At 39.6% G+C, this 57,343-nt stretch overlaps 1 long non-coding RNA gene across 1 annotated transcript; it reads right to left on the reverse strand.

The window, feature by feature from the left end:
- Positions 1–12,390: 12,390 nt before the first annotated feature.
- On the reverse strand, positions 12,391–28,229 carry LOC124985109 (uncharacterized). Its single transcript, XR_007108806.1, has 4 exons — positions 28,112–28,229; positions 23,963–24,109; positions 16,908–17,020; positions 12,391–14,521 (listed from the first exon to the last, which is right to left on the reverse strand). It is a non-coding gene; the product is annotated as an uncharacterized LOC124985109 (long non-coding RNA).
- Between the last annotated feature and the right edge of the window lie 29,114 nt (positions 28,230–57,343).

The raw sequence follows: 57,343 nt of genomic DNA on the forward strand, positions 1-57,343 counted from the left end.
ATGGGGCCATATATATCATCTCTCCTTACCCCCAGACCCAATTCCACAAGTCTATTACTAATCAACAGCATCATTCTCCTCACTGAGACTGGATCAGTCAGCCTGACAGATGATTGACATTCTGGCTCCTAATTTATCCTAATGGTTTAAAATTAGGCACGCTTTAGGTATCCTTTAGCAGTCTCCTATCTGGGATATCTTTCAGCTACATTATAAATAAAGCGGGAGAGGAAATATTTTTATTCAACTTTAACCTGAACACTTTACGTAGACTGTAGTGCTATGCTTTGGCAAGGCTCAACTTTGATGACAGTGTTAGTCACACAAAGGCACACTCAGGCATTCAGGGCCTTCTATGATCACCTGACTACTCCACTGTGTTGTCTTTAATGGGTCTGCCATTCTTGAATGATTCCATGTCTAGCGCCTTGCTTATTTCCTTTACAATGAAGACTCCAGTTTCCTTGTTCTGCAAGAGCTACTAGGTGGTAACAATTTAAACCATATATGCTTAGTCCTGCCAAGGATTTCTGTAATACTGTTAAGGTCTCATGCTAAGAAAGGGAATTTCTGGAATTGTGACAGAACTTCTGGAAGAAATATAATTCAGGGACTTGGGGAGGAGGGATTTTTAGCATTTGTGTAAGCATTACACCAGAAAGGCAACCACCTAGGAAGGTCGCCAACTATACTGCAAGTCACGGAAAGTAAGTCCTTCTTTGTTTGTGCCCTAGATAAAGGAAGTGAGCATTCTTAACAATCTTCGAGGCAGGAGAAAATTAATGTGCTCTTTTAAATTTTTTAATTTTTTAAAATTGTAGATGGACACAATACCTTTATTTATTTTTATGTGGTGCTGAGAACCAAATTCAGTGCCACACATGTGCTAGGCAAGCGCTCCACCACTGAGCCACAACCCTAGCCCTTAATGTACTGTCTTGATTCTTCCAATATCTTCTTCAAATTCTACATGCATAATACCTCAACTTTAGTTTCACTTGGAATTAATTTTATCCACACCAAGCTGCAGGATGAAGAGACTCGGAAGGGTAATTTCTTCACTGTGTACAGTGCTCTGACCACATCCTTCCCAGTAGGGATGGGCTGAGCTGTGGGTCATTGCTGAAGGCTTCTAGATGCACAGACATTATTTGGGTTGTTTTATTTGTGGCTATACACTTGGATTTTTGAGAAAATTCTCTGTCACCATTATCAAGATAATCTTTCATACACTTCAGGGAGTTTACTAACCCCACCCACACAAATAGAATGACTCACCCTGGAGAGCTCTGAGTTGGTGTCTGGTAAGGCAGTGAGATTAAACGACTGCTTTAAAAAGCAATGTCCTAAATTATCCCCCTAGCAGTTGCCTCTAGGAATAAAGGCTGAGAGAGAAGGCATCCAGATACTATTTCATAGTCCCAGCAGAAAACAATGGCATACTCAAATTTTGTAATTTGAGGACAGTTTGTGATAAAGAGACTCTTTTCAGAGAAGTGGTCAGGGTGTGGGGAAACCACAAGAAAACTCTTGTAGCATTTGGGGTTAGCAACAGCAGTACTCCCCTTACTCTCCTTAGGCCTGAGGAGGAGAAGGGAAGGAACTATATCTAAGGAAAGAGAGAGAAGGTCCCTCACAAGAGGCAGGAGCTATCACAGTACTGAGGCCCACATAGTCCAAATGTCCCCATAAGAAGTTAATCAGGGAAATAAACTCCCTATTTCACTACAATCTGCTCCCCAGAGCTTGTGTTAGTGCCTCCAACTGACCACTTCCAACAGGAAACCAAGGGCAAGGAAGCCCAGTGATGTGGTTAACAGGCAGCTTCCCAGGGCACAGAGCCTGGTAGAGACAAGAGGTTCTGGATATGGAGGGATAGTCTGAAGACTGACAGCAGTTTTCTCAAAAGTGAAAATGAAGATTTTTATCCATATCATCTGGATAAAAAATAAACTTACTTAAAATATTCCCTTTAAGTACATACATGTGTATTTATTTCTTTATAAACTTTATCTACTTTCTCCAGTACGAAAATCATTAAATGAGTATTGCAAATACTATGTCATCTCAGTTTCTCAGAACAAAATAGATTGCCCCGATACCCTGATATTAGCCTATTGATGACTTTCGTGATCATACGTCAAAAGAGCACTGGTGGTCTTACAAAATGACTTGTTATTTTTACATTTACTCTCAAGATCTGTGCTATCTAATATGGTACATGAGCCATATGTGGTTATGTAAATTTAAGTAGAATCAAATAAAATTTTAAAAATCAGCTACACACACACACACACTTTTTGAGTATGCAATAGTCACCTTCAGGACAGCAGAAATATAGAAGAGTTTCATCATTACATAAAGTCCTATTGGAAGATGCTGCTGTAGATCCCATGGTTAATTCTCAGGCACTATGAAAATCGTGTGTCTGTAAGCATCACTTAGGCATTCCAATAATCCTATTATGTACCAGGCAGCAAGCTAAGTGTTTTATAAACATTGTCTCATTTAATCTTGGAGGAAGGAATTGTCACACTTATATTACAGATAAGGCCCAGAGAGGTAAAGGAATGTATCCCATAACCACAAGATAGTAATTAAAAGAGCTCAGATTTAAAACTAGATCTCTCTGACATAAAAACTCATGTTCTTCACCATTATATCCACACCTGCAAAAGAAATGGCAATTCTGTTGAATAATTCACTTGGTTTTGTTTTACACCTGATACTGCCTAACAATATTAACTAAGCCGAGAGTACAATTTATGAAACCCACTATATTTCCTTATATAATAACCATCTGGTGTTCATAATGTATGTAAAGCGATATATGAGCTGTCCTTGAATGAACCTTTTTTCTATCTTCAGTATTATACTTGTAGGTTAATAAGCAAACGAATGGTTGTTGTAATACTTGCTCCATCTGTATCAGTCAGGATCCCATGGAGAAACAAATGGCATGCTAAAACTGGAGAAGTGAAGACTTTAATGAGGTGACTGTTTATCAAGGTGTGAACAGAGCTTGGGAAAGCCAAGAAGGAAGAATGCATACCCCAGGACAGGCAAGAACAGGGAGCCATTGCTACCTAAAGCCTACAGTAGGGGACAGTCAAGGGAAGGACAGCCTACTGAGATCCGAAAGGCAGCTGGTAGAGAAAGGGCCCAATGAAAGTCATGGCTTTTTGTAGAGAAAAATGGCCAATTTCCAGTGACTCAGCAGACAGAGAGCCACTGCATTCACTTTCCACCCTTTGAGAGAGGGCAAGGTCATCCATCAGGACTGTCCACACAGTGTATCCTCCTGGGGTACCCAGCAAGATGGAGAAGAGTGGCGAAGTGATCTGAGAGGACAGATAAAAAATACCATGCATATTATCCATTGCCGTTGTTAGGGAAAGAGGGTTGCATGTAGTGAATGTTAACAGGGATGAGGTTGACTAACATGCAGCTTCTCTAAATCACAGATTCTTTCATGGTTAAATAGATCCTCAAGGTAGAGGAAATGCCCAACCTTAGGTCTGCACAGGTCATGGGTCTCTTCCCATCAACAATTTAAAGTCACCGATTATTGACTTTGCTATGAGATTTCCTTTATATCACAGCCAAGGATGGGGCGACTACATCGTGGGGCTAACCCGAAGCAAACAGGCACCTATCAAGAACAAAGGATTGGTGGAAAAGACTGCTAGGTTAGTGACCCAAGAATCGGCAGTTAGCACCTCAGCAATGAGAACAAAGATCATGGGTGGTCTTGGTTCCAGGGCTGCTTCTATGGAGCTCCAGCATTTAACATTTGAGACTCATCTTTGAATTGCTATCCATCAACTGCCTACCATATCCCAGATTGTACACCAGTCACCCAGTTCATCTCACTGTTCCTGGGCACACCAATGACTTTCTGCAGTTATAACCTGGCATGATTTCCCTACCTGGGCTGGTCAGATAAACTCCTATTCTTACTTCAAAACCCTTCTTTGGGTCCACTTACTCTTGGAAGCCTTTCAAATTTCTGCAACATAAACTAAGTGTCCCCTTCTTGAAACTTCTATGGTTCTTGCCTCACTCGGCTGTAGTATTAGAATATAGTGAAATGAATCTATTGACGTAACTATTGTCTCAGCATGGTGGAAGCTCTCATTAAATTGTAGAGAGGTTGGCTCCCAATAAATTTTAGTAGGTAGATATCTTTAAAAGGCACTGGGTTGGGCACCATAGTACTAGAGGTGTGACTGGTGGTGATGTGGGAAGAAAGAAGCAGCTATTTTTTTAAAAAAGGATAGTTAGTCCTCAATCCCTTCCCTTAAAGGTAGGGTTATCAGATAAAATATGGGATGCCCAGTTAAATTTGGATTGCAAATAAGTACATAAAAGATTCTCATGTCATATAGCATCAGGGAAATGTAAGCCAAAACAACAATGAGATATCACTACACACCCACTAGAAGAGCCAAACCCAGAACACCGACAACACGAAATGCTGATGAGGAGGAGCGACAGGTATACTCAGCTGGTGGGGATACAAATGCTATGGACACTTTGGAAGATAATTTGTCAGTTTATTACTAAACTAAATGCTCTCACTATATTTCCCAACAATTGCATTCCTTGATATTATCCAAAGGAGTTGAAAACATGTTCACACAAAATCCCACACGTGAATGTTTAGGGCAATTTTATTCATAATTGTCAAAACTTGGAAGCAACCAAGATTTCTTCTCCTGCTGAAGCCCTCATACTCTAGCATTTTGTACTGAGTATGTTAAAGTTTTTCATTGTATTATCAGGCGAATGCCAGTAGTTTTTCTTGGTTCCATAGCTGCTGGTATAGTTATGAGTTGGCTAGGAACAAAAGTAAAAAATGTGGGGGTGATGCTGATGGCCACATAGTAGAATTAATTGCTGTTAGTAAATTTCACCATCAAGCAACATACCTGACTGGTTCATAGCTCAATATTAAAAAGAGAAAAATTAACTGAAAAACTAAGAGACAATTTTTAAAAGCAATTAAAGAAAGGAAGGGAATTTTCTTATGTACTTAGGATTCATATAGGGCCCATCCTGGGAAAAATTAGGATAGATAAATAAGCTGTCAAACATCCAGAAAATGGAATAACATTTGGCACTAAAAAGAAATGCTCTATCAAGTCATGGGAAGTCATGAAAGAAACTTAAATTCATATTACTAAAATATGAAATATGAAAGAAGCCAATCGAAAAAGGCTCGATGCTGTGAGATATGAACTCTATGACATTTTAGAAAAGGCAAAACATATGGAAACAATAATAAGAGCAGTGGTTTCCAGAGGCTAAGGGGTAAAAGGATGAATTAAGTGGGGAATAGTGAAAATTTAGGGCAATGAAAATACTGCTGTAATACTCTAGTAGTAGGTATAAGTCATCATATATTTGTCCAGACTTATGAAACATACAACACCAAGAGTGAACCCTAAGTTAAAATAACAGGTTTTGGGAGACTGCGATGTGTCAACATAGGTTCATCAACAGTAACCAATGTAAAACTCTGGTGGAAGATGTTGATAATGAGGGAGCCTCTGTACTTTTGAGTTAGGGGCTATCTCTGTACCTTTCTCTCAAATTAGATGTAAACCTAAAACTGCTATAATTTTTTTTTCAGTTTTTGGCTGAAGATAAGCAATAAATAATTGCATCTGATAAGCAATAAATAATTTTATTTGACTTTTTAAATATGTTTCATGCAAATAGATTCAAATGTTGCATGGAACACAACATATACCAAAACATTATTAGTGTTTATCTGAAATTCAAATTTTACTGCATTTTAATTTGCCAGATCTGGCAATTCTGCTTATATTGCTTTTATCTTATGTAGTAAGATAAGACTCTATGGGCTGTTAGAAGTTGCAGGTAGTGTATGCTGTGAACACCAGAGTGGTATAGTTGGGGTATGGAAGGGGGCATGAATAGTGCAGGCCCTGAGGGGCCCTCCCTGTTCTTTCAGTATAGAAGTTTCCTGCCAGTAAACCTGGCTTCCCTCTACAGAAGCTTGATGTGCTTGGGTATCCTGGATTGGAAGGTCTGGGCTCAAGTTACCAGTGTATGGCTTTCAGAAAAATCACAAAATTTCTCTAAGTCTCATTTTCCTTTCCCATGACTGAAAAACAGATACAGTTTATAAAGAAAGAACAGAAAGGGGAATTCTCATATGTACTTAAGGATTCACACAGGGCCCACCATGGGAAAAACTTGGATCTTCCTGTGGCATCATCCACGGGCCACCCTTCTCTGCCTCCCCATAACTGAGAGACCCACCCTTAGGCTTGACTCAAAACCCCTAATGCTTACTCCATGCCCCACCCCTCAGAATCTTCTCTATCAGTAAGAGATCCCTTCTCTATCAGGGATCAGTAAACTTCTTCTATAAAGGGCCCTATAGTAAATATTTTAGACTTTGCAGACCATATGATTTAAAAATCATAAACTACATTAGGCTTCATGAGTTTCTCATGCAACAACTCACTTCTTCCATTCTAAGTGGTAAAACAGAGATAATACAAAAGTCAATGGGCGCGGTTGTACTGCAATATGTCTGCATATATGGACATTGAAATTAGAATTTTATATGATTTTCCATGTATTAGGAACTGTTATCCTCCTTTTGACTCTCTTTTGAATCCTATAGAAATACAAATGACATTCTTAACTCACAAGTCATAGAAAACAGGCAGCAGATTGGGTTGACCCTTGGCTGTGGTTTGCTTACCCCCGCTGTACAGGACAGAATTACTAACCTCTGATGAGCTCTTCAGCCTGGAGGGGTGATGGTTTCCTACTGTGAGTGATCTAGAGCAGAGTTAGAGGAGCTGATCTGAGTTCTTATCCAGCCTAAGGCCACTGTCCTTAACTTACTGTGTGAATCCAGGGAAATTATGTCATTACTTCCGGTCTCATCCTTCATCTGTTTAAACAAACCAACAAACAAAAGTAAATACCCAGGGTGAGGGAGCATTATATTTAGCAAGTTGTTAAATGAAGTGGTTGGAAAACACAAATGAGGAAAATTAAGGACATACTTAGCTGTGACGGCCGGAGTGTTGAGTAATATTGAAAATCATACAGCAAGAGAAATAGAGAAATCAAATTGATTTCCTTGTAAATTTCCACCACAGTTTTTTTTACTTCATGGAAAGCAGAATAATGTATGAGGTCATTTTTCCTTCACACACAATTCACTTTCATGGAGTTTGCAAAAAAGAGGAAGTTTCTCTCCACAGAGAAGCTCTGATGCCCGACTAAACCCAAAGAGAGCATTTTCTCACGAAGGGCACTTCTGTCCTTTGCCTGCCCCTCCTGTCTCTTACTGTTCAGCTCTCCACCCCCAAATCCAGCTACTCTCAGCATATCATCCTTTCCCTGCTTACAGGGTGGTTTCCATTTTATTTCTTTTCTTCTGCAGGACTATGGCATTAAGTACCTGGAATATTGCAAAGCCAGGAACCCAACACAATACAGTGCATAGAAGTCATTGCTGTTTGGATGAGATGACACCCAGACGATAGGAAGAAACAATTTAAAGAAAATCCTTAAAACTTATCCAAATACAAAATGCCAGGTCGACAATGATAAAGGAAACTAGTACAGAAGGAAGGTGCCGGCTTCAGTAACCTGGGCCCTTGCGCTGGTGAGAGATGGCAATCAACTTTCAACGACAGTCCTAGGGAGCTTAGAAAAAGGGCCCTCCAGGTGACACGAGGGGAAAAGATCAGGTTTTGATAGAAGTAGAAAGCTCCATTCCACCAGAACGGAATGATAATTAGAGATAATTACAGCCGATTATGAGGGTGCCGAACTGCTGGTGTCTACCCAGCAAGTTACAGTAAAGTCAACCTCATTTTTAATCACTTCGAAAGTGCCATTTTTATTTCTCAGCTGATGAATCTTTCAATCTGGGTGTATTTACGGAGCATTTTGGTTCAACCAAGGTCAAAGAAAGTTAAAAGACAGGTTCTCGGTGGAACCTCATTTCCTCTCAGATGCTCAAGCAAATGGTTTCAGAGAAGCATCGTGGAACGCGAAAGGGAACGCTAGAACTCCGGCTGGATCCTGCCCGCTTGGAGGCAGGCAAGGTGAACCCAAGGACTTCTCAGAGCCTCCGTTTCCCCCATCTGGAGCCCAGGGATGATACTCTGTGCTCCATGCCACGCCTCTGCTGTGAACCTCAGACAACACAACACACAAAGGACTCTGTAGACTATAATAGAAGTGCTTCTCTTTTTTATTATTATTGTTATTGAAGTAGGAGTAGTTCAGGACCAGGGCTGGAGCTATTGACTGGCTGCTTCAGTTTGAACAGATGACTTGAGAGGGTTAATAAGCACATGTCATGGTCATCACTTAGGCCTGATGAGTCAGAGCCCCAGAGCACGAGGCCCAGATCATGGGCTCCATGGGACCAGCTCATCTGACTTGGATGGTTGGAGCTCCTAAATTAAAGAAATCTGGGATTAAATCCTATCTCCACCTCTTCCTCATGAGATAAATTCCTTATCCTGTCCAATTCTCAGTTTCCTTCATCCCTAAAATTGGAAAATAATATGAAATTGGAAAATAATCTATGAAACATAGTAGGTTTTTCCCAAGTAGGAATAAGTCAATGCTTTACCAGCTATTTTGCAAAAGTATGTGATCATTGCTTATAAAGACAATCTGCTCAGATGCATCCCTGATTCTTGAGCCCACTACTGATGGGATTTGCTTCTAAACATGATGGCATGTTGTTTTAATATTGCTTCAGTTACTTATTTTAATACAGCTGCCCGATCTTACTATTCCCATGTTCAACCTGCCCACTCTCAATCCCCTACAGCCCTGCTCTTTCATCTACCATGGTGAATCCTTTTTCAAACTTCTGCCTTGCTTTGCCTCTACATTCAACCCCAGTCAAGCTTGACATTCACTGTTTACCAAAGTTGCTCTTTTCCCGGAAAGTTGGCGACTGGCTTAAGTCAGGTGTCCTGGAAACAGATGAGATGCTGAGATCTGTGTGAATACACAAGAACACCCATAAGGGAATGAGGCAAGCAGGATTGGGCAAAGGGAGATGTTGAACCATCATGCCTCCACAACAGAGGACTCAGCTGACACCATGTGAAGCTCTGGAGCAGAGATGACCCTGCAGGGATGTAGGTTGTGTCAAGGGGCTATGCTCTCTATTCAGAGAGGGACTGCGCTGAGATCCACCAGCAACCAACCCTCCTGCAGTGAGAAGTGTTGTGCCTCCTGCTCAGGGGCCTGCTGAGCAGCAGCCCACCACCTCCACTTGTCAGTTGCACAGCCGTGAGGCCCACCTCACCCACTGCTGCACAGTGAGGGCCACTTTGCCTGTATTCTCTCCCTGTTCATGCTAAAATATGGTGGCCAGTCCCACAGGACACTTGCCTCTTGCTGTTGCCCCAACTTCACAAAGTTCATAGCCTAACCTTGGTGCTTCTTAAAATTCCAGCGAATGCAAAGAATGAGAAAGTTACCCCCCTTACATTTGTGCAGTGATGTGTTCTTATAGTCAAAATTTCCAAGACCTGAGAATATTTAAATCTATTTAATGCCTCCTATTCTGGTTCCTCATTTTGTTTATAGGAAAGAATATTTCATGGGTAATGATACAACTCTATTCTTACACAATGTCCATTGGGGTTTTCGTTTCCTTTATTTGCTGAATAATTTTTTCTTTATAAAGTATTCTCCTGAAAATATAACAAGAAGTTCAACATGCTAAAAGAAAAATTCAGACTAAACAAGCAGGGTTAAATTAAGAAAAAATCTTCCAACTTACACAAAAGTATCAACTAGAAAGAGAATATGGTTGAAAAGAGAACCCAATAATCAGTATACACACTTTATGAAGTGAAGAAATGAAGAAATGTCCTTATTTCATATATTGAAATAATTTGTGTCAAAAACATGAAAATGTTCATTTTGTAATAGATAGGTTGCATGATTGAAAAAAATTAAGTAAATGAATGAGGTCACATGCTTTAACAAAAAGAAAGAGATACAGGTGTGAAATATATAAGAATATATATTAATGCAAACACTTATGAAAATATATGTGATGTAAATTATATTATTTTATTGGCATTGTATATGCTTATATTATTTTATAATGCATTTCTACATAAATGTGTGTGTACACACACATGCCTATCAGGGGAATACACACAGGTAAGGACACTTTGCTAAAAATTATGTACATTTTCAGTTATTTGGAAAATTCCCACTTTGCTCTGGGTTTATTGAAACATTTTTTAAAGTAGTATATTGAATGGAGTAGATTTTATGAAGATATTTTACTGATACTGAAAAAAAATAAATCACTTTTGGATGATCCTAATTATGATGTACATATCAATAGTTAATAAATAAGACATAATGATGATGTTTAAAATGTGAACGGATAAATAAAATGTGGTATATACATACACAATGGAATATTAATCAGCCATAAAGAAGAATGGAATTATGGCATTTGCTGGTAAATGAATGGAACTAGAGACTACCATACTAAGTGAATCAGTCAATCCCAACAAAACAAAAGCCAAATGTTCTCTTTGATATGTGGAAGCTACCTCACAATAATGGGAGAGGCGGGGATAGAAGTTCATTGGATTAGACAAAGGGGAATGAAGAGAAGGGAGCAAGGATGGGAACAGAAAAGACAGTGGAATGAATTGGACATAACTTTCTTATGTTCACATATGAATACATGACCAGTGAAAATCCACATCATGCACAACCACAAGAATGAGAAATTATACTCCATGTATGTATAATATGTCAAAGTATACTCTACTGTCACATGTATCTAAAAAGAACAAATAAAAATAATAAATGTAAAACAAAAGATATTTAAAATGTTTCAAGACCTCAACTCAAGGAAAATTCAAGGCAGAACATCTTTTCTTTATATTTTTTTCAATGAAAATATTTCAAGAAACTACACTCCTCACATATGTGGCATCTTGTTCTGAAAACCTCTCCTCTGAAGCACAAAGGAGGTGACTTGGAGGACCAGGACAGTTAAGATTTTTCACACTGAATTTTAACCTAGGGACACTGACAATTTGTTTCCCTGTTTTTAACACTGGTTCAAAAGAAAAATCTTCCATCTTGGGTTTTCCCCTCCCCAAATAATAAATATTCAGTCTCTAGAAGAAGATATTGAAAATGATGTTTAGTCTCCTAGTAACAGAGGCATTAGCATCCTTATCAGCCTTACAAGAAAATGCAGCCGATGCAGTTACAGTAAGAGTGTAGACTGGACCAAAGAGGAGTGAGGGATAGTTATATGTGGATGGCATCTGACTAAGGACAATAAACCCTTCCTCTGATCTCACTTGACCTGGAAAATAAGCTGCGCACTCAGTGAGACACACGTTGTTATCATTTGTCCTTAACAGTTGATGAAACTGATGCTCAGAAAGATTGCACCTCAAGCAAGGTCCCATGGCTAATAAGTGATAAGCTGGGACAAAGACAAATCCAGGCATTTTGGCTCCAAATTCCATGTTCTTTTCACCAAAGCACAATTTCTCCCTGATTAGATGCATATAGATTTGGAACTGGGGCAATTTCCCATGACACTATTTCTATCTATCACAAAAAAGTGTCATTTTAAACATATCTAATGAAGTTTAGCAGAGACTCTACTACTCACCTACATGTATGTTTCTCCTCTTCTTTCCAGAAGAGGAGACCTACTAGAAATTCTCATCCTCCTTATGTGAGACCATATGACTGATTATGGCAAATGGGTTGTGGACAAAATGATGCATGCCACACTCAGGCCTGGTCTCTGGATGATGCTGTGATACAATGCACCATGTCCTTTCTCTGATCTCATTGACTTCCCAGATACAGAGAGGAATCAGCAGAGGATTCTTGATGGAAGGAGTGGGGGTGCCTGCTTGCCTGTGACATGAATGAAAACTCACTTGGAATTGTGAAAGCCACTGTTGGGGTTCACTGATAGAGCACTAGTGATTTACCCTGATCAATTCAAAGAGCAAAAAAATATCATATTTTAGTGCCCAGGAGACAGTGACACCAAATATTTTAAATGACAGAGGAGATGAGGAAATCATCTTTGATTTTTCTTGTTTTTTATATTTAACAGTAAAAATAAATTTTTTGACAATGAAAAATCTTAATGACCAAGTGATGCAGGAAAGGTCCAGGCTAGTGACCTTCACACACACACACACACACACACACACTCTTACTAGCACATATAGTTTGATTTATATCACATCAAATTGTTCTTGGATAAGGTGAATTTAGGCTTTGAAAATATAAATTTACATAACAGGGGTCTTCTTAAAGAATACAAAATTACAAATAAAATTGGGTACAAAAATAAATATTTATTGAGCATTCAAAAACAAATCACAACAAATTATACTTTAAAACTTTGGAAGCTGACAAATATTACAAACATAACAGAATCCAAAATGATAACACAATATTTTTGTTAATTCACTGCCAGGAATACCTATGTAGTATTTTTTCTTACATTTTGACTGCATACTCTTTACATGACAGTAATTACACTTTTTAACAGAGAAAACAGAAAGATAAATGTCTTCTAACATAGTTTATTGAAATCTGTTTTGTTATTGATGATAATGTCATCTGCATTTTGGGGATTATTGTCAGCTTTGGAAAAATCTCTCTTTAGTTTCTGCTATATGTAAGCTATAAGATTTGGAAGAATGATACACAGACTGGCTTTCCTCTCTGTGTATTTCAAACATTTCCTTCAATCCACATATTTCCAGTGCTGGAAACGCTCAAACACATCAATATTAAGATATGTCCCCCAAATCTTTGCATCATACCAGGTGAGTTGGCACAGTGGACAATAAAAATCTTCCTGGAAGATATGCCTGTACCAGGTTAACTATCAATAACATGGCAGAAACCCAAAGAACAGAAATATATCCCATTATATCCATATAAGGTATCCCCAACTGTACTTTCTCTAAGTCAGATTTAAAACCAACCAACCAAACCCATGGCTGCCCCTATATTACCTCACATGGACAGAAATGAAACAGTGAGAAAGTTGAAGAGGAAAGAAACAAGGAGCTTAACTGATTGCAGTTAAGATATCTAAAAACTTTCCCTGTGGGTGAATGTTAATAAAATATGGCTGATTTCCAAACTTAGATGATTCATGGTTTGGGGGGTTGAATACTCTACTCCCAAACTGCAAAATTCATTCAGGAAATCCTAAATTGACTTTATGACCATTTTTGTTGAAAACTAAACTGGTTTGTTTTTTAATGTTTTTATCAGGAAAAACAAGATCCCTTTTTGAAGTGGGTCCAACAAGTCCCCAGGCATTGTTCGTCTGTTGATGAGTCTCTCTGTCTGCCTGTCTCTCTCTCTCTTTCTCTATCTCTTTCTCTCATAGCAACATAGTCTAGAAAATAACAGACTGAATTTGTGATCACCCACAAGAGTGTGCACCAAGTTCCCTAAGGTACATAATAAAGATAGGCATTGACAATTGGCACAAAAGGTGTCAAAGCAGGAACATTATTAGCTCAAATATAAAACTTTGAATTTTGTAATTACTTAAGTGTATCGAAATGGAAAGAGAGTTGAAATTATCATTTAGAAAGGTAAGCAAACTAGTCTGGGAAAACTAGTGCGATTTGGAGCAGCATAGGATAGTGGTTCAGCTCAAGAAGGACAGAGACCTTGTCTGCTTTGTCCACTGCCTTCTCTGGTCCCTGAATAGGGCACACTAAGGGTTCAATTAGTATATTTGGCTTGCATAGAAGGAAGGAAAGAAAGGAAGGCAGACCTGCCTGTCTTTACCTTAGGTAAATCCAAGTCAGTGTCTCAGGTTCTTCACCTGTAAAATGAAGATAAAAATAGCCCCTCCCTGATATGGTTGTTCTGAGGTTGTATGAGCTGATATAAATAAATCGTTTATAAGGAGGCCTGGTACTCAGTAACCTCAGTCCTTACAATGAACATTTGATCTTAGTTCCTTGGCACTGTCATTCAAGGCATCCAGCAAGAGGGGATATTGTCACTAACTGACACAGAGAGCAAAGAGCTGAATTAGGAGATAATTAATGGAAAATCTGCCAGAAGAACTGAAATTCCTATTTCCAAAAATCCACTTTCATGGGAGAGTCAGAAGATCTGGGATTTGATTTTCAGGCATGGAAGGAAGAGGGTGGTCTGTGATGTGGCAGGAAGACCCAGCTCAAGCCCTGACAGGGTAAATGCAATCAATAACATCCTGTCAGGAACTTTTTGTGGTCTCATGTAAATTTAGGCTACCTGAATACAAGATAAAAACTGTCATTTCCTCTCTCATCGTATAATATGATGATTTATCTATTCCTTTGAAAGAACTGAACCAAACAATTGCTTAAATGTTCCTGGGTATACAAGTCCATTGTGAAATGTGATCTTGAGAGTGGTGCAAGATGGCAGGATATTTTTAGGACATTTGCAGAGAGGAACCCTACAAAAAAAAATGGGGAATAATTAATTCAAGCCAATGGGCAAGTCATTACAATCACTCTTAAAGCAGTCTACAAGGAAAACAGTGTCATGGGTTGTTTAATCAACCCTAAACTGCGGGGGTGACTAGTTTATAATTTAGGTGTTTTCCAGTTAGCTAATACAAAACAGAAATAAATGGCCAACTGCATTCGTGACACAATACTCTCTTATACTTATAGAGAGCTAGTGTGGGGTCCTTTGAAAACTTTGAACTTGACTTGGGATGTTCATAGAAATTTTTATGTCTCAAAATTATTGTTTATTGTTTATTTATCAAACCCATAATCTTCAAAGACATTTAGGGTCATAAAGACAATGTGAAATGTCATTGAGGCAGGAACTGAAGGCTATTTTAATATATAAGCCCATATTCATTAATCACTGTGATTAAAGAATGCTTTCAAATGAGGGTAAGGTTGAGGTCCAGACTTGTGAACTGTGTACTACATAAAAGATCAATTCACAACTTGCCTCCCATCATTTACAATCTGATCTTGCTCTGAAGGGCAGGGAGGGCTACCGTCAACACTATCCACATTGAAAGTCCCATGAGGTCGTACAACAGAGAAATCCATGTTTCAGATGATCCCGCGGTAATAGTAATACCATACTCATTGCCGATGCTGCTGGAATAGACCAATCCTTTGCTGCTTTGTCCATCCTATCCCCAGTAGAATGCATGAAGTCTTAATACTCATCTAGTTCAATTCAACCAGTGTCATAGGGGCAAAACCAAACCACCTTTGCTGCCCATCTGGTTGAAATATGACATTTTTTTCCAAACTAAAGTTTGGCAATTCCAGCTAAGATATGGTAGATGCTGCTGAGTAAAAAGTCAGAAATAATTTCCCCTCCTGGATGTGACCTGGGGCCCTCATCTGCTGGGCAGGAGCTAGTTGTGAGAATATCATCCCTCGTCATCTCAGTGGTCCTGGTTTTCTTGTGGACAGACAACTTTTGGTCAGAAAACCCGCATCTTGTGTGGGACATAGATGCACCAGAACACACTGGAAGGGGGAAGGAAAACACCTCTGTATTCCCTGAGCGGGCCTGCTGCCAGTTTCACTTGTCTCTAACCCTTCCTGGATCTATCTTGTCTCCAACAGTCTTCATGAAGTCAAGATGTGTACAGTACCACCACACACAACCCCATCCATGGCAGATATGGTCCAAGACCTCCAGTAGAAACCTGAAACCACAGATAGTACCAAGCCTTTTACATTTGATTATATATATATATATATATATATATACACACACATATACATATGTATGTGTATATATATATGTTAAAGTTTAAATTGTAACTTAGGCACAGTAAGAGATAAACAATAATAATAAAATAGAACAATTGCAATGACATACTGTAATAAAAGTCATGAGAATTAGGTCTGATGCTGTTTCTCAGGGTGTCCTTCTCCCTTGTCCCCACACTCCTGCTACTGCAGCTCTGTGACTCCTGGCTCTCCTGAGTGGATTTCAAGTGCAGCAGGGAGGTCTGGCTAATGGAAATCACAGCTGTTTTTTTTTTAGCATAAATAGTACAGAGTAGGCCCCTGGTGTTAGAGAGGTGGTTTCCTTCTCCCTTCCAGTGTGATGAGGCAACATGGCTGTACTGGTGCATCTACATCACTCACCAGTTGAGGGTTTTCTGGCCACAAGTTGTTTAGCCACAAGAAAACAGTCCACAGCAAAAGGATATTACAGAGAGGAAATTTTTTTTAATGACCGGAAGAAAACATCTTAGCCACTTAGCGTGGGGCATTCTTGAATCTGAAATTCTAACAAATGCTCCTGTCTCCAGCGATAACAAAGACAGTTCCAGGTGGCCCAGAAGGGAAGACTGACCCCAAATTAAACCTGATTTGTGTCAATTTCCCCTCTCCGTGCCCAGAATCTTGAGCTCTTTGTAGCAAGCTCAGATTCCCATTGTCAGCCCAAAATACCTAGAAAGCTCGAGGCAAGCCTTAGGCTAAGACGAGGACTCATTGAGAGGGTAAGCACCATTTTGACCCAACTAGGACCTGTGGACTTTAGTTTTTGTTATAGCTGAACTTTAATGACCTTTATCTCCAAGTCTAGCTTGTGAGTAATGAACATGAAGCCCTCCTTTCAGTCTCTGGGTTTAAAGAAAGAGGAAGGAAACAGTCCATTGTTTTTCTAACCTCACAATTTCCTAGCGTAAGATGGAAAATTGAGAATGGCAAGTGAAAGCGGCAGACATCACGGTAGAAGGACATCCGGTGAAGCCCAGGTTCCCTCCAGATGGGCCTCTCTTGAACGTGGGGCCCTGCAGGACACAGGCTGAACGCAAGCCCCCTTGCCAAATAGATGTGAGTACTCACCACAGCCAACTCTTCCTTCTGAAACCTAGAGTACGCATGTCCATTCTGCACCCTAAACCCAGGGAAAGGTTTGCATAAAGTGGGGAAGTACATCCGAGCGGCGCTTTTCCCAGCTGCAAGAGAGAGTTCATTGTACCCAGAATGCTGAAAGGGGAAACAACAACAACAATGACAACAACAACAATTTTTTTAAAAAAATATTCTGTTCCGTTCATCCACTCATTTGATCAAAAATAGCTCTCAAGTTTGTTCAGCACAATTTGACCTTCATAATTATATATGGGTGATTATGGGGCCCCATTAGAACTTTGAAAGTACTTTGTACATAAGAGGCCTTTAAACATTCTACCATAATAAAAATGAGCTCATAAAAATCCCACACATTTCACATAGGCCTTTGATAACCCATCACACAATAATGGCCTTGAGTAACTAACAGGCTGTTCTACATTCAAACTGGTAGCTTAGAGGTAAAAGTGTTTTTTCAATCTTATTATCTTTGTCTAGGTCCTTAGAAGAAAAAAAATTGCTTTGCCCTTACATGAGCAAATCCCATGAATCATCAGAAATGACCCCTTTTCTCTCTGGTCACTTCTTTTTCCAGGCAGGTTTGTCAGAGTGTAAGAAGAAAAATGACCTGGGTTCCAATCCCAGTCCATTACCAACTTCTCTGTGAAATTCTATGCCCCTTCTTCTCTCTGAGTTTCAGTCTCTCTTCTCTAAGACAAAAAGGTTGGTTGATCTAGAACCAGTGGAGTTGGGCTAGAATCAATGCATGTGCTCTAGGGCATTTGAGGAAGCCACATAAGAGGTATCACCTGCCACCACTCAATCAAAGAAAACCTTTACCTCTAATAGGCAAGGTCTGAATTATCTGTCATTTGAGAAAAAATAAGGTGGTGTTGGTTTGGTTTGTTCGTTTTCTGTGTGTGTATGTGTATGTGGTGTTGGGGATTGAACCCAGGTCTTCAGACATGCTAGGTAAGCACTCTACCACTGAACTATATCCCTAACCCAGAAAAAGTAAGTCTGAAAGCCATCAGCTTAGATGATCTCTAGAATATGTTTCATTCTAGACACACTGCAAATCTGACTGCCATGAGCCTGCCTTGGGTGGTCACCCTTCAAGTTGACTAATTGTCAGGGGTGAGAAGAGATTTTTTTTAATCTCGATAATATCCATTAATGAATTAATAGGGGTATTTTATTGACTAGAAAAGCAAGTTTTGATTCAACCAGACATAGGATAGGTAAATCTTGATATGGAAACAAAAGGAGAGACATGAAGAAAAGAGCAGATGAGATTAAATGCATGGTAGGGGCTTGTCTAGGACAGCAGGCCTCAGTGGGGCACCTCAGCCATCGTGGGCATACAAGGGCCCCAGAGGGGCACTGACAACAGCCAGAGCCTGAACTGACCACTGGCTTTCACACAGGTCATCCTAATCTTTACAAAGGACCAAAAATACCCTCAGTTTTCAGCTGCAAGACTGGGGTTTAGAGCAGCTAAAGGGAACCAGTTCCAGAGTTGGATCCTGGCACAAGGGAAGAAGAGAGGGACCAAAAGGGAAGAAGCAAGACAAGACCAGATATTCTAACCTTGCTTCCTGTTTTGTCCTGTCTTGTGTCAGATCTATTGTCAGTCACATAACACTTACTATATTTCCTTTTCTTTTTTTTTATTTTTTTACATTTTATTTTTGGTCCTGGGGATTGAGCCTATTGAATTTCTATGGCAGCCCAATGCTGGGAGAACAGTAAAGAGGAACAAATCACTGACTACCTTCCAGGAGCTGATGGCTGGTAAGATGTGTATAGAAATGTGGTAGTATCAGTGCTATTCACCAAACATTGCTGTCCTCCTGCCAAACACAGTGGGATGATTCTTCTCTGCTTCCTTACAGTTGGGTGTGTTCTTGTTCTTGACAGTGATATCTGAGCTGAAATGACATGTTCCAGCTCTAGGTGGAAGCTGTAAGAACCTGAATTCAATCTACTGCTGTTTCCCTGGGCCATGCCAACTGGCAATGTACCCCATGGAAGTTGCTCCACCACTCTGGGTTTCCAGAGAGGGGAATTTGGAGAAAAACCCAGAAAACTGATATGTAGCTTAAGGAAGAAATAAATGTAATTTTATCCACTGAGAACTTTGGAGTTACTTGTTATTGCAGCATTACTTCAGCTTATCCTGACTAATGTAGTAACTATCCAGTGTGGTAGAAGTTTTAAGAGGCCAGAGTTTTATATTGGTCGTCATTCACATTAGTTAACAAATAACAGCAAATCTAAAAAGAATGGGAATTTTTTTTTTCATTTCGAAAACTAGCAAAATATATTTCATTTGCCTACCATACTGTGGCCAGCAGGATTCTATTATACAATAGTGTAAATGTGAACAAATTCCACTGACGTAATTTGTTAATTAAAACTTCTTTCAAAGTCCCTGCATTATAGGCTTATAAACATGGATAGAAACTTCTAGTATACATTTATTTTTACACCAATTTCTTAAACAACCATAACAAATTCCAAGGGAGAAGCAGGAAGGTAGAAGAAGGCAAGGAACTCATAAAGAAGGAAAGAAGCCACTTCTATTATTTCTTTGGTAGAACTATTACACCAATTCCTTTGACTTTATGTGACCACACATTTCCCATCAATCCTTAACTTCAGCCTTACCTTTCTATGATATATTCAAAATATTGTTTCATTACAAATTACAATTCTCTGGGTTTATGTTTAGCTTTTCCATAAAGAAGTTCTTTATATCCTAATTTCCCCCTAAATTCATGAAGCTTCATTAAGAGTTAACAAAGAGGGGCTGGGGAGATAGCTCAGGCGGTAGAGTGCTTGCCTTGTAAGCACAAGGCCCTGGGTTCGATCCCCAGCACCCCAAAAAAAAAAAAGTTAACAAAGAAACTTCCATTTGTAGACCGTAGACCATAGGCCAGGCTATTCACTTCTGTGTGAATTTCCTCATTGGCCCTCATCATAATCCTGTTAGATAGGTGTTCTTGGTATAGATTTGACAAAAGAGGAAAGTGAGGTATTATTTGGGGGCCAGTAGCTTACTCAAGCCCACAGCCAGGAGGTGATCAGACCGGGTGTTTTGCCAGATTCTTTGGAAGTTACATGCATTGTCTCCTGCCCCCACATCCCAAACCTCAGGAAGCTCTTAGTGAGGAAACTCACTATAAAGTAGCTGGGGCATCTTAGCCCTCAAAGGTACCATGTGGCTTAAGAGCAGGGAGGGGCCCAGACACACAGGAGGCACTGGGGTGCACAGACAGACAGACAGCCAGGGCACAGAGGCCAACCGCCCCTGAGAACAGACTGTGCAGTCAGAGGCAGTCAGCCAGAGCTCATTGTGCCTGAGCACTCTGTAAGAAGGTCTTAAAATAGCATTCGACACACAGGTATCTCATGTGACTGAGCTCTGGAACTCCACAGAGACCACAGAAACTCACATTTTGGAAAGTGCCAGGGAGTCTGGAAGTCCACACCTGGGCCCGGCTCCACCATCAGCTGGCTCTGTGACTACAGCTCATGATAATAGGGACAGCACCTTAGCAGGGAGCACCAACACCCAAGTCAAGCCTGGGTCGGTTCTCCAGGTTCATGTTCTTGTTTCACTTACTCTTCCCCAAAATTGCAGAAAGGACACAATTGTTACTATCTTGCGTTTCAGAGAAAACTAGTGACAAGTGTTTGGTTCAAGATGACCCAGATAAGAAGTGGAAGAGTCAGGATCTACTCCAGCACAGCCATTTCCTTTCTCTGAGGCTCAGTTTATTCATCCATACAACAAGGGGCTTGCTGATCTCAAAAGTCAAGTTTCGCACTCATAACTGGGCTCCTTCACTCTGTAGTAAAGCAGTTTGCACAGCCACATATATACAGGGAAATCAAGCTATTCCATCTGCACCCACCTCAGTCTGCAGGACTCTCCTGTACCATTTCACCCTTGCCTGGCCTTGGCCAGAATGGTCCAGGCTCTTTTCAACACAGCTCCTCTTTTTCTGCAGTTCCTTAATATTGTAAAGCAATGCTTGGCAAATCTAGGATGCGATTAATCCCAATGACAAGTAATAATGAGAAAAAGATTGATGTTCAAACATACCCCCTTCTTGTAATAAAATGAGGCAACTCTCCTCATCTTGGTAGGAGGGCTTATAATCAATGTGAGGAAACAGACCCACTTCATCTTCTTCCCCAGTGCTGACTGAGGTGAACACTGGCCTACGGTCAGTCCCCTAGTTCAAGTTCTTGATGCATTCACATTGTAAACTAACAAATCAACTAACAACAATCCCCAAATCAGTAAATTCCCTCTAGGGCCTCCGTGTTGCCTTGGTCCCAATCATCTGATTCCAGATATCCTCAAACTTTAGGGTGTGGCAGAATTACCTGATGAAAATGCTGAGTCCTTGGCTTATTCTTGGAGAATGATTTCATGATCTGGGTTGGAACCTGGGGATCTGTAATCTTAATCTGCCTCCCCCATGCCCAAGCAAGTCTGTCACCCATAGTTTGGGTATCACACTTTTGAGAAATGCAGGCTGGTCCTTGTATTAAATTCATTTACCCTTGTTTTCCTCAAGACAGATATGGTCTGTCCTTTCCTCAAGGCAGATATGACCAGACACAAGCCAATTAGGCCAATCAAGATGACCAATCCAATTGTGGTTTTGCTTTAAGATTTGATAGTTTTTGTCAATTCGGATTTTAAAGCTGTCTAGTGGCACACAATCAATGTCCAACAAATACACGTTTATATTGAAGAAAACCACTATTTGGTTTTGTCATCACTGGACACATGAATGGACACATTTCTTAGTGAATAAGCAATCTCTACTACTTGCTTTGGGCCATTAATCACTGCTTCATGCCATTTCACTCAGTTACTCAATAGCACTTCACCCTATTCCCTTCCAAAAGTTCAGTTGGGGAAGTACTACCCTGAGGCTACCATATAACTTATCATCCAAAACGGGTCACTTGCGAGACTAAAAGGAGATGCTATTAATAATTTCACTGGGGCATCAGGTATAAACCAATAAGCTGAAAGTATCTGAGAAAACTGGAAGATGCCTCCCTTTTCATTTGCTTCCCAGCTCCTGGTCCAGGTGCTCAGTAGCAGCGCTACCTGATGCACAACTGGGTCAGGTATCAGAAGGTCAGGTTCACGATAGTTCAGGGGCACACACTTAGCTTAGGGTGCCCTATGGGGTAAGGAAAAAATCCTTCAAACTGTGGATCCCTGAGGAAAACTGTGCTTGTGTTCTAGCTGTATGATCTCAGGGAAACCATTTAACCTCTCTGAACCTTAATTTGCTGTACAATAGGGTTGATGATATTTGCCTCTTAGTGTTGTTAGGAAGATTAAATTAGATAATAGATGTACACCACCCTACAGGGCCTTCTCAACAATTGATAAATTCTGCCCTCCACTCCCTGCTACACTGGAACCAAAAAAGGGCATTGTTGTTTACTGTTTACTGGTATGGTATTATAGATACTGATGTATACATGAATTTCCCCAAATGTAGCAGTATAGGCAGTCATTTATTGTTCACTGATTGTGTGTGCCAAGAGTTTGGAAAGGATACAATGGGGATGTTTTACTCTGCTCAGTAACATCTGGGGCCTTAGTAAGAAGGACTTGTAGACTTGAGACTGACCTAACTTCTAGGACCAGGAATCATCAGAAGGCATTTTCCACTCTCAGTTCTGATAGGGATTGGCTGATTTTATTGCAGCACAGAGACCTCTGACATCCTAAGCCTCCAAATGTGGATGTCCCAAGAGAAACAGGAGGAAACTTCCTGCCTTTTTATGGCCTTGCCTTGGAATTCACCTGGTATCACTCCCGCTGTGGTCAGAGGGCAGCCTAAGGAGGACACAGATTCCACTTCTCAATAAGACAGGGGTCAAAGATAGTGTAAGAAGAGTGTGTGGGGGCTGGGGATATAGCTCAGTTGGTAGAGCACTTGCCTTGCAAGTACAAGACCCTGGATTCAATCCCCGGCAGTGAAAAAAAGAATGTTTGGGGATGGGAGATCTTGATTTGGTCATTTGTGGAAAATACAACCTGCCACACTTACTCTGTAAGTAAGTAACCATAGTGATAAAGATGGACTTTTTGCTGCTGTTGTTGTTGTTATTTGTCATTATTTGCCACATCCCCAGCCCTATTTTGTATTTTATTTAGAGACAGGGTCTCACTGAGTTGCTTAGTGCCTCGCTTTTGCTGAGGCTGGCTTTGAACTGGTGATCCTCCTGCCTCAGCCTCCTGAGCCACTGGGATTACAGGGGTGAGCCATCATGCCCAGGAGATGGATGGTTTCTTAAAGGAAAAAAGAGAAACCACTGCACGGTACCTTAGAGGTGGAAAGTGTGCTGTGGATTCCTGCACCTCATGAATGTCCTCAGGTGTGGAGAAGCCAACTAGGTCTGCCTTTAAGACACCAAGAGTCAGCTTAACAATTGAGTACATTTGTGCCCTACTTTTAGAAAACTTTTTGGTTACAAAATCAAAACTTAGAAAGAAAAAGTTATAGGAGATAGGTATTCATATTGATGGGTTCATATTTGCACGAGTGGTCTACATGCATTTCAAATAAAATCCTAGACTGCATTTAGAGACTCATAACTTGACACCTATCCACCCTACCCAGCTACACCGATTCCCCTGCCATTCCCAGAACGGGTTTGTTTTTTGTGCTGTGACACTTTCGCTTGGGCTATTTTCTTCTCCACAAAATGTTCTTTCACCTATACCCACCTATCAAATCTTACCCTTCCTTCCAGTTTTTTATGTCATCTTCTCTACAAAGACTTTCCTGGTTGCCCCTAAAGGTGACTGCTTCTTCAGAACTTCCAGAGAGCTTTATTTACATCTTCTTTTATTTATACCACTTTGTACCCCTCATAAACTTTGCCATTTCCCAAAACCCTCATTCTTTTCCCAGCCTTTACGTTCCACCCTTCATTATTGTTAGGAAGAAAGCAAGATCAAAGTGCTTCACCCATTTTGGAAGTAACTGGATTCTGACCTGGGAAGGTGTTGGCATTGAGCGGTGGCACGGCGTCAAGGTACTGATGGGAAGTGGAGATGAGTCAGGTCTGATGTGCCCTGCCAGATGGTCCCCCTCACCTGTCTCATGATTCCTTCTTCTCACCATATCCTTCTTATGGTATCACTGGAAACACACACATTCACACACACAGTCATTTCAAAGTGTTTTGAGACTGTGTTAGTTGGCATTTTGTTGCTAAGACCAAAATATCTGACAAGAACCACTTAGAGGGGGAAAAGTTTCTTGATGCTCACAGTTTCAGAAGTTCAGTCCATTGGGTTAACTCTATTGCTCTGGACCCTAGGTGAGGCAGAATGTCATGGCAGAAAGGCCCAGTGGACAACAATTTCTCAGCTCCTGGTGGAGTCAGGGAGAGAGAGAGGGAGAGAAGGTGCCAGAAGGAAGATGCACCAGTCTAGGAAGATACCTCCAGTGACCCACTCCTTCACCACTGCCTACAGTTACCACCCAGTTAGTCCATTCAAACTGGGATGGACTGATTAGGTTACAACTTTCACAATCTGATCATTTCACCTCTGAATATTCCTGCATTAACACAGGAGCTTTTGGGGGACACCTCATATCCAAACCATAACAGAGACTCTATGATCAATGTAGTTTTTCCCATCACTTCTATTTATCTCAATCTGTTTTTTTAAAATAAGGAACTTTGTGTACTTACTTATTCTTTCCTATTGGACAAGAATTTGTTCGTTCCTTGAATTCCTATTTCTTCTCCAAGACTACATTCATCTAACTCACCAGGGACACTCCAGTTCACATATAATTACATTTTAAATTGCACTCACTTCAACTTCATTTTAAATTACATTGTGATCCTTTTTATTAGACTAAAGAGTAAATTAGAATAACTAATCTTCTATAAATACAGCATCAAGGGGGAGAAGACCCCCACCTAACCCACCCCAAACTAAAATTTTAATGTAATCTGAGGAATACGAGTTCCCATCTGTTCAAGCACAAACACTCTCAGGCAACATTTGATCTGACCTTCATGTCAGAATGATGATTCTCCTTCATATCCCATTACTTGCTTCCCCCAGTCTGCACTAAATTTGTGACTTTTCGAATTTCACATCTTAAATTTCTAGCTGTTGCTTACTTAAGCTCCTAAAGCAGTTTACCTGTATGTGTTCTTTCTTTTCTAGCATTTTTTATTGGTTCTTTTTAGTTATACACGACAGTAGAATCCATATTGATATAATTACAAAAGCATGGAATATATCTTGTTCTAATTCAGTCCCCAGTGCCCCACCGCCCTGCCTTCCCTGTCCTTTACCAACCATACCATTCTTGATCGAGGTCACAGATTACTCTACACAACACCCCCGGCTGCAGTGATGTAGGGGAAGAACCTAGAGTGTCTGCTGACCCTATTTACTCCATCAGCTAACTGGTGTCTTTCTTTATGTCTGTTCTCTTTCAAAACTCCAGTAGCTGACTAATAGCTGACAACAATCACTACTTTATCAAAGACAACTGCATTATCTTAATATACTAAAATGCCATCAAAGAAAGTGCCACCACTTAAGAAGAACAGACCGCTGTCTTCTTAGCAATGGAGCTGTTGAGAGGGGCCCAGTCTGCTAATTAACCACACGTCTGTAGACCTCAGCCTGTCTCAATTTTACTCTTTCAAGAGCTACCAGAGGGAGGAAAACAAGTTGGTGGACATTTCAACCCTTAGATTTCTATGATACAATTAATGCCTAATTTAATTGGCCATTCAAGGATATGTTTTGAGTACCTGTTCTACCAAATGGAGGACACTATAATCCAATAGTTCCCAGCATTTAGACTTAATCGATCAACCAAATTTCAAAAATATTTGATGGATTAACAAATGCTGCCAGCTCCTTCTTTCACTGAGAAAGGTCAAGGCTTGATGGTCAGTGGGTCTCCCACTTAGTGGAGCAGAACTGGATGATGGTCCTGCAGTAGCAGGATAAAAGTTACGGTAAACAAGCAGACAGATCTGCAAGATGAGAAAATTTTACAAAGTAAAGAACATTCTCTAGTCTCAAAGTTAAATGTGCTGGGGCTGGAGTTGTGACTCAGTGGCAGTGCATTCGCCTAGCACACGTGAGGCCCTGGGTTCAATCCTCAGCACCACATAAAAATAAAATAAATAAAGGCATTGTGTCCACCTACAACTAAAAAAAAAAATATATATATATATATATATGTGTGTTTGTGTGTGTATATATATATATATAAAAGTTAAATGTGTTAAAATTTGAAAATGGTAACAGAGGTACCCTATCCAGGCTACTAAAGCTTTGAGGGTGTGCGCCATAGTGCTTCCCACAACTGGGAAGGGTCTTTTCCCAGCTCCCCCTTCCAACCACATTCCCAGAGATAGGCCCTCCTTATCTACCTGGGGGATTAGTGCCAATCTTATAATGTCTATCTGAGAAGTGGGGAAATCTGCTGAGTCATCCTGAGCCCATTCAAGTCAGCCCTGACCCTAGTTTTGTTTACTCGGCTTCCTCTGTGACCCAGCCTATACCTTGTAGCCCAGTTTCAGTTACTTCTCTTCTTATATGATTCCTGAGGCCTTTTCTTGGTTCCTTTCCTAGTAGCTTAGAGTCTCCAGGATGGGAATTTTATGACTAAGTCTCAGTCTACATGCCTAGGCTGACACCAAAGCTAGGCATTCCCAGTATCAGTTCTCATGAAGATGGAGGATGATTAAAATTGCTTCTCTCCTTCCTACACCTGGGAAGCCCCCACCAGGCTCCCTCTGACCAGTTAGTCTCTCTGCCTACAAGTATTGCCTATTACCAGACATTCTACCTACCAAAAACACTGGCTCAAAGGGAGCTGGCAACTCCAGAACAGGGTACAACATTTTACATGTTTGTGTGCATGTGCTGTTTGGAGACACAGAGCTTAGCATTTCTCAGTTTCTAAAAGAGTTCCATGACTCTGTGAAGGCAAACACAAGAAAAGAACCCATTGCTCCAGGACCATTTCCTGGCTAAGAAATCTGAAACCTGTATTTCAGGCTGGTACTTATTATTTTACAACAAAGTCAGGCTTTAATGCACCAAGGATTCCCAGAGTCTGGAGAAACAAGGATTGTGGTCTGTTCCTTGTTTTCTTTCTGGTTCACCTCTGGCCTGTACACTGTCTCCCATCAGGTCATGGCTCCATTCCTCTGCTGGTCATGCTACCTGTGGGCATCTTTCTAAACAAGATAATGTGATGCTTGGCACATGGTAAGCATTCAACAAATATCAGCCATTGATATTTCTCAGCCAACTGGGCCTCTTAGCTTAGAGAAATAAAGGTCTGTGTTTTCATAGTTTTTCTCCCTGGAATGCATTACCAATTTTATTTCAATTTAAGTCACTTTTCCTAAGGCAGGGCAGACTCCTCCATGTATCCTTAGTTTCCAAAAGCCAAAGACAGTTGAAGGACATGAGTACAGTGCAGACTGGCCCTAGGGAGGATTTTTACAGCCTGTAGCCAAGCGCATCCAATGTGGGGTTGGCAGCCAGGACCTGTCCCAGCAGCATTGTGAGGTATTTGGAAAGTTTGTAGGGATACACTTGCCCCACTCTGGGAGTCTCCATCTTTTTTCTATCTTGCTGTCTCTCTTCTTCTTCTCATCCCCATGGCTCATTGCTATAGCAGTAGCTGGAAAAGCAGGGGCTGAGGAAGGTGAGGTCTGAGAATCTGTTAGCACTTGTGTAGGGAACTCAGGTCGAGTTGAGACCCATTGTCCCTGCAGCTGCTCAAGAATCTGCCCACTGCCAAGGTCTCCAGAATGCTGGGATTCCAGGTCTGGGATATGATACCAGGCACATTTCAACCTTACCCCTGGAAGCCTCCTCCCCTGGGTGGGTCTTCCCTTGTGTAGCTCCACCCATCTCTGGCCTCCCCTGGCCAAGTGAGCCTTGGCATAGCTTCAGAAAGATCTAGGACCTTAGATCTTACTCCTTCTGCAAAGACCCTTGACACAGGGTTATTCAAAGTGTCTGCACCTTGTTTATACAGCTCAAAGATGCTCCCTTCACACTTTGATTTTTCCCCATTTTTACTCAATTTCTTTTCCTCTATTTATACTTATTCCCCCCAAGACATCCATCCCACACCTACCTTAAATTAAGTCTGTTAGTTCATTTTTTTTTTTCAAAAGACAGTAAAAGTTGCAGAATACAGAGATGGTCCAGTTAGTTGTTCTCATGTGTAAAACCTCAATCTCAACTTGGAAATCTAAAAAAGAAAGAAAGAAAAGAAAAGAAAGTATTAAAAGCAAGCCACCTTCATAAGAATTAGAAACACAAAGCAATTCCTACTGCTCTTTGGAAACTGTTAACCCTGAGATGCAGTAGTTTATTAAGTTTTTTTGTATCTGATAACAATGGTGGTATTTAATCTTTGGCATCATTCAAAATGGAAACTGTCCTTATTTCAATGCAATCAAATAAATCTAATTTAAATATTAGGGCCTTCTGGAAAACAGAGACTCACCTTTCAATGCAAAGAACAAATATTTGCATTACCTATTTATATTAAAATATGCAGAAATTTCTCAAGCATTCAGCCAACTTATAAATTTTTATAACTTCTTTGAATTGTTAACATTTTTTTTAACACACTGCATTATTTCAGCTTTGTGAAGGGCTCAATAACAATCTTTCTGGTCAGGAAAAAGGAAAGGACATTAGAATAAAGAATGCAGAATAAATAAAAACAAAACAGTACAGCCCGTACATCCACTCATACAAAGACAACTTTCATGGTGAGCTATAAGCAATTATAATAACACAATGTCCTTCATGTTGATTTCAGCAGTGAAAAGAATTTCTCTAGTTATTGAAGACTTTCCTGGCTGAGTTTCAGAAAAAAAAATCTGATTGTATCCCAATCTGACTTCTGTGCAATGCAAGTCATGCACATTTTAAACGCTGATATATAATGCCGCCATTCTTCTGGGAACTGTTAACAGCTGTAGAAACTATTATAGCCAGCTTCAAAACATGTCTGTGTAGTCGGTACTCTCCAGACACTTAGCAATCCCAAAGCTATTCCTGGACTCACTTGGATTGCAGTGCGAACACAAAGTTTTGATTTATGTTGGTAATGAAACAACAAACTTCTGATCTTTCCTCTAAATGGCCATTCAGATTACATGAACAGCATGTGCTTCGGGGGAAAGTGGAGGACAGAATTTACAGAAACAAAAAGGAAGCAAGAAAATAAATGGAGGGGCCACCCACAGTTACCTTAAGGAAAACCCACAGTCGTTGGTACAAAGCGTTGTATTGGAATCACATCTTGGGGCCACAAAGGACACTTGTGCTTGGAAAGAAAGAAATAGCAACACAGGCTTTGGATGGGGAGGTGGTCCGGCAAGGATATGTGCCATAAATAGGGACAAGGGAAGAGCCAGTGGAGGACATTAACACCCAAGGTGCCTCCCTGGTCACCAGTGAAGATGCACAAAAGACATGAGATTTTCGCTTCAACTGAAAGTTCCACTTCACTGAATCACGACAAAATCCCCTGAAACTGACAAACTCATGCAAGGGAATTTTTTAGTTGTAGCAATCCAACCACCCCCAAAAGCGAAAGGCCCACAGGAGGCCTTAAACTATGAAGTTCCCTTATTCCACACTTGCCAGCTATAACTCAAATACATAGCTTCCTTTAAATGCTTGTGATCTCAGGATGCCACCCAACCCCGCATCTAAGATGTTCATAAACAATGGAAATATGAAAATGTAACCAAAATTCAAAAAAGTCCAATCCTGATGATCAGAGATTTAATATAAAGAAATCTCTAAACTGGCTTCTTTCCCAACTGATCAACCAAGAAGGTAGTGAATTTGTGCCTTCTAAAGATAAGTCATGTGCTTCTTTTCCTCCCTGGCCCAGTTTAGATAAAGGAAAGATTCCCACCATCGAAAGCTCTTTCTATGCCTCATTCAGGAACAGACACCAGGAAAATAAATGACCCAGACTCTGTCCTAAAGGAGCTTTAAGTCTAGTTACGAAAGAAAACATGAGTAGGTATAGAAGTAGAAAATCAAGTAGATCCTTAAGTATTGCGAGTGTATAAGAGCAGAATAATCTGAAATGGAGCTCAAGGGTTGGATGACTGTGGTCAAGTTACTCAGTCTTCTTAACTCAGTGTTAAAGTAGCTGAAATGTTAGAGAAAGAAAGGTGCCAGGTAGCTGTTATATACATGAGATGTCGTTATTGCTTCTGTACCAGTTGGTATGCGTTCAGTTGCAAGTAACGGGATACCCAACTTCATGTAGTCATTTAAATAATGAGGCCATTCAGTTATCTCACATACCCAGAAATGTGAAAATACACAGAAATGTGAAAGTACGTAGTTCCAGGCTCGATCTCATGACTCAGAATCTTTTGGTGTTTTTGTTTTCTAATAGGAAAGTCTCCCCCCATGATTCCTGCCTCATGTTGTCAAGGGAGCTTCTATAGCATGTAACATCACATTTACATTCATGGTGGAAAGAAGAGGGAAGAGGGGATTCCTACAGGAAGTTCTTTCTTCCAACACTTATCCCATCTATCAGTCAAATAAAAATTTTCCCAGAAGCCCCATTCCCACAGGACTTCTACTTAGTGACCAGAAGTTTATCACATGACTACCACTGTCCGCCAAGAAAGTGGCAAATGTGCATGTCTAGGAATAAGACTGCTATGACAAGCTTAGGTAATCATGATTCGGTAGCACAGTGCTACAGAAGATGTCAAGTGTCATCAGTGAGGAGGAAGGAATGAAGAAGGTTCAAAGGGCAGCTGAGTGGTCAGTTAATACTGCTTTGGGTGTCCCCTTGATTTTATTTCCTATCTTGATGAAAAGCATAGAGTTTTACTTTTGCTGTAACAAAGAAACAAACACACAACTCCCACTTTTCCATGCAGAATGTGTGTACCTTTTTCCAATCATGGCAGGGCATAAGACTAATCCTCTTGTCTTTTGCAGTACCATAGAATGATCATGTTAAATGACAAGGGAGACATAGTATTTGATCATGAAGTACTTACAGCCCATAGTACACACCTTACAACTATTCACCCCAGTTCTTTGTTAAATGAACCCTGAACTTGATCACTCTGATGATAGGTTCCATGAAGATGTTCCTTTAAAGCTCTAGAACGTGAGTCTTAATCTGATCAAATCACAGTAATCTATTTTTCCAATCAGTAATTGACTTAGAAATAAGTATATAACACCCTTCTGGTTGATGGTTTGTGAGAGAGACTCTTCTGAGTCTCTTGTAGGAAAAAATTTCATCTTTGATAAACTGAGATACTTGGAGAAATTGTGCCTATATTTCAAAGAAAACAGGTGAGATTATGATGGCTGGAGCATTAGCAGTCATCTTGCAACCAGGAGGGATTAAACCCAGGAAAAGGACAAGTTGAGAATGTTAAAACAGAAACTGGGGCCTTCATATCATTGTTGAATCACGGAATTCATCAACCCTGAAACTGCCCTACCTCTAAGCTTTCTATTTTGTGAAATAATAAATTCCTCCATATGTAAGAGACTCACAGTTTGTTTTCTGTGAGCCCAAGTCATCCTTGTTGCTTGGTCCTCTGCTCTCTGTGTCCATTGATAACCTTATTTCACCAGCATCAGCATCAATCTCTTATCAGTGCTCAGTTCCCCATGGGACACTGTGCAGTTCTTTGATAAACTGAAGTCAGCTTATCAATGTGCCCCATGCTGCCACATCAGCCTTGGCAGAGCCAGATATTCTGAAGTCCATGCGGTCAGAAGATTCAACCTCAGACATGGTGACAACAGGTCTGAGGCTCCTTAGGTTCCCTGTGGAAGGTTCTTTAATTCCCAGGATATGCCCACCCTGAGGTGCCCCATTAACAGCAAGAGGGACCTGTGCACTGCTCTGAACCCATAGGCAGGGCAGCGCCAGAGGCTTAAGGAAAAGTCTTGGGAGAATAACGACATTGACAGAAAAGGTTTGTCAATGAAAATTGGCTATTGGCTATAATTTTGAGCTTTCATTCTTATAACTGACGATAATATCTTGTGCACAAATTATATGGAAAGATAAAAAAAAAGCTGTGAACACACAGATATATCCAGATATAGAAGTATTAAAAGTTGGAAAAGTATTTGGTTCTATTAAGTGATTTATCATAAATTCTCTTTTTATAGAAAACACTTAAAATGTGGTCAGGTGTCTAAAATGTCAACTGCTACACATACTTTTTTTTATTTACAGAAATAAAATTGCCATATATAGTCTCATGCTTGTTATAGAAGAAAACTTGCAAAAGAAAATCCCATTTGGTTCTCAACACCAAGCCCCTGGATCCAACACCATCCCGAGGTTCAGTGACTTTTTATAGATTCCTCAGACTTCCAGAGTTCCACTGCAGGTCTGCTTTAAAAATGTCTTCACTCACTCTTTCTTGCATGAGGACAATACAAAAGGGTTCAAAATAAATATTTTCCACCTTGGCTGGGGAAAAGTACACAACACAGCCTTGTCCCAAGTTTTTCATGCCTAAGGGGCCATAGCAGGTCTTAGCAGCAGAAAGACTTAAGAGCTGACTCCCAACTAAATGTGGCAAAATACCTCATTTATATCTTTATACCACAGTTTTCTACATACTCCTAGTGATTTTGGGTACATTTTAAAGCTGTTTTTTAGGCCAAAATGTCTGAGACCAAATGTGATTGCCAAAAAGACTTTAGAATCAAGCAGCCCAGGAAGAGACAGACAGGTCACCAAGGATACTAATCGGAGTCTATCTGTCCAGTGCCACCTTCAGATTCAAATGGCCCAAGTCAGAACTGATATAAACAGTGTGGAAACTGGGTTGGCTCCTAGATACCAGTGTTAAGTTGAGAGCTTTTCTCTGGACTAAGTAATGTTCAGGCATTGTAGTTCAAGATGCTCTTGGAAGTCAATGCAAAGCACCATGTCTGATTTTAAACAAATATAGCAAAGCTCCTCCACCTAGAAAGGGTTTTAAGAATGTAAACATTTACCCCAAGGACACTGCTATTGATTAGAATGTTTGCAGAACCTTTTTTTTGGGGGGGGGGGGATTGAACTTGGGGCACTCAATCACATCCTCAACCCTTTTTATTTTTTATTTTGAGACAGGGTCTCGCTAGGTTGCTTAGGCTGGCCTTGAACTTGTGATTCTCCTGCCTCAGCCTCCCGAGCTGCTGGGATTCTAGATGTACACAACCGTGCCTAGCCTTAGTGATGAATCTTTATTATTTCAAGACTTCTTTTGCTTGAGGAGGGGGTGCATTAAGAGTTTAAGGGAATGACTGCAAATCTACAAAGCCAACGATCTTTTGAAGGGAAATCTGTGAACAAGGCTGGTTAGTAAATTTGGTTTAATGCTCTTTTGCATTCATCTTATTCATCCAGAAGAACTATTTTCAAATGAGAAAAGAAAAGCAGCCACCAATAAGAAGGCATTGATGTTTAAGACAGATTTTAGGTAGAGAATTATTGCTGATTTAAAGAAGAAGAATTACATCCCAAGTCCTCCCTCCCCCCACCAGATGTAATCAGAGAACTATGAGCAGTAACACTTAAGAAGTTGGGGAGAAAGACAGGATAGATCAAAGCCCTCAGTTTCAAAGGAAAAGTATGATGTGAAAGGGAGAGGAAAGAGTGGACTCTAGAAACTTCACATTGTTTCTAGAATTCTAGAATAGGGTGTTAAACAGATGGCTCCAAATGATAGAGTACTAGAAATAAGCTCACAATTTTACAGATATTTTTTAAAAAAGCAAGTTAAAAAGATGAGCTAACTTGCCTAAGGTCATAAGACTGGGAAAAATGGGGAAATCAAAGCAGTGACTTGGATTATATCCTGGTCTTTCTTAGAGCACTTAAAAACTAACATGAGGCTCACTAGGGGTTTGGAAAGGGACCACTAAAATCCACAAAGTCACAACAAATTCATCTTTAGTGAGCAATAAGACCATGGAAACACCATAGAGTCAGTGTATCTTCATTCCAAGACATTTATGAAGTATCTGGGGACATCCTTGCAAACAAGAGGTGAAAATGCAGCAGAGTGCTGTAACAGCCAGGAAAGAGGCATCCTTAATCTGCATCAATAAATAGACAAGTCACTGTCCTCCACATTTTGGTGTAGGGGCTTCAGTGACTCCATCCAGAGGATTATTGTCTTAGTCTATTTTTCATTGCTGTAACAGAATACCACAGGTTAGGTAATTTGTGGAGAAAATAGATTTATTTCTTAGTTCTGAAGACTGGGAAGTTCCATATCTAGGTGCCATCATCATATAAAGGACTTCTTGCTGCTACATCCTGCGAGAGAGGTGAGATGGTAAGAAAGGACAGGGGTGGGAAGGAAAGCTGAACTCATCTTTCTATCAAGAACCCACTCAGTAACCAACCCACCTCCACAATAACTGTATTGATCTATGTAAAGGCAGAGCACCCATGTCCTCTTAAAGTCCTGCCTATCAACAGGTTGCCTTGAAGATTCTTTCCAACATGTGGACTTGGGGGGACATATCCAATCACAGCAGTCATGTGTCATTCCCAGCCCTGGGTTTCATGAAGGACCTCCACAAACTGAGTCATCCTGGAAAAGAGGACCCTGCAAGCCAGAAACAGGAGGACAGCTGGAGTATCTGACAGGCTTAGGCTATAGAACAGAAAACTCAAGAGTTAACAGGATGGTTGGTGGTCTTCAAATTCTCTAAGTCATGAGACAGGGAGAGAAGACACATCTTATATCAAAAGGAAGAACTTCTGCTTCAGAGTAAGGGAAGCCAGTTTCATCTTGACCTAAAGAACTTTCTCACCAATTGCATGATCCAGCCTAGGGATGGCTCCCTCTCCTACAAATCATCAACAGTGGACACTTCAGCACCACAAGGGCTAGGAAGTCAGAGGATCATCAGTCTGGAAAACCCTGAGAGATATTCCTGCCGGAATCAGAAGAGAAACCAGATGACTTCTAAGAGCCAGTTGGTTTTTATTCCCAAGCAGTGTGACCAGGAAGCTTTGAGACTGATTTTTTTTTCTCCTATTTCATACAATATCTCTTTGGGTCACTAAACAAAAAATGGCCTTATCGTCCTTCAGTGATTTACCTGTGAAATCCCCTTCCACAGATGAGAACTAGCATCCTTTCCCGATTTCCATACAGCCTCATTTGCCAAGAGCTAGGCCTCTTCCAAGATACTGAGATAACTGTAAACTTGGTCAGAGCGCCAGCTTCAGGTATGGTTTTCCTTCACTCGTCCCCTTCCTGTAATCATCTCTTTGTGGCTCCTTAGATTCCGAATCCCCTTAATGAGCTGCTGGCTCTAAAATTGGCCCTTTGCTCAGAGTGGGGTTTCCCCAGCCTAAATATCTGAAAAGGCACCTCCTACCCTGTGGCCCTGGGGGAGCCCCAAGGCCCCCAGAGAGCTCAACTATTTTATTTTATATGTCAAATGGAAGAGAAGGAGGGGAATTTTCAGTTGTGAAATAGTGACCAGATACTATTTTAACAATAGAACATCATTTCTCTTCACTAACTCACAGGTATAAACCTGCTCGATTGATTTGCTCTTTTATCAATGGCCCAATATGCTGGCAGTATCATCAGAAGCTGATTCAGGGTACCAGAGTGACGACTAGATCAAACCTTGTCATCTGAATCTAAAATGTGTGCTTGCTTTTTTGAAATATTGAGGAACTCTTTTTTGCAGGCAATGTCTAGGTGTTTACCATTTACCAAAGGCTTCAAACAAAGTTTTGAATAAATTTCATCCATTAAACATCTCCCTGGAAAATGCCAGTAAATTTTGGAATAAATGTGTTCAATTTTTAAATTTTTTTATTTGTTCTAATTAGTTATACATGACAGCACAATGCATTTCAACTCATGGTACACAAATGGAGCACAACTTCTCATTTCTCTGGCTGTACACGTTGCAGAGTCACACCATTCATTCAATCATATATATATGTAGGGTAATAATGTCAAACTCTTTCCACCATCCTTCCAAACACCACACCCACTCCCTTCCCCTCATCCCCTCTGCCCAATTCAAAGTTCCTCCATTCTCCCCTAGCTTCCCACCCCATTATGGATCAGCATCCACATATCAGAGAAAACATTTGGCCTTTGGTTTGGGGGGATTGGCTTATTTCGCTTAGCATGATATTATCCAACCCCATTCATTTACCTTCAAATGCCATAATTTTATTCTTCTTTATGGCTGAGTAATATTTCATTGTGTATATGTATCACATTTTCTTTATCCATTCATCTATTGAAGGGCATTAGGTTGGTTCCACAGTTTAGCTATTGTGAATTAAGCTGCTATAAATATTGGTGTGACTGCATCACTGTACTATGCTTATTTTAAGTCCTTTGGGTATAAACCGGGGAGTGGGATAGCTGGATCAAATGGTGGGTTCATTCCAAGCTTTCTGAGGAATCTCCGTACTGCTTTCCAGAGTGGTTGCACCAATTTGCAGCCCCACATCCATGCCAACACTTATTGTTGCTTGTATTCTTGATCATTGCCATCCTGGACTGGAGTGAGATGAAATCTTAGTTTTGATTTGCATTTCTCTAATTGCTAGAGATGTTAACATTTTTTAATATATTTTTTGACCATTCATATTCTTCTGTGAAGAGTCTGTTCAGTTCCTTACCCATTTATTGATTGGATTATTTATTTTTTTGGTGTTAAGTTTTTTGAGTTCTTTATATATCCTGGAGATTAGTGTTCTCCATCTGATGTGCATGTGGTAAAGATTTTCTCCCATTCTGCAGGCTCTCTCTTCATGTTATTGTTTCCTTTGCTAAGAAAAAGCCTTTTAGGTTTAATCCATCCCATTTATTGATTCTTGATTTTATTTCTTGCACTTTGTAAGTCTTGTTAAGGAAGTCTGCTCCTAAGCCAACATGATGAAGATTTGGGCCTACTTTTTCTTCTATTTGGTGCAGGGTCTCTGGTCTAATTCCTAGGTTCTTCACATATGTTGCACTGAGTTTTGTGCAGGGTGAGAGATAGAGGCTTAATTTCAGTTTTCAACATATGGATTTTTAGTTTTCCCAACACCATTTGTTGAAGAGGCTATCTTTTCTCCAATCTATGTTTTTTGTGCCTTTGTCTGGTATGATAACTGTATATGGGTTTGTCTCCATCTCTTCTATTCTGTACCATTGGTCTGCATGTCTATTTTGATGCTGATACCATGCCATTTTTGTTACTATAGCTCTGTAGTATAGTTTAAGGTCTGGTATTGTCATGTCTCCTGTTTCACTCTTCTTGCTAAGGATTACTTTGGCTATTCTGGGGTTCTTATTTTTCCAAATGAATTTCATAATAGCTTTTTCTATTTCTATGAAGAATGACACTGGGATTTTAATAGGAATTGCATTAAATATATACAACACTTTTGGTGTTATATGGCCATTTTGACAATATTAATCCTTCCTATCCAAGAGCATGGGAGAGCTTTCAATCTTCTAAGGTCTTCGATTTCTTTCTTTACTGTTCTGTAGTTTTCATTGTAGGGAATTTCACCTCTTTTATTAGATTGATCCCCAAGTATTTTACTTTTTGAGGTATTGTAAATGGGGTAGTTTTCCTAATTTTTCTTTCAGAGGATTCATCACTGAAGTATAGTAATGCATTTGATTTATAGTTAAAAATGAAAAAAGAGCCAAGCATGGTGGTGCAGGCCTATAATCCCAGCAGCTTGGGAAGCTGAGGCAGAGGATCTTGAGTACAATGCCAGCCTCAGCAATTTATGGAGGCCCTAAGCAACTCAGTGAGACCCTATCTCTAAATAAACATTTTAAAAGGACTGAGGATGTGGCTCAGTGGTTAGGTGCCCCTGAGTTCTATCCCCAGTACAGACAGAGAGAGAGAGAAAGAGAGAGAGAGAGAGAAAGAGAGAGAGAGATTCCTGTAGTCATCTCCATATAGGTGGAGGAGAAAAAGCTGAAGTGTCTGCATCTACTCAATGCCATTACCATTCAGTCCAAGTGTGTGATATGATGATGAAGGGGAATGGCTGGCTTAGGTGTGCACACCTTAAGTATTAACCAGCTGGGAGACAGACCCAAGAGGCAGGCTGCTGAGCTTAAAGACTGAGAAAGCAAAGTTCTGCATTAAAGGAACTGGCATGAGAGATGGAGGAAGTAGGAGGATGTTAGCACTAAGTATCTGGATTCATACCCTGGGCGCTGAACTTTAAAATTCAGGCGAGGGGAAAGAGTCAGGTCTACCTACATTAACCCTCCAAGAGCCCATGGCTTCCTCTTTACTGCCTATCCCTACATTTGGAGGGTATAAATTGAGTCTAACAAACAACAAATTTGTCTGTCTGGGCCATCTTTGGTTCCTACTGGGCTATAGCAACAAGAAGGGATGGAAGGTTCTTGAGACCAATCCCCTGAGATGGTAAACGGCAGAAAAATAACACCAAGAGAAGATGGATAGGAGAAAAGGTACGTGTTGAGCATACACTAAAAAAATTTTGCCCAAATCTATTCAACCTACCAAGGCTTTTCCTGCTGCAGAGGCTCCACCAGGAATATGCTGTCCAGATCCTGGCATAGTTACCGCCTCGTTTTTCAGGTTCAGCTCAAATGCTGCATTCACAGAGAGGATCCCTCTGATGTTCCAGACTAAAGGAGCCACCCAGTTACTATCGTGTCACTCTTACTTTCATCCCTGTACTCAGGATTTTTTGTAGTTACCTTGCTCCTTTGTTTCCTTCTACTGTCTGGCCCCTTTCTTCAAGAATGTAAATTCCTTGCAAACAAGAATCCTGTGTGAGTACCGTACCTCTTACCCATAGGTGTATCACATACCTAATACATGGAATGATTGTTTAACACATATTTTGTTGAATGAATGAATAACCAAATCAATGATGGGAAATTCTCAATTTAAAGCTAACAGATTTTCTTGGTTTTTAATTGATTTTTTTAAGCAGATTTTCTTGTGGAGAGAATTTCATTCCCCATTAATAGCAGGTAACTAAAACATGTGAATGGGAAAGCTGATGTCATTGAGATACTCTAAGCAAGTTAAAACACTCATTTTCTCCCTAGGCCATACTATTATTAGATAATGCTATTGTGTCATGAAATAAAACTGTTTCCTACCTCTTGCAACCAATACAGTATTACCTTATCTTTCTTCTGCCCCCCAGAAGCTGTACACAAAGACTGTCTTTAATTTCAAAACTAATTTTTGAAAAGTCTCCTAGGTACATATCTACTGTGAGCATCTTTCCCACCCACCTCCACAGTGTAAAGTCATTTCTCTTGATAACCCACAAAGAGCTAAACAGAGTTCCAAATCCTACATCCTGAAGCACCAGAAGAGTGGAGCAGTATAAATCTATTATCCCCACAAACAGCATTTCTTGCTAGACCAATTCAATTTTAGCATGCTAAAACAGTTACCTGCTAAAATGTGAAAATTCCACCAGTAAGAAATAGCAGATATTTTTCTTTGCAGACAAATATGCAGCATGAAGTGTATTGTGTGAATTAAATAATTAGAAGGCAGATACCAAAGGACCAAGATGAAAATAGGCATATCCACTAACCCTCCTACATGCTACAGTCTGAATGGGATGCAGCTAAATGGAAAATCCCACTAGTCCTATTTATTTAAGCCAAAGATTCTATTTTAACTTCAGACTGAGTAAATTGCGCTATTATCTAAAGTCCATTTTGTACACGTAAAACTCTAGGGATTTGCTGCATGTCCCTGGCTTTCCACTACAGTGTATAGCTGTGGGCTTCAGGGGGGCAATAGAACACACACATGGGGTGGGAGAGATCGCATACTGCTGACTGATTAGGGGACAATGAGGAGCACTCCTGTGAGAAAGTTCTGGTAACATCCCCACAAGATTCCAGAAAATTCCATGAAGTAAATCAGATTCAGTGCTTCTGTACACAAACACATGTGCAGTCAGAGACCTGGATAGTCCTCTTGTCACCTGGTAGGAAGACAGGTGAGCCTTTACTTTTTTGTGGGTGGGATGGGGATGGATAGTGGGGACTGAACCTGGGGTGCTTAACCACTGAGCCATATCCCCAGTCCTTTTTATTAATATATATTTTAGTTGTTAGTGAATCTTTTATTTATATGTGGTTCTGAGTAGCGAACCCAGGGCTTCACACATGCCAGGCAAGCGCTCTACCACTGAGTCACAACCCCAGGCCCTCCTAATATTTTATTTAGAGACAGGGTCTGGCTAAGTTGCTTAGGGCCTCACTAAATTACTGAGGCTGGTTTTGAACTGGCAATCCTGCTGCTTCAGCCTCTGGAGCTGCTGGATTACAGGTGTGCACTACCATGCCTGGCATGAGCCTTTACTTCTCACCTCATTTACATAACTTCGCTCCTTCTTGTGTGTAGACTTGGATCAAGCTGCGCATTCTCAAAAAACTTTTTCTCACACATCTTGCCTAGTGGACTTGGATGTATCTGTGAACTCAGGTCTTTTTTAATATGGACACATCACCTGCTCTTTTCTCAGTCTAGTCTCTGTATATCCTGCCTCAAGGTAGATTATCATCTCCTCATTAGCAGGGATGTGTCTCCTATTTTTTCCCCACAGAATTTAGTACAATACTTCCAAAAACGTTCAGTAAGAGCTCAGGAATGACTTAGTCAATTATATACTCTAGGATTCATTACTGAAAAATAGGGGGTCCTTACCTGAGAATTGGAGTTTGGGGAACACTGAAATGTGTTAGAAGGAAGAAAAAGTTTAAACTCATTAAAGAGACAAGAGGTGATAAATATTTGTCCCAAATGCCATTCCAGGGTGGTGTCTTCCCAAACCACACCCAGTTCTGATGATGTGTGGTAACTGAAACCTGAGTTTCCAAGGTCTTGTGGCAATTATGGTGTTCATTTCCATGATGATACTTTTTGGCACTTCACCTAATTCTCCTTTAAGGGCAGAATAAGGATTAATTAGATAATTCCCTCTAATTGCAAAGTCTCTCAGAATTCAAAGTTGTCATGGCTGTACTCGTTCTCCCATCCACTGCTGGTCATCCTAGGAACAGCTTCCCCAGATCATATGAGAGGGACCCAAAAGAGGGCCTGGCTTCCCTGAGGCACCCCAAAACCAAAGGTACCAGCAGAAGATGTGAGACAGAGGCAGTCTCCTCCCAGAACACTTTCCCTGCATCCAGTAAGACTCATCCCTTAGTCAGTGACACACAGAGGCAAGAATGCACTCTTTGTACACACTTGGTGTCTGTAGAGAGGGTCAGAGATGCTTCCAGAGGAAGTGAAGTGCCATCAGCAATCCAGAACGCTCATATGGGCTTATTTCTCTGATAGTTCATTTTAATGCCTCGCACCTGATGCTCAGGAATCTAAAATATGAGTTTACCTTCCTACTTTTTTTTTTTTTTTTTTTTTTTGTAAATGCTGGTTTTCCAACCCAAGGCCTCATGCATTCTAGGCAAGCACTCTGCAACTGGAGAATATCCCCAGTATCTCCTCTTTTTTTTTTTTTTTTTTTTTAATTAGAAAGAAAAAAGAAGAAAGCAATTCAGAATCCATTCTTCTTATCACATAAGCAAAGCACACACGAAAGTCAGATTTCCTTTACTCCTCTGCAGTGCTATTCTTATTTCTCCAGAACTTTCCCCAATTATCATATCTTCTAGATGCATATTCCAGAATGCACACTGGAAAAAGGACAAAAGAATTAAGTCCCATGTTCACTAATGTGTTAAGATACTCATGGTACCATCCTGGGTTTTGTTAAAAATGCATTATATCATTAGGAAATGTGTTAAGTCAACACATGAATTTGGTATTCAAGGGTCTCTCACCCCCCACTTTCTACCCTGTCCCCAGTGGTAAGGAAATAGCCCAGGTGGCACCACCTTAAGTCCCCATACTCGGACTGAGCTCTGGGGTTTCTGCTACTTTACATTGTGGTGACCATATTCTTCAAGTCCCAGTAAGAAACAGGAGTGGGCTTAAGGAAAACAAAGAAACTCAATATTTGAAAGCAGAACTGGATTATTTCCATGGATCCCTTTATTTTAAGATGAAAAAAAGGCTGAAACAAATTACTAAAAGTTGAAAACTGGACTGGGGTTTTGGTTCAGTGGTAGAGCGCTTGCCTAGCATGTGTGAGGCACTGGGTTCAAGTGTCAGCACCACATAAAAATAAATGAATAAATATCTATCAATGTATAAAAATTTATTTAAAAGAAGTTGAAAACTCATGGCCATCAGTATTGCTATATTATTGTTACTATTAACAATAAATACTATATTTATGTGACAGCTTACAGGAAAATGTGAGTTAAGAAAGATAAAAACAAAGTGCTAGGTCGGGAAAATTATGGAAAAAGGGACAACTGTGAAATGTATTAGGTATAATTTTATGACAATTCTTACATAATATGTGTAAGCCAGAACTATGAAAGAGGAACTATTTAGTCCAGTTTAAGATAAGGAACCTAAAAAAAAAAAAAGTTAATACAAACTGTTAAACTACATAACCTGAAAGTAAAGACAATAAAACAAACAAACAAACAAAAAAAAGAATATTTTATTTCACTTCGATATTCAGTAGAACTTTTGAAAATAGGCTGGATTAACCATTAGAAAGTACAAGATCAGTAACTGGTTAAGGAGTACATAACTTTACATATTTAGTGAAATGTTTACAAAAATCAGGTTCTGCACAGACCCTTGCAAAGAAAATGTCTGCTGTCTAAAACCAACCAGGATCTGTGGTATATTTTGGCCTCTCATTTTAGGAAGAAATCAGGAATTGAAGAGGCAGGTGACACCAGATGATAAAAAGAAAAATAAACAGAACCTATACTTAGAGTTTGGTCATAGCCTAAGTACTATGACACAGTAAGTCCAGAAGAAAAGTCAACCAGATTAAAAAACAAGCATGGGAACTGAAATCTTATAGACTACATGGAAGGTCAGTGTAGGGAGCTACTATTTATAAAAATGACCAGGAGTCAGTTTTAGCATGCCCACCATCAGATCTCCATGTCCCTCTTTCTATATTTTAGAAAGTTCCTTTTAATGGACATTAATTCAATCATTAGGAAGTTGTATTTTGTTTTAATCATCAGCCTGAACATCTACTTATATGAGAGGTTGTGGATTCCACAAGGAGGGAAACTCCTCATGGTATCTATTGTGTGGTGCTAGAAGGGCGAGGCGGCCATTGTCTAGGTCTGAAATTTCTAGTCACTAATTGTTAGACAACAACTGAGGAGTAGTAGGTCCCATAACTCTCAGACCTCCTCTGTTAACATGGATGATAAGTGTACATATCAGGTGATCTAGACAATCAATACTTCTCTAGACTTTTAGGCTTCTTTTGCCCTAACTTTTCAAAAGTAATTCAGGACACCCAGTGTGGAGTGAAAGTACATCTAAAGAACAACTACTATGCCGTCTACCTAGTGTTCGTTATCTTTTGAGCATTTTTAGGTTCACAGCAAAACTGAGAGGAAGGTACAGAGATTTCCCATATACTTCCCCCGCCGCAGGCACAACCTTCCCCCTGTCAATATCCCCCCACAAGAATGGTACTTTTTTTTTTTTTTACAACTTATGAGTCTACACTGACACATTATCACACAGAGTCCATACTTTACACTAGGGTTCACTCTTGGAGTTGTACAGTCTATTGATTTGGACAAATACATAAGGCATGTGCCCACTTTCCTAAGAATTCTCTGGGTTCCACCTACTCATCCCTCTCACTCCCCTAATGCATGGCAGCCATTCATCTTTTTACTGTTTTCATAGTTTTGCTTTTTCCAGAATATCATTAGAGTTGGATACATAGAATATGCAGTCTTTTCAGACTGAATTTTTTCACTTAGTACTATGCAGTCAATTTCCTTCAAATCTTTTGAGTCTTGATAGCATTTTGTTAAGTGCTGAAAAATATTCCTTGGTCTGGATAGACTATGGTTTATTTATTCACCTTTAAAGAATATCTCAATTGCCTCTTCACTACTTTTTGTTGTTTTGAGACAAGGTCTTGCTCTGTTGCCCAGGCTGGTCTCCAACTTCTGGAGGAGCCTCAAAGAATCCTCTAGCTTCAGCCTCCCAGGTAGCTGGGATTATAGGCACACACCACCACACCCAGCATCTTTGTTACTTTTTTTCTCCAAAGAATAGGATGTACAGATACAAGACTAAGCAGAAAAACAAACACTTCAATGTGGCAAGAGCAACCTTAATGGGTTAACCCATTAAAGCTAGTCTCTCTAGTGTTTTCCCCCTCCCTGTTGTCACTCCTTTTCTCACAAGGAATACTTTCTTCCCATTCACTCACCAGTTCCTCTTCCCACCAAACATTTTTCCTGTGTCCTGTTTCTGAATGTCTTTTAATTAGACATTAGAAACAGACATTAATTAGAAAGTTATGTGTATGTTAATAATATATAAGCTTTTTAACTGAAAACTAAGGTTTGATTTTAGATTAGAAGAACGGTCCTCTCAGGCATATCTGCATTTTAATAGAAGGAAAAAATTTCACAGAATGGAAAATTTTAGCATTATTGCAGGCCATATGGAAAGGCCAATCAGAATTTGAGAGCAGGAACATTTTTCTAGTACCTCAGAAATCACTCCAAACTGGAGTTCACCAAGGTTCTGATTGTATTACCTCTATTAAGACTTATTAAAGACTATCTAGACTTCCAAATTCAACACACTTCAATTTTTATGTTGTAATGCTTTTAAAGGAAAAAATTTCCAAGGTCTTATTTTATATCATTGATTTTCAACCAGGGGGAGATTTTCCTCCCCAGTCTCAGGACATTGCAACAAAAAGAGATATTTTTGTTTAAATAAGTATCTCCCAGGGAAGTTGGTGCTACTGTTACCTAGTAGATGAAAGTCAAGAGTGTTTTTAAACATCCTACAATGCACAAGACATACATACCCCAACAAAGAATTAGCCACCTCAAAATGGCAATAGTGGCACAGTTGAGACACCTTGCCCAACTGCTATAAAGCTGATATTTGCTTGGTATAAACATCAATGTCAGTGAAATTACTGTGCCCATCTTAAGAGTAAAAATGACCATAATTTGGAAAAGTTTTCACTATTTTCTTAACATTTATTTGTTATCTTAATCTTGATTCTGAATTATTTAAATTATTTTTCAAAACAGTCAATTGAGTAAAATGAAGAAGCTTTTTATAGTTCATGTAAGCTTTTCTATTTTGGAAATGGAAGTTATGATTAAAATTGGCATTTCTGAAACTCTAATTGCTAGTTATTGCATTGCTGGTGGAAACAAAGTGAAGAAAAATATTTCCAAGACCAGCCAGATGGGAAGTCTCAAGATAAGAATTATAAGCCAATGCACATCTTCCAATCAGAAGAAAAACTGTTTATACATTTTAAATTCTGCCTAAATAGTAAGCAATATATTTCTTTAACTCCTAAACTGCTATTAAGTGACTAATTTTCTAACATTCTATGGAATGTTTAATCTTCCAAATTCTACTAGTTTATTAATAAGTAGAACAGTTTGTATAAGAACAGTCTGTGTATGAAGGACTTTATAAATTCTAGTGGCATCAGACTGGTTTCTAATACTGCTTGTGGTACCTCTTTGTCAGTGTATAAACTGCCTATAGAGACTCAAAATGTCCATTTTTCAGAACCCATATTTCTGAAATATGATGAAGTGTTTCAATTCATACACCTAGAACCAGAGCAACATAAATACCTCATGACATCAGTACTTACGAAGCCTTAGGAATGTGACCCATACTTCTTTGGCAACTCCTCTGTATTTCCACTTCTGAAAGCTCTCTCTTCTGCCTTTATCACTCCCTCTCTTTTTCCCTTTTTCCTCTGCCATTCTTCCAGGAAACACTAGACTGATGGGAAAGACTTATATGGAATCATGTGATGAAGAGCAATTATGGATTCTCCTGTCATCCATAAGATTGAAAACTGTTCGCACACAGAAAACACTATGGTTTTCACTTACTGAAACCCTGAAGTTTTCCAAACACAAGAATCTTCAAGCCATAAAGAAAGGCTCTTGCTTTGAGAGTCTTGCTTTTGGTAAACTTGTAGAACCGTTTTCTTTTATTCAAGTCTGCTGAAAGCTACTGAGAAAGAACTGCAAATTGAGTTACATCCCTTGCTAGTTGCTTGGGTTTGACAAATAAAGCAATCATCAAAATCATGGAACACTCCATGATTTTGCTTCTAAAAGCCCTATTTGTTTGACATAATATAGCAGCAGGATGGCTAGGCAAATAAATGGCATTACTTAACATAATCACTTAATGTTGTGCAACCAACATCAGGTCTCATTGCTTTATCGCTAGCAAAGAGTTTGATGACAATAAAGTTGATTGTTAGTGTGAAGATATAAATTGTTCAGTAGTTAGAGTTGTTAATGACAGCAAAGGAACACAAAAGAGGAAAAACAGGCGTTAGCAGTCCAAATTCATTGCTAATTGCCTGTGCATTCATTATAGGCTGACCAGGGCTAATTATCTAATTAAATGAAAGCTCTGCTGCCTTAGAGGAATTTCTAGGCATGGTGATGTTGGTTGTCAATTACCTCAGCATGTCCTGTTGAAATGTGTACTTAACTCAAGACATGTTTTGCTTTTCCCAATAGCAATACATGGCATTCTTACTGCATGATAATTTATGCTAAGAAGGAAAAGTTTTTCCTTTAAAAATTACACTATGAAAACTAAGAATAATGGCAGACATTCTAAACAAGAACTCCTGCTCATTTTACTCAATGATCTATATTCAGGAAAAGTCAATATAATCTACTTTAAGTAAAAAGGAAAAACACAGACACAAAAGAGAAATCAAATATCATTGTATGCATGTTACTGAGTGTTCTTTTCATGTGTTGTTTTTAAAAATACGTTTTAAAAGTGTCTTTTATGATGCCCTGCAGTAGTTCACAGTACAAAATTATATTACTTAATTTCACATAATTATAATTTTTTAAATTCATACTTTCTTAAGAAGATGGAAAGAAAGTGGTAAATCATTCAGACTAAATTATTCACTTTATAAATAAGGGAACTGAGTTTCCAAGAAGTGAAATGACTTGCCCAAAGTCACATAACTACTTGTAGGACCAGGAGTAGCACTGGTGTCCTATCAGGTTATTATTCTTTCCTGTTCATTCCTGTTCTTCCCCTTTCAAATTGTACAGTCACTTCTCACACATTCTCTAAAATGATATAACAGATCATTTGTTTTTGCTTATTTCTTCCATAAAATGGCTTAGAAGCATTTCACCTCTTCAATCTACTTATTTCAAGTTAGTCAAATGCATTAGAATGTATTTTAAGTTAAATTCTCAAGGCAGCAAATTTTTTAAAAGGGGTATTTTTTTTTTTGCCTTGTCCAACTAAAGAGGAAAAGATGATAAATTTGTAGTGGATTTTATTAATCAGAGAATTGAAAGAATTAAGTTGCATCTTACTAACTTGTTTTTAAGGAATTTGATCCTTATTCCTTATCCATGACCATAAAGCAATATTTACTAAATATCTGTTGGGAAGGGCATCTCCCAAAAAAGTATAATTTCATCCTCAAGGGTTTATTCCAATTTCCCTTCACTTCCCTTGCTCGATCCCGGAATATGGTGTTGGTTCCCTACGAGACCACAGAACTCTGGAATCCTAGCCTGCCCCTTTCAGTCATTTTTCAGGCAGGCACCAGCAATGAACACACAGTTCTTTTCTGGCAACTTAAGGAAGATTTTCCCTTTCACTGCCTCTTGAAGCTGAACATCAACTGTTTCACCACTTGTGTTTAAAATCCATTAATTAAAATAAATATAAAGTAAAAAAAAAATCTCTTTCAGCAAGGAGGAAAAGGACAGATGGGAAAGCGGAGGAGGTGGAGATAGCTGATGTCTTCTTGGGAGGGAAAAAAAAAGGGAAAGAAAACAAGCATGATTGGGGTGGGGGGAGTTAATTAAGAGAGGTAAAGTGTATTTGAATTTAATTTACAGTTCATGACTATTTTGGGTATCATAATAATCACAATGCTTAAAGGACAAAGAAAAACCTCTCCAATATCAAATCGGTGGAGGGGGTGTTATAGTCTTAATTCTACTCTAAAAATGGTAATACCTGGCCTTTGGCAATGCTTCAGGCTGGGCGTAACAAAAGCTTCTCCTCCTGAAAACTCAAGAATGCCACACATACACACACACACACACACACACACACACACACACACCTCTCTCCCTCTCTCCCCTTCTCTCTCTCTTCCCACTCATGCTCCCTCTGCAAATTCTCCTAATTTTTATTTCCTTTCTCCCTTGTCTTTCATTGCCTGAAATATGACCCTGGCAAGGAAGAGGATTAAGGAAAAAAACAAACAAAAAACCAAGAATCAGCTTAAGTCTATCTCCATCACAACCTTAATGCACTGGTTTATAGAATTACCATTAGAAAATGATGTCTATTATGTATGTCACACAATACAACCTCTGTGATGTATTAGGCATTTAGTTATAATGTCTACACTTAAAGTCTGACCTAACACTAGAAATCTCCAAGTTTAGCATATGCAACTAAATAGCCATATACCACAATGATGTGAATTCTGACAACCACATAGGTTAAATTAGAGTAGAGAGGCAGAGATACCTTATAAGATTTTAGTGGAAATTTTAGCGTAAGGGGGTTAAGGTGTAATAACTTTAGATAAGTAAGATGAAAGAAAATAGACATGTTTAGTTTTGTCTGAATCATTCTTATAACTGTTTCTGTCCTCCATGTTGGGCTAATGAGATGCTGGAAGGAATCTTCCAACTCATCTGCCATAACCATAAAGAAACTGGCATCTAATAAGTTCAGTGATTTGATCAAATAATAGTTAGTGGCAAAATCAGGACACCAGTTTTTCTGACTTTGCAGTTATTTACTTTTCTTCCAATTTGATATTCAAGCATGATATGGGATGAGAAATACATGCTAACATTTTTTAAAATCTCAAAGTCATAATATGAACCCCAAATATTTCAAATATAACTAAGTGAATTAATCTAAAAATAGGAAATTTTTTGTCATTTTGACATGCTGTATAATCATAGAAAAGGCAAATATAAGAGTAAGGTGGCAAAGACTACTAAGAAAAAAACTTTTGAAACCCACTTTATATTTTATTTTTTGGTACCTGAGATTGAACCCAGGGGCACTTAACCACTGAGTCACATCCCCAGGCCTTCAGAGCTGAAATCAATGAAATTGAAACAAAAGAAACAATTCAAAAAATTGACAAAACAAAAACTTGGTTCTTTGAGAAAGTAAACAAAATAGACAAACCTTTAGCCACACTAACAAAGAGAAGAAGAGAGAAGACTCAAATTACTAAAATTCGTGATGAAAAAGGAAATATCACGACAGACACTACTGAGATACAGAACATAATGAGAAGCTACTTAGAAAATCTGTATTACAACAAAATAGAAACTACCAAAGACATTCAAAAATTTCTATAGACATATGCTCCTCCCAAACTGAACCAGGAGGACATACACAATTTAAACAGATCAATATCAAGCAACAAAATAGAAGAAGCCATTAAAAATCTACCATCCAAGAAAAGCCCAGGACCAGACAGATTCTCAGCCGAGTTCTACAAAACCTTCAAAGAAGAACTTATTCCAATAATTCTCAAAGTATTCCAGGAAATAGACAAGGAGGGTACCCTACCAAACTCATTCTATGAAGCTAATATCAACCTCATACCCAAACCAGGCAAAGACACATCAAGGAAAGAAAATTTTAGACCAATATCCTTGATGAATATAGATGCAAAGATCCTTAACAAAATATTGGCAAACCATATTCAAAAACATATTAAGAAAATCGTGCATCACGATCAAGTGGGGTTCATCCCTAGAATGCAAGGATGGTTTAACATCTGTAAATCAATAAATGTAATCCATCATGTCAATAGACTTAAGGATAAGAATCATATGGTTATTTCAATTGACATAGAAGAAGCATTCAACAAAATACAGCACCCCTTCATGCTCAAAATACTAGAAAAAATAGGGATAGTAGGAACATACCCGAACATTGTAAAGGCTATTTATGCTAAGCCCATGGCCAACATCATTCTTAATGGAGAAAAACTGAAAGCATTCCCTTTTAAAACACGAACAAGACAGGGATGTCCTCTTTCACCACTTCTATTCAACATTGTCCTCGAAACTCTAGCCAAAGCAATTAGGCAGACCAAAGAAATCAAAGGGATACAAATAGGAAAAGAGGAACTTAAGCTGTCACTATTTGCTGATGACATGATTCTATATTTAGAGGATCCAAAAAACTCCTCCAGAAAACTTCTAGACCTCATCAATGAATTCAGCAAAACAGCAGGCTATAAAATCAACACTCATAAATCTAAAGCATTTTTATACACAAGCAACGAAACAGCTGAAAGGGAAATGAGGAAAACGACTCCATTTGCAATAGCCTCAAAAAAAATAAAATACTTGGGAATCAATCTAACCAAAGAGGTAAAAGATCTCTACAATGAAAAGTACAAAACATTGAAGAAAGAAATTGAGGAAGACCTTAGAAGATGGAAAGATCTCCCATGTTCTTGGGTAGGCAGAATTAATATTGTCAAAATGGCCATACTACCAAAAGTGCTATACAATTCAATGCAATTCCAATTAAAATCCCAATGACATACCTTACAGAAATAGAGCAAGCAATTGTGAAATTCACCTGGAAGAATAAGAAACCCAGAATAGCTAAAGTAATCCTTAGCAGAAAGAATGAAACAGGGGGTATCGCAATACCAGAACTTCAACTATACTACAAAGCAATAGTAACAAAAATGGCATGGTATTGGCACCAAAATAGACAGGTAGATCAATGGTACAGAATAGAGGACACGGACACAAACCCAAATAATTACAATTTTCTCATACTAGACAAAGGGACCAAAAATATGCAATGGAGAAAAGACAGCCTGTTCAACAAATGGTGCTGAGAAAACTGGAAATCCATATGCAACAGAATGAAACTAAACCCCTATTTCTCACAGTGCACAAAAATCAACTCAAAATGCATCAAGGACCTTGAAATCAGACCAGAGATCCTGCATCTTATAGAAGAAAAAGTAGGTCCAAATCTTCAACTTGTTGGCTTAGGATCAGACTTCCTTAACAGGACTCCCATAGCACAAGAAATAAAAGCAAGAATCAATAACTGGGATAGATTCAAACTAAATAGCTTTCTCTCAGCAAAGGAGACTATCAGCAATGCAAAGAGAGAGCCCACAGAGTGGGAGAATATCTTTGACACTCATACTTCAGATAGAGCACTAATTTCCAGAATATATAAAGAACTCAAAAAACTCTACACCAAGAATACAAATAACCCAATCAACAAATGGGCTAAGGAAATGAACAGACACATCACAGAAGAAGATCTACAATCAACAAACATATGAAAAAATGTTCACCATCTCTAGTAATAAGAGAAATGCAAATCAAAACCGCCCTAAGATTCCATCTCATCCCAATTATAATAGCGATTATCAAGAATACAAGCAACAATAGGTGTTGGCGAGGATGTGGGGGAAAAGGTGCACTCATACATTGCTGGTGGGGATGCAAATTAGTGCAGCCACTCTGGAAAGCAGTGTGGAGACTCCTTAGAAAACTTGGAATGGACCCACCATTTGACCCAGCTATTCCACTCCTCGGCCTATACCCAAAGGACTTAAAATCAGCATACTACAGTGTCGCCGCCCACGGCAACAATTGCGCAGGTATTTATCGGAGGGGCCTGGAAATAAACTATTTTTCCTATATTCACTAATTTATAGAGGAAGAGAGACTTTGAGAGAAAGATAGGCTTTGCTCAGAGGGAGAGAAACTTTGCTTAGAGATAAAGTTTTAGAGAAAGAGAGGCTTCTACACTTATCAGAGATCTATTTCTTCTTAATTCTGCTGCTTCTTCTTAAAGGTGCTTCCTGCATCCTGTGAACTAAGGGTGCATCTATCTGAGGTGCTTTCTATCTGCTTGCTGCTTCTTCTTCTTTTCTGCTAATGGCTTCTACTCCGCTTCTTTCCGCTAGCTGCTGCTCTTACTGCTGCTGCTCCTTACTCTCCCGCCCCCGCCCACTGCCCACTTATATTCCCTCCAGGAGGCGGAGGGTGGGGCCATGCCAGTTGCAATCAGGCGAGGAGCCAGCTTCCCCATCACGGCAAGGGTCAAAACGAGCAGGCCCAAGCAGGCGTGCTCGGGAACACTTGTGCACGCGTTGTGCGCGTGGACTTAACTGAATACGGCCAGTGATAAATCACCTGAGTGTGCTTATGTTAATTAACCTCCTCACTGCCTATGTGATCAGGCGCCGTTCTGGCTGACACAGCCCCCAACACTACAGAGATACAGCCACATCAATGTTCATAGCTGCTCAATAGCCAGACTGTGGAACCAACCTAGATGTCCCTCAATTGATGAATGGATAAAGAAACTGTGTATATATATATACAATGGAATATTACTCAGCTATAAAGAATGATAAAATTATGGCATTTGCAGGCAAATGGATGAAATTGGAGAATATCATGATAAGTGAGATAAGCCAATCTCAAAAATCCAAAAGATGAATGATCTCGCTGATAAGCGGATGATGATGATGACACACAATGGGGGATGGGAGGGGGGCAAGAATGGAGGAAGGAGGGACTGTATAGAGGGAAAAGAGGGGTGGGAGGGGTGGGGGGAAGGGAAAAAATAACATCCCCAGGCCTTACTTATATTTTATTTAGAGACAGGGTCTTGCTAAGTTGCTGAGGCTGGCTTTGAACTTATAATCCTCCTGCCTCAGCTGAGCTGCTGGGATTCCAGCATGCGACACTGTGCCTGTCCACTCAAACCCACTTTATAAACAAGAACAAAACAAAACTTCAGGCTAGGAACTCAAAGCATCCAAGAATGTCAACACCTTTGTACTCATTCAACTGGATCCAGTGTGTCCAAAAAAGATAATCAAAATGGATTCTAAAGAAAGATGTGTGTATGAGTCACGAGGTAATTTATCTGGTGAATTAAAGAAAATTAGTCCTCACAAAGTTCAGGGGTAGGAGGAGAAGGATGAAAGACAAAAGAATAAGCCTAGTTCCTAAAGAATGAAGAGATACTATAAATGAGCAGGTGGAGTTAAACAGATATAGGCTGGGGGGGGGGGGGTCTTCCAAATCTCCTTTCCTGATTAATTAAGCAACTGTAAAGAAGAAAAAAGAATCTCAGCTTTATTCATGCTTCTGTGAGCTTCCCCCATTCCTAAATTAATAGACGTGGGCAGGAGGTGGGATTTAAACTTTGTCAGTCTTACCTATCACCACAGAGCTGTCGACTTGTTAAAGACAAAGTGTAGAGAAAATATGTTTTGAATTAGACAGTTGAAGTAAAAGTTCATTAGCAATCCATGTCACTTGTACCTAACAGATTCCTAATCTTTATATTAGCTCTTTTGACTTTCCTCTGAATTACTGCTTCCAATCGGGTTTCTCTACCATTGCACTTGCCCTACCACCAATTTCTTAAAAATATAAAACAGATCAAGTCACTCCCCTACAGAAAGCTCTCCAAAGGTTTCTCACAGCACTTATAATAAAATCCAACCTCCTACCAGAGCCAACAACTCCCTATGACCCCTGCCCATAGCGGGACTGTACAGCATATATAATCTGACCTTTGCCTACATCTCCAACTTCACCTCCCTCCAGGAACCCTGAAGCTCACTATCTAGTTTTAACTTCGGGGAGCTTCATTTTTCTTTCTACTGGTAGAACCAGGTTTCTTCCTAACTTACCACAACTTCTTGGGGATGTTTCTTGTTCCTGGTACGCTCAGATTTTTCCATCACTGACTCTTTGATATTCAGAAGCTGCTTTATGTTATCTTCTGGTCACTCTTGATAATTAAATTTAAAGTCACAAGCCAGGTGTAGTGATGCATGCCTATACCAATACCATACACCTGTAGCATACCATCTTATTACTCTGCTTTATTGTCTTAAGTTATCTCCGACTAAAATTATGTTGCTCATTTATTTGTACTGTGTAACACCTGTCTCACTCAATTTTATCTTTGGTACCAGGGATTAAACCCAGGGGCATTTAATCACTGAGTGACATTTTATGCTACTATAACACAATACCTGAGGCTAATTTATAAAGAACATAATTTTATTCCTTATAGTTCTGAAGACTGGAAAGTCTAAAAGCATTGTGCTAAATCTGGCAAGAGACTTCTTGTTGCATCATAACATGGCTGAAGGAATCACATGGTGGGAAAGGGGGAACATGTAAACTCAGGTCTATATTCCTATTCTTATAAAGCCACTAATAAGATCATGGAGACCCTACCCTCATGACTTAATCTAATCCTAACTACCTCCCAAAGGCTTCACCCCCCACAAATACCATGAATTTATGTTTGGGATTATATTTCCAATGCATGAACTTTTGGGGAACACATTCAAACCACAGCATCTCTCTCCCCACCTCTCAATATAAACATACAACTTGCAGCCAAATTCCTTGGGAATTCAAAATTTGTCTTCTTTGTTCCTTGCCAAATCCCCAAAGCCTAGAGCAATGCCTGGCACCTGGTGGATACTCATCATTTATTACACGATAGATCCCACCTACCCCAAACCTTTTTCTGCCATGTATTTCTCTAGCATTCACTCAAAATTACTTCTCTTTTCTTGTCTATTCCTTTTCTTAACTGCTTTTGGTTTCCATTCTGCTCACAGAAACACTGAAAAACACAGAATAAAGAGCATAAAAAAGAACACTAATGATAATAGAAACCTACTCAGCCTATGCTACTGGTAGTGGGGTAGAAAGCTTAGCAAAGTGCTTCTTACAGGCATAAAGCCCTCAGGGTCAATATCTTTCATTAGTGCAGCTCTGCAGGACGGCATCAAAGAATTATGGAGGTGGTCTGCCTGTGGTCTAAAAAAGTACCACATGCTCTGTGGTCATTCAGTGTTTCTTAAAAACCCCAATATACAAAAGATTCAGATGCAGAAAATTTCAACACAATTTTGGGAATCTACACTTTGCAACATAGCCAGGTGTTTCTTATACAGGTAGTCTTTGGAAATTTGAACTCTTAAGCCAAAAGATGGATAGTAAGGACTGAAAGGAACGTATTTCTGGGTGGATGGTTTAACCAATACAAATATTCTAAAATCTCTATGCTGAAGCTGATTCTCCGGACAAGTAGAATTCCATTTTAGTATTTACCGAATAACATTTAAATCCACTGGTCTCTAAGTACCACTTTTTGCCATTTTAAAACCATAATAATAGCTACTGTAAAATGGCAGCTACTGTGTTCTAGATGGTACCAGCAGTGACTCACACATGTATCATATTCCAATTTGTAGAGAAAAATACTATGTTTCATTTAAGTAAGTGAAGACTACTACAAACCAAGAGATTTGGAAATCAAATAGATCCGTATGTTTCCGAAGACTGTTCTATGGTGTCTATATCTCCCACTAATTATACCTTAGTAAAATAAAATCAATAAATAAAAATCTATATTTGTAAATTAATACTTCTTGGTGACAGACATCCGTAATCCCAGTAGTTAGAGAGGCTGAGACAGGAGTATTGCGAGTTCAAAGTGAGCCTCAGCAATGGCAAGGTACTAAGCAACTCTGTGAGAACCTGTCTCTAAATAAAATACAAAATAAAGCTGGGGATGTGGGCAGTGGTTGAGTGTCCCTGAGTTCAATCCCAGGTACCTCCCCAAACTATATATATATATTTCTTACTTTAGAGATTTCATAGGACTTTCCTACATGGTGAACTTTGACAGTAGTTTTAAATAATTTAATAATGGCATGACAATCCCTGGAAAACAATCAATCTTAAGAATTCTTTTATGAAGTCAATAATTAGCCTCTTCATCAGAATTACCTAATATTAAGAGCTGCTTTACTATCTACAGATGTAGCAGTAGTTCCCAAACTGAGTTGATAATCAGAATCACATGGGGGGCATTTAAAAAAAAATTCTGGTCTTCTTACCAGTTCTTCTGAATCAGAATCTTTGGGGTATGACCTCCAAATTATTTTTTTGTCTTATTCCTTTTTCAGCTCTACAGAAGCTTCTGGTTAATGACTAAGGTTCAGAACTACTGTTACCCTAAAAGCCAACATTCCACAAGTGAATAAATTGAAGACGGGGTTCCTGAAAACACACAGCTTTTAAGAGGCACAGTAAGCTGGGGAAAACACACACACACACACACACACACACACACACACACCCCAATATCCTGACTCCCATTTGGTGCTTTTTATACCGATTCAAGCTGGTTTTTTGGTAAAACTATCCTTATTTCTGATCCGCTACTCGTGCTTTGGCAACTACTTACTGAACACTATCCTTGTGCAACTTAGTCGCTTATCTGCAAGCTGGGAATAATAATAGTGCTTACTATTAAAGAGTTTCTGTGGGGATTAAATAATATAACATTCATTACATAATGCACTTAACACAGTGCCTGGAATATTGTGAGTACTCATTAGGTAGGTTATGTAACCCACTAAAAAAGCACGCCTATTTTAACTGGAAAGAATTTACAAGCGACTCCAATTGCCAAAAGTACAAGAAACCCATGTTAACTTTGGAAGTCCAAGAGGGCTATAAACTCAGGGTTAAGTTTAAAGTTATGGTATCTAGTGCCTTATTTTTTCAGTCATCATTTACTTCTGTCAAGGGTCACAGGGAATACCTCTATGAAATTAAATTCGCAAGCGCCTGCGAGGTTGTTGCACAGCACTGTTTCTCCTAGGATGTCTCTGAATCACCTAGTGAACCCATTTCTCAGTGACAGTCGGGCATCTAATTTATAAAAAGTCTCCATAAACAGGTGCTTCGCAGGCAAACCAACGTGTGAAAAACAGTGGTATACAAAATCCGTGGCCACAGACAAATGATCTCTCAAATCCCTCTCGGCAAGAAACTATCGTGCTCTGTAATCAGAAGAAGAGCGTCATCAGGCTCTGATGCAAACAACAGCTGGGCCCGGCTGCGCTGAGTAACTGTGGTGGTCACCAGGGACAGACTCGACCCCCTGACCTCCTAGGAAACTTAGAAAATTTACGAAAGCGCCCTCCCGCATTCCCCGTGGTGGATGCATAGTGCCGCCTAGGCGACTCTAAGGTTGACCCAACAACCTCTTTTTCGGGGGCAAGAGTAAAGCAAGGCGACCTTAGATGGCTGACCAAAACCCGGCGACGCCACAAGGTTAACGA

Source organism: Sciurus carolinensis, chromosome 5, assembly GCF_902686445.1.
Source record: "Sciurus carolinensis chromosome 5, mSciCar1.2, whole genome shotgun sequence".
Lineage (NCBI taxonomy): Eukaryota > Metazoa > Chordata > Mammalia > Rodentia > Sciuridae > Sciurus > Sciurus carolinensis.